Source organism: Notolepis coatsorum, assembly GCF_963971535.1.
Source record: "Notolepis coatsorum genome assembly, chromosome: 1".
In the NCBI taxonomy this organism is placed as follows: Eukaryota; Metazoa; Chordata; class Actinopteri; order Aulopiformes; family Paralepididae; genus Notolepis; species Notolepis coatsorum.
The window spans coordinates 6,641,573-6,695,788 of NC_140165.1; the positions used below are offsets into that span (position 1 = coordinate 6,641,573).

General features: G+C 43.0%; 2 protein-coding genes across 2 annotated transcripts in view; both read left to right on the plus strand.

Annotated features, from left to right (window-relative positions):
• Positions 1–10,932, plus strand: part of LOC311242527 (dipeptidyl peptidase 4-like) — an 88,221-nt gene extending 77,289 nt beyond the window's left edge. The window contains exons 18-27 of the mRNA XM_084331486.1: positions 2,605–2,652; positions 3,223–3,321; positions 3,887–3,956; positions 4,069–4,263; positions 4,994–5,048; positions 5,449–5,548; positions 5,691–5,746; positions 6,645–6,717; positions 9,153–9,226; positions 10,813–10,932. Coding sequence (XP_084187612.1) covers positions 2,605–2,652; positions 3,223–3,321; positions 3,887–3,956; positions 4,069–4,263; positions 4,994–5,048; positions 5,449–5,548; positions 5,691–5,746; positions 6,645–6,717; positions 9,153–9,226; positions 10,813–10,905 — 863 coding nt within the window. The 3' untranslated portion in view covers positions 10,906–10,932. The remainder of the gene's footprint in view (positions 1–2,604; positions 2,653–3,222; positions 3,322–3,886; positions 3,957–4,068; positions 4,264–4,993; positions 5,049–5,448; positions 5,549–5,690; positions 5,747–6,644; positions 6,718–9,152; positions 9,227–10,812) is intronic.
• Positions 10,933–23,744: 12,812 nt separating this feature from the next.
• Positions 23,745–52,281, plus strand: LOC311242542 (NF-kappa-B inhibitor zeta-like; the record flags this gene model as incomplete). The annotated part of the gene is made up of 5 exons (XM_084331510.1): positions 23,745–23,924; positions 46,507–46,739; positions 48,144–48,249; positions 49,288–49,434; positions 52,189–52,281. 5 exons carry the CDS (start codon positions 23,745–23,747, stop codon positions 52,279–52,281), a joined length of 759 nt encoding a protein of 252 aa, XP_084187636.1.
• Between the last annotated feature and the right edge of the window lie 1,935 nt (positions 52,282–54,216).

Below are 54,216 nucleotides of genomic sequence, written 5' to 3' on the forward strand. Positions count from 1 at the left end.
TTATGTTGGCGACACGATGGACACCAATACTTGAACTTGCGATCAGATAATTGGAATATTATTTTTGGGGTACCTCCTAGTGAAGGTAAGGACTAAATTATATCAATCCTGCTTTGATCCAACCATGATTTCACCTCGATCGCAACGTGTGTGTAACGTTACTCCACAACTTATGCCGTTGGTGACTATCGAAGCATAAACAAATTACCCTCCCCCCTTTCATGCATTCCTGATGAAACATAATACCCATTATATACATTTGATTTGGAAATGGTAGCGTGTCCAGGCGAGAAACGGCAACGATTTTAGTGAAATTCACGTTTTGCTGCATATCGTCGTTTTCTGGGATTAGACAGGATCACTCTAAAACTATACTTATATTCTCCACGGTATAACATGCGAACATATTGATGAGAAAATGAATTATTTTTCAAATATTGAACGATGGATAGTTGATGTCAAATGGGCCATAGTATTGTATCCATAGCTATAATAATTATATATATATATATAGCCCTGCAAACACCGCCACTTATTCCTATCTTTTAGAGCGTTGGCGTGGTAGGAACAAACTATGCTCAAGTCAGTGGCGTCCAAAGAGTTAATTGACTGGTATCAATTATTGTCTCCCGAGCCTTTCAGCCATTGTGTGTGTGTGTGTGTGTGTGTGTGTGCTGGCGCCTGGCGCTTGGCCCGCTTCGCCAAAGGTTGGGTGCTACACATTGGTGGTGGCAGGTGACAAGTTCCTGCAGTACAAGTAGAAAGACGCTATATAAATGCGGATATTCATTAATTAATTAATTTAAAATTGCATATGTCGCAGCATATAATCTGAGCAGCTATGGAGGATCACACACTGGGAGCCGTTGTATGGCGACTCCGGCTAGTTCGGCTACACGGCAGTACTACACGGCAGTACTACACGGCAGTACTACACGGCAGTACTACACGGCAGTACTACACGGCAGTACTACACGGCAGTACTACACAGCATTATACAATGGCATGCAAATGTCTTTATTCTGATTGGCTGAAACAGTCAAGTTAGCCGTTGTTATTTCGTATAACACACTCCACGTGACCCCAGAACCCGCCCACAACCGAATAACTTTTTTTTTGACTCCGCCGTTCATCCTTTTTCTGAATGAAACCAAGATGGCGGACAATAATCTTTACATCTTTATGAATGGATGTATTGATTTCGTCATAACGACTCATTCCAAAAAAGATATTCAACTGGAATGAGTTAGTTGTTTACACATATGTTGGATTATGTAATTGGTTTGTCATGACCCATTGTCAAAACAATAATAAATCGCGGGATTTATATGAAGTGTGTTGTTAGATGGCATTCTTTGTAGCGCCTCCCTCTGCCTGTTCCAGCTAAGAGGCAAAATAACGACAAACTGCACTATAACCGGGAATGTTACCATCAATGTAAATAAACCATAATCACCCTACAAAAACAGTACTGTATTTGTAAATCTGGTATGTCATAGATGTAGCAGTACTGTCTATCTGTATGTCATGTATGTCATATATGTTCTGATTAATTGAAAAGGGGGGACCCTGATGTAAACAAGATGAAAGTCTTTCTCTGGTCTGCATCCCCTTAACAATTGTGTGCATTGAGCTGTACTGTATTGTACCCATTCTGCAATCTGTTAATACAATTTTCAATCAAGCATGACTTCCATTGGATCAACTTTTTCTGTTTTGGGATCTACTTTTTCTGTTTTTGAATACATCTCCATTATGCTTCAATTACTGTTTATTGTATAGCAATAAGGTTAGGTGAATTCGGCCACTTCACTTGAAGTTGTGTGTTATACGAATTAGATCACGCCTAGGGGGGTCTAACGACCCTCTGCTGCGCCTCGGGCCCAGGGGCGTCCATTTGGAATGGCAAGGTATGGCACTCACTTTTTTCTTTTTTTTTTTACAATTTTATTTATGTTGATTTAGAATTCGAATGTCAACATTATGGACGAAGCTTCGAACTATTCGGTACAGCCCTAGCATGTTTTGATATTGTCAATTATCTCACTTTTACTAGGTGACTTTTACTGTGACTAACTGAAATATGCCCCAAAAAAAAGGAAAATGGACATAGGGACGTTTTTTTTATCAAAGGGCAGCAGAGACGAGTGATACAGGGACACGGGTAAGGTCTGGCTTAGTGATTATAACAGTGCAGTTCAGCATTCAGTAACCCATACTTTTTGTGAATGTGTTTTTGATACTACATTCTGTTGAACACACACCTCAAAACCGTACCTAAGGAAAATTGGCTCAATTGAAAGAAAAGTAATAGACAGTTATGATATTACATTCTGCATAATTCGTATGCAAAATATTGTGGTTCCCTGCTTTAGTCTGTTGACACATTTCTATACTAAAAATGCTTGTGTAGTCCTGTGTCATATAAGTGAATTGTATAGAAACAACTCACCAAAAGTGACTATTGCACAACTGATTTGACAAAAAAAACGAGACTTGAGCAACTGGAAAGTTGGTTAAGATACAGATCCTCATTTGTTACTCAGTACTTAATCATTCTTTTCACAGCCCCTAAAGTAACGTGTTAACGTGTTATATCCTCAGGTCCTGGAATACCTCACCATACACTCCGCGACAATAGGCGAGGAACAGGTACGGTCAAACAACGGCTGATGGAATCAGAAGTTATGTTAGGGGTGGAGGCAGGCAAGGGCGTTGGCTGGAGGAGAGTTTCTTAATATCCTTTTGTAGGAGAAAACGCAAGAAAAATTACTATCAAAATATAATTAAATTATTTAATTCATTACTGATGAATCGGAGAAAGAAATGTAACGTCTTTCTTTGGAAATCTGCCAGTTTATATACCAACGGGTACATATTTTTAGCAGAATGACAGTTGTTACCTTTATAAGGACATTCATTTAGATTTTCACCAAACTCTACCAACTTCCTGTTCTGGTTTGTGTGAAGGTGTTGGGGATGATGGTGTGTTGAGCAGCACGTATATAGAAATACATGTGTGAGTGTGCACGTGCAACTATTTACTATTGTTTTCTTCAAAGTACTACAAACCAAGAGAGAATGTACAATTACATTAGTAATAATAAACAACATACCTCGGTATGTAACTTTTTAATTTAACGTGAGCACAAACTAAACGACACTTTAATCCTCTTCACTTTCTATTTACAAGCACTCTTGTTTTCTTTTTTTCATTCACAGAGCTGAGAGATCTCGAGGACAACGCCGACTTTAAGAGCCTAGTAGCTGACATCCAAATGCCCACCGTGCGCCGGGGCACCATCAAACTGGCAGGATTCGGTGAGAGGCGCCCGGCGATACGTATACATTTATAAATGTATTAAAGAACGGATTTATTTATCCTTTTTTTTGCCATGCTATCATTTTCTTTCATCCCCCAATTTAGTCCTTATGCCAATTCCCTTCCTGGTCATTGCGCACATTGCCCCACTGTCTGGGGAGGGTGTAGAACTACCACATGCCTCCTCCAATACATGTGGAGTCACCAGACGCTTCTTTTTCACCTGACAGCGAGGACTCTCACTGGGGGAACGTAACGCGTGCGGAGGATCACGCTATTTCCCCCCAGATCCCCTCCCCCTGCTGAACAGACCGACCAGTAGGAGTCGCTGTTTGCAACGACCAGGACACACATACCCCACCGGCTTCCCACCCGCAAACACTGCCAATTGTGTTAGTAGGGACGACCTGACTAAGCCAGAGGTATCACCGACGGCTGGATTTGATCCGAGTCTCTGCGGTGGTAGACGAGTGCTTAGTCCACTGACTGCGCTACCCGCCACTCCAAAGAACGATTGATTGATTTGCTGTCCATAATGTCTTATCTGCACTTCTTGATCACCAGATCTTTGGTACCAGATGACCCTCCCTCCTGGCTTCAGTGAAAAGAAGAAGTACCCGTTATTACTCGACGTGTAAGAGTAAATGTGTTCATGATGCACCCACGGCACACGTCGCAATTTATTTATACAAGTTTGCCTCATTTGACATGTCGATGATCTCGCCCCCCTCCCCCGGCCCTCTCAGTTACGCCGGCCCTTGCAGTCAGAAAGCCCACTTCGCGTACCAGGTAGGTTGGTCAACCTACCTGGCCAGCACGGAGAAGGTCATCGTCGCCAGCTTTGATGGGAGAGGAAGCGGTTACCAAGGCGATAAGATAATGCACGCCATCTACCGACGTCTGGGAACCTATGAGGTGGAAGATCAGATAACCGCGGCCAAGTAAGGACGGGGGAGGGAGGGAGTGACGAGAGAGGGAGGGGGAGAGGGAGGGAGAGAATATTCAACACATCTCTCCCTGCTAATTCAAGTGAACGCACATATACTCGAGTGAAGCACAGTCCAGAAGTGACTGGCTGTGACTGGATTTCACTGGTGGCCGTTTCTGCAAAAGTACACCTGGGGTTTACAACGGGCTCTGACAGTCAGGTTTTCATCTGAGCTTTTAAAGTGAGATGGGCTGATGTCACAAGATTATGTTAATGAAACTGACTCACAAAAAAGAACTAGGACTACTTAAAGGGATACTTACACATTTAGAATTTTAGTTGGTTGTTGCTTTTCACTGGACACTTTCTGCAACTGTTCTCCAGTTTCCTTGAAGCGGATTGTTTGCCTTCCACCTTGACCCCAGGGCCCCTTGGTTACAATGAGGAATGTACACACAATATCACCAAGTGTCTGGTGAAGAACAATAGTCGGCTAACATGTCGGTTCAGATATTTATTGTCCCACGAGGGAAATTCAGCTTTCAGCAGGGCACAATAAAACAACACAGACTCATAATACAACAACATAAGATAATCAGTGGCTTTCTTCTTGAGCTCTGATATGATTCTGATTTGTTATCAGTGGGAGGTGGAATCTCAGAGCCGATGAGAAACATTTTAGACCCTTCTCTTCACAAACGTATTGCAATCTAAATAACAATGTCCTTTTCTCTCCTTTATAGGGAATTTATCAAAATGGGCTTTATTGACAAATACAGAATTGCCATTTGGGGTTGGGTAAGTTTCCCTCGGACAAAAAGATTGATACCAATTTCCGCTTTGTGTGTTCAGTAGAAGGCTATCCGGCTGCAAGCTAGCCTAGCTTAGCACAAATGAATGGAAGCCGATACGGACCACTAGCCTATAGCTTAAAACTGCAGGACAGGTGTTCTGTGGCCAAGAGATAGCGTATCCATCCATAATATCCACTTCCATTAATTTGTGCTGTGCTAGGCTAGCTTGTAGATGGATGGCTTTCTACTGAACGCACAGAGGAAATCGGTATTTATCATGTCTGACTCTGGAGAAGATGGTAACAGACGGCACATTTCCCATGATGTTGGCGTGTTCCTTTTTTTAAAAGACAAAATAAATATCACAGTAGCCAAAAGGGAGTAATAACACACTGTGTCTACAGTCCTACGGAGGCTATGTGGCCTCCATGGTGTTGGGAGCTGGAAGCGAAGTGTTCAAGTGTGGAATGGCGGTCGCACCCGTCGCTAGCTGGGATTATTATGGTATGCATCCTTTACCCAAAAACCCTTGGCAATGACTCGATTATTAGAATTTCTTTTACGTCGGTTGAATTTATGAGATTATTGTGGGTGAACAGAAATGCATCATCTCATGCCTTTTTTATGTTGTTGCCCAATGTTTCAGATTCCATCTACACGGAGCGTTATATGGAATTACCCTCTGAAAACCCAATGTACTTCGTAAGTTTACCACAGTGCCACTGAATCGGTTTGATTCTGTCGGTGATTAAAGGTGCTATAGATAACATTTGTATGTAGTGTAATCATAAAAAAAAAAAAAAAAAAAAAAAGCTTTTAGAAAGGTGGAGAATAAAAGTATTGCTCCCCCCCCAAAAAAGTATTTATTACGTTTGGGGGGCTCCAAAATTAATGTTTACATGTTGCATGCATGTATCTCCTCCCTACTTCCCATTTCCCCATGTGGAATGCACCCGATTGGATAAATGACATGCTGGGGCTCTAGTGCAGCATCTAGTGGCTGAATGTTATCTATAGCACCTTTACTATGCTATTTTGAAAAAAAAAGTATTCTCTACTTCTGTATGACAACTATTAAAGAAACTTGAAACTTGAATTACACCATTTTATCCGTTTGAACAATTTGATCACTGTTATAATAATTGTTCATTTATTTTAATATTTTTCATGATTGTGTATAGCACTTTGTTTGCAAATAATTTAGTTTTGTTTAAAGGGGCACTTCACCCAAAAACAATGCTGATTATTTTGCATATAATCTCACAGTTTAGCACACATTTAGACATCATTGAGTAAAATGAGTTTGAATACCACCAGTGAATCCATGTGTTGATTACAGCTCCATGAAAAAAATTGCAATACCTTGTCATGGCGACTGCGGTCTTATCATTTAAGTGAGCTGTAATTAACACACCAAGGATTCAATGTCCCCGATGAAATCACTGGTGGCCACATTCAACCTCAAATGACCTCAAATTAAACTAACGTGTGCAAAACTGTTTCAGGTTTTTGGATGTGTGAGATTATCTGCAAAATAAATCTATTTTTTTAAGTGCTACATGAATAAACCTCACTTGAGAATACTTTTCATATTTTGCAGAACAGCACCGTTGGCGAAAGGGCTCAGAATTTCCACTTCGTCGAATACCTGTTAGTTCACGGAACAGCTGACGGTAAGATAATACCTGTTGGTTCACGGAACAGCTGACGGTAAGAACCACAGTGTTCCCAGTTTGCCTCTTAGAAAAGCTCTGTCTCGTACCGAACAACTGAGAAATCCCATTTTGTTAATCCTCTACTCCAGCGGTTCTCAAACTACGGGTCGCGACCCATCGTGGGTAGGTGACAGTGGGGTTGCGCATTGGCAAGTTAAATTATTATTATTTAATTTTGTATGTTCTGGCAACACATTTTGTCTAAATATGCCTCGTCTTATAAATGTGTATTGATAACATAGTGCTCTAATAAAATGTTCTAATGAATCAAGTTCAACGTGTGCTTTTATTTTGATTTTCTTTAATTCCACGTTGAAATTACGCGATACATTAACTCATTGACCGCCATGCTGTTTTCTTATCTCTACTCAATGGCGCCAGCGTTAGACCATTTTAGCGATGTTTGCGGACCCATTGTGTGTTCTGTATTATAGCTATGGAGACGATAGTATGGCTCATTTGACAGGCAAATGTTCATAGTCCAACACGGACTAACAGTTAATTTCTACATACTGTAGTTTGTGCGCTATTCCATGCTAAACATCGCCCCCTTCCAAAAGAATCCAGTCTTAGATCGTGAGATATGACACGTTATATGCATAATGCCCAATCGTTGGGCTTGCTCGCCTGAAACTCCAAATACTTCCAAATTAAAGGTATATACCATATACATATGTCTTCACAAAATGTTGTTTTAACTCGAAACTGCAATCGTTACCAAACGCATTTGTTAGGTCCTGTAAAATACGACACTGATCGGTACAGAAGCATATTTTAGGTTAAAAAAATACCAGCAGGTTACCTAAGATAGACCTTACCTCAGTAGGAAGGTACTCTAAAATGAATAAATCCCAGTCGATCGCAATTACTCGTGTATATTGGGCATGGCTACCATACGGGAAAGAATAGGTCTGAGGCGCCAGATCTTCCACCGATTGCTATGACTAGGAAGCAGCCGGAGGTATATCCCCAGTTCAAAAGGTAGGTGATACTGCCACCTGGCGGGATTCGATCGTCATTGCAATTCCAACGTAGGCAGCTGTGCCAGGGAGACCCAGGGAGCTCCGAGCGAGTGTTTAGAACGGGGATCAAAGGAAAAAGATCAAAGGAAAAAAAATGAGATCTCGTTTTTGGCGCTCAAGCATTGGCGAGGAAACACGAGATGATTCATTTTTGGCGCAGAAAGAATTGAGTGTTAGGTCACCAAAAAAAATCATAAATAAAATGGTTGTGGTATAAAAAAGTTTGAGAACCCCTGCTCTACTCAGAGAGACAGCCATTTAATTTCGGGCCTTCTTTTACAAAGCAATGTACACGACATTTATTTATATATATATATATATATATATATATATATATATATATATATAAATAATACGACCAAAAAGGTGTAGGCTGGGGCTTATATTGCCTATACCTTTTTACATAAAAAAAATAAAAATCATTCAGCAAGCATCATTCTGCAAAGGTTACAAAAGTTTCATACTTTTAGTTTACAGTTTATACAGTAATATACAAAACGTATACATATTTTTATCACAATTTTATAGTTATGTTATAATAAAATATAATTAGTATTATAATAAGGTTTTATATTTATGTATCACCTTATATTTGAATTTCTTAAATGCATGTATCAAACTACACATTTTTTATTCGTATTTATTCCATATTTTTACCCCTTTAACAGATATAAATCTACTTTTTATATTTGGACAGACAGACAGCCGGCACACGGCCTGTGTGTCATTTTCCCCTGCGATAGGCTTTGTATCATAAACTTACTTAACCCTTTCAGGGGTTGTATGACGATTCTTTGAGAACTGAATAGTCTAGCGATGACGTCACAAAGGCCACCGAAGCCATCGGCGGTCGCTAACGTCAATAGCCGACGGGAAATGGACCGCGCTGTGCCGTAGGGACGCAATTCCACTGAAACGGTCTGGAGTTTTAAGAACCTTAAGATGGAATCCTTAGCGGTACACCTAACGTCCACCAGACAGGGGACGGGGCGCCTGAATCTGAGCGGACATGTTAAAATACATTGGCGGGGGGGGGGGGGGGGGGGGTGTACAGTAGATGGTTCAGCTACAATGCTATAGTGTACACTGCTTTACAGTAGATGGTGCAGCCACACTGCTGTAGATGGTGAAGCTGAGGAAAAATGGGTGATTTTGTAGTTAGTTACTGCAATTCCTTATTCCCCTTTTCTGTCAAACGGAGCAAGATTGAACTCTGAAACTCTTGCCACAAGATAAAAAAACTGATATTGAGAAGTAAAATTTCAGAACAACATTTTCGAAAAGATGTGTGTAATTACGGTGTCAGCTTCTGCAGTATAGTGATGTGTCCATGTTCTGTGTGTTCATTGCTCCTCGTTGTGTGTTTTCCAGACAACGTGCATTTTCAGCAGGCGGCACAGATCTCCCAAGCCCTGGTGGAAGAACAGGTGGACTTTGAGGCCATGGTGGGTGTTCTGCTTGGAAATGTAGATTCAAGATTCAAGAAGTTTATTTGTCGCATACAGTGAAATGCGGGTGGCCATGCCCGCTTTGATTGTGAAATAATACAATAGTAAATAAAACAAGTAGAAGATAATAAAATAGACATGATAAAATAGACATGTTAAGTCCTGAGATAAATGCAATACACTGTTGGATACGAATTAAGGCACTGGGTCCTATGTACACTATATACAGTTTTTACTCTATATCCTTATGCTATACTTGATATTTCTAAACTATACTATACAAGAACCACAACAGTTCTTTCCTTAAAGTTACCTTTTTTTCCCTCGTTCCTAAAGTGTCCTTTCCATTGTGTTTAAAGTGACCGTTTGTGTGTGAGTGAATGCAGAATGTGTGTACTTGTGTGTGGAGAGTTCAGTAGCATCGAGGCTGGGCTTGAGGGCTTTAGATAACCCTCATTCAGCCTTGTGGGCCATTCAGAGCAGCTCCGCTGGTACGGTTGGGGGGTTAACGTATATGATTACTGGCAAAGCGTCTTGCTTCGCCTATTGGACTATACTTGTGTGCCTATTGCACTCAATGAAAGATTATCTCATGCACCTTACATCTATCTAGCCACGCCTACTTCCGGCTAGTATATAACCCAGTGGCGTGGCTATGCTCCCTCTTCCGAGTCAGTAATCGTATAACTAGGGTTATATGATAATCTTCGTTAAATTTCATACTGGCTCCGCGTCTTGCTTCGCCTATTGGACTAATGGGCGGAGCAAGGCGCGTAGCCCCGATAAATGTACCCCCTGAGGTCCCCTTTACGACCGTCAAAAGCAGGTAGGGTTCTGGCCCCCACACTCATCCTAACGAGGAGCGGAGGGATAGAACTCCAACCATGCGTAATAGGGCGCAGTTACCCAAAAACGCACAAGGTGAGTAGACCGTGCGACAACCCGCTGTCTACCTCACCATGCATCCTGCCAGTTACCTAGCAACGGGATGCAGAAGAGGTTCCAGCCCTACGGACCGCATGAGAGACGGGGCTCTCAGCCAGGTCCACGAGATGGAACCCGACCAAAGGGCCTGGTGAGGACCACGAAGCTGCAGCATACGTCTCCTCCACAGGCGTTGTTTGTGACATAGCCTCCCCTCCGTCAGGGCCACCGTGCTTACATTCTAACGAAACCGTTGACTGGTAGCCCTGAGGTTCCCCGTGCGTCTTAAGACATATCGTCAGCGCACGGAATAGGAAACGATAGGCAGAGGCTGTCTTCCACCTCACTTGTGTGCGGGGGGAGTCGATACCTAATTATTCCAAATTCAACCTCTCGGTGACCAGGCCATCAGATGCTGTTTAGAGCAGGCTGTCTAAACACCGCGCTGTGTGCCGAGAGAGGGCTCCTCGACCATGGGCATAGACCCTGGCGGAACCACTAGGCGTTGGATTGGAACGGGGAACCAAAAAGGCCCTACATAAAATGTTTATAGCGCATTTAAAATGAAGTAAAAACATGCACTCTAACTCATGAAGTATTAACATTCATTATTATACATGTAAAAAAATTACATTTCCCTCCTTCTGTCTTTTCTCCAGTGGTACACAGACAAAGATCACGGTCTGGGAGGCGCAGCCCATCAGCACGTCTACACCCACATGAGTCACTTCCTCCAGAGGTGTTTCGCCTGAAGTCTGCTGGATGACAAACTTCTCTGCATTGTCAATTTCATGTGAATAGGAAACACTGTGCGTTTTTGAATGTGTAAAAGCTATAGTTTGAATGGGAATGTTGGAAATGGCAAGAAGTCTGTTCTGCTTTTCTGTTGTAAATGAAGTCTATAGAGTCTTGACGATAAAGAAAAAGGTCCACACACTCCAAGAGGTCTCTTGTGTATTTCTTTATCATACAGTATGTACAGTAGTTACAAGGGAAAATCTATTGGGAAGTGAAACTATACAATTCAGGAACTTACTTAAAATATGATTTACATACCAAAGACGGCTTTGGCAACAAGTTTGTGGCTGAATGACTGACTGACATCAAGAGTCTTTGATTGCACTAAGAATATGTACAGAGATAGATTCTAACATGATGATTTATGTAATTCTATATCATATTTTATGAACCAGGTGTATACCTTTTGCAAATGCATAATCTATTATTTTAATAAAGTGTAAAGTTACAATAACTTTTACTGTCGAGGAATATCGAGTATATTTACATTTACATTTTGTCATTTAGCTGACTCTTTTATCCAAAGCAACTTACAAATTTTGTACAACAAGACGGCAGGAAGGGTACAACTATCAGCTGAGTAGATCGCATACTGTACCCCCTAATAGGCAAAAATCACTATGAAACTTTCCCAGTTTGTTATGTACATAACCAAGAAAAAGTGTATTGCAAGTTTTCTGAAATTGTTTGTTTATATGCAAAATGGGCATTACATAATTAAATATGCGCTAATTTGCACATGTCGGCAGGATAGACATCCAAAATTGGATGATGCCAGATTAAAATAATTCATTATGTTGACACATAACACAAGGGGATTGTGGCTATGTCTTATCATCTCATGAATCTCAAATGCTGTCTAGTCATAACAAATCTTTTTCGCCTGTTTTCTTTGGTATAAATCAGGCTATGAATGATATATCAACAAACCCCTTTGTAAAAACATGCAGGGTATAGATGGGAAGACATTTGGGAAGTATGAAGAAGAACAAGAACACGCACGCATGCACTGAGTCGCTGAATGAAATGTTCTCTGCACCTCCCATCCCGTCGTCCTCGGGGCAGCCGGGAGCATACGGTGTGGGGCCACGCCCGGGGACCAATCCAAGTGCTCCTGTCCGTCTTTGTCAGGGACGCGACAGTGCTAGCGATCTGTTGTGCATATTTTTCCATTGGGTTTATCTTATCGGGAGGGGGAAACCCTTGCGAGCACGGGGAGAACATGCAAACTCCACTCAGAAAGGACCGGGAGATACCTCACCTCTGTACCTGGCAACACAGAAACCTGGTCCCCAAGCGGGAATTGGAACCCTGGACCTTCTAGCTGTGAGGCGACAGTGTTAATTACTACACCACTGTACACACACTATGGTGTGTGTAGGTGCTAGGGAAATGGGACATTTCATCTCTTGCATGTAAGAACTTTTTTGGGAAACGCCCTCAAAGTTCTGTATTGTAATTGTGATCTATGGACACAATCTGACTAAATGAAGTAAAATAAACAACTAATTGTGTGTTTTCGCTATTTTATTGCCACTAGTTTGAAATCGGATGATATAACAATCTCAATATCATCGAAAAAAGGCAATTTCGGGGGTACTGTCTCGCCTTAAAGGAACACGCCAACATTATGGGAAATGAGAAACGATGAGATGGATACCTATTTCCTCTCTGTGCGTTCAGTAGCGAAGTGGTATGTGTATTCCCCATAATGTTCCTTTTTAATGCTGAGAGAATATTAGTGTGGAATAAATGTTTTGCCTAGTTAGCTAGGATGCTAGGCACAGGATAAGTACAATCAACAATAATGCTATTCTGACGATATTAAATGTGGTATAGAATTTTGGCAAACTTTGAGTCAACTATTTGACTTAACTATGGCCACTGTGAGGAGAAGATGACTTTTGACCTAAATATTTTCCTTTACTAGCAAAGTTGTTTAACATTCCAGTTAGGTACATTGTGAACATCACCGCCTAGCCAAGGTTGATTCTCCTAACTGGGCCATTTTCATCTGATTGAACAATCTTATCACACTTTTTACTGTAACCTTGCTATTTACATTTTTTATTTTTATGTCCGTTCTATTTTACCATACCTTGCTATGCTCGCTCATGCCTGTATTCTTTACTGTTGTGAAGCACTTTGAACTGCAACCTCTGTATGAAAAGTGCTATACAAATAAAGTTATTATTATTATTATTATTATTATTATTATTATTATTATTATTATTATTATTATTATTATTATTGTTATTATTGTTATTATTGTTATTATTACTGGTCATCAAAGGCTATGGAGAGGTAAAATTCCACTATTTCACAAAAAAATTATCTTCTTCTTATAATTCTATCATAGAATATTGCCACTCATCTTGACCAATTGTCAACGTGACGTCATTAGAATGTTCAGTTCTCACAATTCAAATCGCATAATATGATATGATGATACACCTCCGGCATAAAAAAAAAAAAAAAACGAGAGAAAAAAAAAACCCACATAGGTTTTAAGAGGTTTACAGCAATGCATGCATTTTCTTTTATAGAACACCACTGTTTAATTTCACAACGTCCATTAGGAAACGGATAACCAATAAACCGATAAAAAAAAAGAAAAAAAACACTGACTCTGCAGCTTCCTGATATGACCAGACAAAAGCATCTCATCCCATCCGTGAGGACACAGACAGTAGCACACTCCGGAATCCCCCCCCCCCCCCCCCCGTTATTTGACAGGATGAGAAGTTTGTTTGATCGTGACACCTAAGTGACAGCCGGCGTCACGCATGAACAGTGTCTCCCCGCGCCGGGGGCCCGCCGATTCGTCCGGCGGCGGTGATGCAAACGTGGGTGGGGGGGGCCTGGGCTTAATGGGTTGAGAGTACTAAGTGGTCTCTGCCGCACGGGGGCCACCTGGGCGGACGCGTCCTCCTTACTTACGACCGTATATATAAGACCGCGGGGACGGAGAGGACGACCAGACACAGTGCCACCGGCAACCGAGCAGAGGAACCTACTATACCACTTGCCCACCACACGCAGGGTCAAGCTTTCTCGTCTACACGGAGACCAGCGGGACAGAGTGAGTATAGCGCTCTCTCTCCGTGAGGGCCGGGGGCTGCGTGAACTCTTGACTCGGAACGCTGCTTTATTATACATTTATTTTTTTATACCAACTGAAATGGATACTTGTTTTGTGTGTGTGTGTGTGTGTGTGTGTGTGTGTGTGTGTGTGTGTGTGTGTGTGTGTGTGTGTGTGTGTGTGTGTGTGTGTGTGTGTGGGGGGTTCGGACATGAGTTTCTTGATCCCACATGCAGTTTTTACACTTTTATATATTCATAGTAGAGTAGTATATTTATACATTATAGTTGTATTTTTGCCCAAAGTAAGACATTTTTCTTTATATAGTTATGTTCTATTAAAAAAAACCGACATGTTTCGACCCGACACCGGGCCTTCGTCAGGGCGAGATCTCTTAATTGTGTGTTTCTTTGTGTGACCCTATACTACACACACAGGTCATCACAATGAAGCTAGGCGTCCACTCCCTCCTGGCCGGCGCTCTCCTCCTCCTCCTGGTCGCGGTCCAGAGCAGCCGGCAGGTTCCTCTCCACGACTCTGACGACAGCTCAAGGTATACGCACTCCAACCTCCGTCAATCAATCAATCAATCAATCAATCAATCAATCGACAACGTACTTCATTCGTCTCGGGGGGGGGGGGGGGGGATGATGTTGTCGAGCGTTTCCATCGCCTCCTCCTCCTCCTCCTCCTCCTCCTCCTCCTCCTCCTCCTCCGGGTGTCTCTCTCGCAAGATGACTAACTCGAAGCGGACGCCTTGCAGCCGCCGCCGCCGTCGACGTCTCTATTCGCCGCACCGTCCGGCGGCGTGATGCAACGCCACGGCGCATTTAACCGACACGGCTGTGGTTTTTAATGATAATCGCCGGCTATTTGGTTACAATCGCCCCCGTTTGTTTTTCCTGCCAAAAATGTCTGCGATTGGAATACTATGAATAATTTATACGCGTAATAATCTCCATTCCGAGGGACTCGTCGTTAACGAGGATCTGTGTTCACGTTGCACCTTTTCACAGCAGGGTAAACACATCTGCAGCTAATAACACTGATCATGGCTCTGCTTGAGTTAGATGTGACAGCCATCCGGCATTAGCGATACTCTCTATATACTATTGTCAACGCTGGGTATACGCCCTTACTCAAGCGGAGCCATTGCAAAGATGACGACCTGTGTTTGCCCTGCTATGAAACGTCTGGGGAAACTCAAGTGGAGTTCATAAATATCCCTCATTTAACGTGTTGGATTACTAATTCGTCCCGGAGGTGGAAGGTGGCTTTGAAATGTGGAGGCTGATCAAAGGTCACTGGCTCGGCCCCCGGTAGCAACAAGAGTGTATATTGTTGGTACTAGTAACAAGACCATGTTGGTATATGGCGCGTTTCTAAATTAAAACGGGCCGGGATTTAATGGCGGGACTTGAGACGCAGGACTTGGATTTGAATATTAGCCAAAGATTTTTTATTTGATCTTTATTCATCTCGGAACACAACAAACGACAGAAATCACAGTAAAGATAAAAATGTAAACATAAACAAATGAGTCCGTCTTCGTCCTTAGAAAAACAAACCCAGTATGAGTTGGGGCAGAAGGGGGGCACAGCTTATCTATAGTCCTGCCCCTTTATTATAGTATCATAACATTGCAATTGTAACTCTGAAAACGACCTAAGAGAGAAACATTTGAATAAAATAAGGTAAAAAAAAACAACAACAAGACAACCATTATATATATTGTTTTGAAGATATCAAAACATTCCCTGAGAGTAACATATCTAGATCCTCAGATCTGTATTTAAGATAAGGGCAAAGTGCTAACAAAGTTGATGACTTTACCATAACATTGCCATAATTATTCATTGAATGGCTTAGGACGGGTCGGTGACAGAAGAGTAGGACGGGTCGGTGACAGAAGAGTAGGACGGGTCGGTGACAGAAGAGTAGGACGGGTCGGTGACAGAAGAGTAGGACGGGTCGGTGACAGAAGAGTAGGACGGGTCGGTGACAGAAGAGTAGGACGGGTCGGTGACAGAAGCGTAGGACGGGTCAGTGACAGAAGAGTAGGACGGGTCGGTGACAGAAGAGTAGGACGGGTCGGTGACAGAAGAGTAGGATGGGTCGGTGACAGAAGCGTAGGACGGGTCGGTGACAGAAGCGTAGGACGGGTCGGTGACAGAAGAGTAGGACGGGTCGGTGACAGAAGAGTAGGACGGGTCGGTGACAGAAGAGTAGGACGGGTCGGTGACAGAAGAGTAGGACGGGTCGGTGACAGAAGAGTAGGACGGGTCGGTGACAGAAGAGTAGGACGGGTCGGTGACAGAAGAGTAGGACGGGTCGGTGACAGAAGAGTAGGACGGGTCGGTGACAGAAGAGTAGGACGGGTCGGTGACAGAAGAGTAGGACGGGTCGGTGACAGAAGAGTAGGACGGGTCAGTGACAGAAGAGTAGGACGGGTCAGTGACAGAAGAGTAGGACGGGTCGGTGACAGAAGAGTAGGACGGGTCGGTGACAGAAGAGTAGGACGGGTCGGTGACAGAAGAGTAGGACGGGTCGGTGACAGAAGGCTGCCACTCCAAGAATAGAGGAATGGGATTTTTGTTTTGTTTTTTTTTGTTTTTTTTTACAGTTTTATTCATTCATTTTTATTCATTCATTCGATTCCTACGCCCTCTTCAAGTTTGAATGATCTCATACGTAGGTTATAGGTTTCTCACAATCGGTTAGGCACTTTATTGTGATGTTTGCACCTAAAATAAAATGTTCCTGATTTTGGGGCAATTTTGAGATTTTTGTATAATGTTACCCCTTTACATGTCTTCTTTCAAACTAGTGACAAGAAAACTTAAAAAAAAACACATTTAGTTGCTTATTTTGCTTCATTTTGCATGATTGCATCGATAAATATGCACATATCGAATGGGGAAGTGCCTCATTTGCATATATAAACATACAATTCAGAAAACTTGCAATATATTTTTTCTTAGTTTATATGTACATAACAAACTGGGAAAGTTTCATATTGATATCTATTCAAATATTTATTTAGAGGAATGGGATTTTGATAAAATTGATAAAAATGGGATTTTGGATGGAATCGTTTTTTGCACCACATTGTCACATAGACCCAGGGACTGAGACCAAAAATATATTTCTCACTTTTTTTTTTTTTTAACGAGATATACATATAAGATGGAATACCATTCACCGATGTTGCTCAATCTGCTTTCACCAACGCTTCCACAGCACAGCTGCGTGTCTGCGGCGCATAGAGAAACATAGACCATTTTTTAAAGAAAACAAATTTAAACACGTGCGCCTCATCAAGACCGCAGTGTGCGTTCATCTACTCCTCGACAGAAGTAACTTTAAAATAATGAACGTTCTGCCCCCTCCATGTAGTTCAGAGGCAGTTGACGTGGCGCTGTACGACCCGAGTGAGACGTCCACGATGAAGAGACACTCGGAGGGGACGTTCTCCAACGACTACAGCAAATACCTGGAGGACAGGCGAGCGCAGGACTTTGTCCAGTGGCTGATGAACAACAAGAGGAGTGGGTGAGCATTTTCCAAAGATCTCATCCAGTGCGGATGAGCTGAACGCGGGGGATATACATTCCTACTTTATGCCAACAGATTATTTCTTCTTCTGATCCACCCCAAACATTGCACATCATAAGAATCTAAATTGTGTACACTCACTGTAAGTAATTCTGAATCAGTCGTTATATTTTGTGTTGGATTAATAATAGTAGATATTGCAGAGCATTCTTTTATTCCCTTTTTCATTGTCTATTTTCCCAATTTTATTTCAATTAATTTAATTTAATCTTATTTTATTTTTGATACAATGGCCACGGGACATGTGCGCCATTTTGTGTCCCATGTTAAAAAAATAAATGGATTGCTCACCCACTAGAAGGGAGTCGGGACACAAAATGGAAGCTGGAAATGGCTGCAGAGGGCCTTTGTGACATCACGTGAACAACACAGGACAGAGTTAGAGGGCCTTTGTGACATCACGTGAACAACACAGGACAGAGTTAGAGGGCCTTTGTGACATCACGTGAACAACACAGGACAGAGTTAGAGGGCCTTTGTGACATCAAGTGAACAACACAGGACAGAGTTAGAGGGCCTTTGTGACATCACGTGAACAACACAGGATAGAGTTAGAGGGGCTTTGTGACATCACGTGAACAACACAGGACAGAGTTAGAGGGGCTTTGTGACATCACGTGAAGAACACAGGACAGAGTTAGAGGGCCTTTGTGACGACACGTGAACAACACAGGACAGAGTTAGAGGGCCTTTGTGACGACACGTGAACAACACAGGACAGAGTTAGAGGGCCTTTGTGACGACACGTGAACAACACAGGACAGAGTTAGAGGGCCTTTGTGACGACACGTGAACAACACAGGACAGAGTTAGAGGGCCTTTGTGACGACACGTGAACAACACAGGACAGAGTTAGAGGGCCTTTGTGACGACACGTGAACAACACAGGACAGAGTTAGAGGGCCTTTGTGACGACACGTGAACAACACAGGACAGAGTTAGAGGGCCTTTGTGACGACACGTGAACAACACAGGACAGGGTTAGAGGGGCTTTGTGACATCACGTGAACAACACAGGACAGAGTTAGAGGGCCTTTGTGACGACACGTGAACAACACAGGACAGAGTTAGAGGGGCGTTGTGACATCACGTGAACACTCATGTTACAAGAATTGCAAGAAAGAAATCCGTTTGAAAAAAACAACTCTAAAAATCTCAAAAGGTAAAAGAAAAGCAGTGAGCGGAGATTCTCTGGCCTGTCCTCACCAGACACCTCTCTCTCTCTCTCTCTCTCTCTCTCTCTCTCTCTCTCTCTCTCTCTCTCTCTCTCTCTCTCTCTCTCTCCTCTCTCTCTCTCTCTCTCTCTCTCTCTCTCGCAGCAGCAGCAGTGCCACGAAGCGCCACGCCGACGGCACCTACACCAGCGACGTGAGCTCCTTCCTGCAGGACCAGGCCGCCAAGGACTTTGTCACGTGGCTCAAGTCTAGCCAAGCCAAACGAGAGTAGGCTCCTCCCCCTCCTCCTCGATCGCCTCCCCTACAACTACTACTACCTAATGTCCTGCCGCACCGCCCTATGTCTGACGCCAAGATGAAGAGAAAGAGAGAGAGAGAGAGATAGATCACGAGCCAGAGAGAGAGAGAAAGAGAGAGCGAGAGAGAGAGAGAGAGAGAGATGCTAATCACCTGCTTGCCTATTCATCCCCGGAGCCACTTTTGCCTTTTTGGTTTTCCTTTTCTCAAGCGTCTGTGTTGATGTTCCATGTGATCGTGCCAAAAAGAAATAAATCACCTGAAACTTTGCACTGCGTTTATTGATATGTTTGCCCCCGTGCTGGAATATTGTCATTTGTGTTGATTGTTACGCTGGACCGGATGCACGATGATTATGATTATGATGGTGATTTTCACAGACATACGCACACCCACACACACACGCACGCACACACGCACGCACGGACGCACGCACACACACACACACACACCTACACACCTACACACACACGCACGCACGCACGCACGCACGCACGCACGGACGGACGCACCTACACACCTACACACACGAACGCACGCACGCACCTACACACACGCACGGACGCACGCACGCACGCACGCACACACACACACACACACACACACATACACACACACACACACCTACACACCTACACACCTACACACCTACACACCTACACACACACACACACACACACACACACACGCACGCACGCACTATCAAAAACAATGAACCGGTGATCCTGATGAACCAATCGCAGCAACAGAATCTGTTCATGGGTGTCGGAGGAGGAGGCCGCCACGGTAAACTAATGATAGTGGCTTATTGGTGCTGCTTTGTGGCGACAGGCTTTTTTTTAACAATCACACAGCCGACCGCCACCGCCGCTCGATCATGATTACGGTGTGTTTTTCACTCTACAAGAGATACTTATATATAGACACCAAACACAAGAAGATGGTGTTGAATATTAGTTTAGAGTAGAGTCAAACACACACTGTGGGATCCAACACAAATCGTTGCCAAACTACTACTATATTATGAGGGTGATGCCGTTTTTATGACGCAGTTTTTTTATTCTTGTGTGTCACGTGTCCAGATCTGAAGTGAGCAGGAAGCAGGAAGGAGACACGCTCAACAGGAAGCAGGAAGGAGACACGCTCAGCAGGAAGCAGGAAGACACGCTCAACAGGAAGCAGGAAGACACGCTCAACAGGAAGCAGGAAGGAGACACGCTCAACAGGAAGCAGGAAGAAGACACGCTCAACAGGAAGCAGGAAGACACGCTCAACAGGAAGCAGGAAGAAGACACGCTCAGCAGGAAGCAGGAAGGAGACACGCTCAGCAGGAAGCAGGAAGGAGACACGCTCAGCAGGAAGCAGGAAGACACGCTCAACAGGAAGCAGGAAGACACGCTCAACAGGAAGCAGGAAGGAGACACGCTCAGCAGGAAGCAGGAAGGAGACACGTTCAGCAGGAAGCAGGAAGGAGACACGCTCAGCAGGAAGCAGGAAGGAGACACGCTCAACAGGAAGCAGGAAGGAGACACGCTCAGCAGGAAGCAGGAAGGAGACACGCTCAACAGGAAGCAGGAAGGAGACACGCTCAGCAGGAAGCAGGAAGGAGACACGCTCAACAGGAAGCAGGAAGAAGACACTCTCAGCAGGAAGCAGGAAGGAGACACGTTCAGCAGGAAGCAGGAAGGAGACACGCTCAGCAAGAGGCACGTAGACGGGAGCTTCACCAGCGACGTCAACAAGGTCTTAGACTCCATGGCCGCCAAGGAGTATCTACTCTGGGTCATGACCTCCAAAGCGTCGGGGGAAAGGTAACACTCGGGGGGGAGAAATCAAACCACGGGCGCTTGTTTAAGGAACCCGGCGACATTTGGGGAAATTAGCTGCACGTTAGCCTAGCTTAGCACAATGAATGGAAGCGGACAGTGCCGGTTAGCGTTCGGGGGAGAGGTGTTAGTTGGACAATGCCTAGGGCGGCTAACCCGACACTGTCCGCTTCCATTCATTGTGCTAAGCTAGGCTAACGTGCAGATGGCTTTCTACTGAACGCACAGAGAGGAAAACTGCTATCCTCTGCTATAAATGGCTATATTCTTGTCTCTCTCAGGAGAAGACGGTAAGCTAATTTCCCAAAATGTTGGCGTGTTCCTTCCGTATCCGCTTCCATTAATTTGTGCTAAGCTAGGCAGAGAGGAAATTGGTATCTATCTTCTCGTCCGACTGGCGTGTCCCTTTAGCACCCTCAATTATTTAATTCATATTTATATTTGGACAATACCAACCTTATTTGATGTATTTTTTTAATATATTAAACAAGTATTATTATATAAACAATATCTTTTTAGAAATGGTATTTCTATTTTATAAGTAGCCCAATGCACTTGTTATCTGGTGTTATCTGTTATGAGGCATGGTGCAATTGTGATTTTCTTTCTTTTACAGCAAGAAAAGGAAAGAGGACCACTGAACGAGATTATTAAAAGGAAATCCCAGACGTACTGCAAAACCTCATGGAATAAAGCCATAAAGCCATAACGCCATACTGCAATAAGCCATAATGCCATAAGCCATGCTGATTTATATGAAGCCATAATGCCATGAAGCCATAACGCCATGAAGCCATGCTGCTTTATACAGTATGAAGCCATGCTGCTTTATATGAAGCCATACTGTTTTATATGAACCTGTTATATTTCATGATGGGTTTTTTGTTCTTGATTTATTATGATGTTTCTTCTTGACTTGTTTAAAGAAGACTTGTCCAGCCCATGAGGACATTAAATTGTGATTGCGGGCTTTACAAATAAATTTTAAAATGTATATGAAGCCATGCCGCTTTATATGAAGCCATGCCGCTTTATATGAAGCCATACTGCTTTGCATGATGATAGTAGGACCTATGTTGGAAACTCCTTTTAACTACACTGATGTGATGCAAAGCAGGCATTGTATTATTGCCAAAGAAGACCAATTGAGTTCCTCAGATGAAGAACCATATAAGTCAGTTTTAAGTTTTCAAAGGAACAACGTTTTCAAACATCATCAAAAGGTAGTGTTGTGTTCTCTCATAGTTAAAGACGGTAGAGGTTGAGTCGTTTCTTGTGATATATCACATTCACACACCAAGTGATTTAGATTAACTTCCTAATTGCAAATACATGGTCTGTCCAAAACATCTCAAAACCGACTTATATGGTTCTTCAAGGCTTCGATTGACAACAAATATTATTTTCTACAACTCTAGATTATTTTCTACGTTTTTAATGTTAAATAAAGGACTCACAAGAAGTTTAAAACTTGTACTGTATGTTAACTCGCTCTGCTCAAATAAACTCATGTCATCGCGCCTGTGTGGTCTCAATGTCATTTAACCTCTTAAGCCCGACGAGTTATGTATGTAGGTCCGAGTCCTTCCCCCGTGACGATAAGTCTACCCTCCACATGGTCTATTCCAGATGTGTGGAGAGCCCTCAGGCTGCGCAGAGCTCCACTGCCGCCTGGTAGAGAGACGGGACCTGACTGTTTATATTATACGCTGATGACTCTGTCCTTCTCCAGAGTAATAAACTCTCTGAGGACCAGAAGCACTGCCTTCAACTTCCAACACATTGATATGTAGGGAGGACCGAGCAGGCCCCCTACTGCCTTGGCCGCGCGCTGCAACGCGTAAGCGGCAGGCGGCGATAAGCGTCCCGCGATGGGTGAGGTCCCCTATCACCGAAAGAGGGACTCTCAGGCGCCTCCACTTGCCTCTCGCAGGGTCGAAGGTCAAGCGGAAAACCACCTCTATTTTCTCATAAAACGAAGGCCAAGCGGGACCACACGCAGGGAGAGCATGCAGACCCCTACCAGTTTGCCTGCCGCCAGAACAGGAGTACGGACGACGCCACCTCCGCAGCACTACACCCTGCCTTCCTGCTCTTCCATCTGGACCAGAAGGACACGTATACGTGCGACGTCCGTTTGTTGAGTTCAGCTCGGCGTTTAACACCATCATCCCCTCCAAGCTGAACACCAAGCTCCACGAACCTTGGCATCGACCCCTCCCCCTACAACTGGATACTGGACTTCCTGACCGACAGACCTCAGCATGTCAGACTGGACAGCCTCAAGTCCTCCACTCTCATCCTGAACACTGGTGTACCACAGGGCCGCGTGCTGAGCCCTATCTTCTCTACTCCCTCTTCACCCACGACCAGTGGTGCAGTCGTAATATGGGAACTGGTTACACGCCACGTGCACGCGCGCTCCCGCGCACGCGCATACATGTTCCCTCAGTTGCGCACAGAACAGATGATTATTATGCATAACAATGGAGATCAAGCACGGCCGGGTACTTATCATTGCGCGCACTTCTGCCCTGAGTGACTACTAATAACACGCTGTGTAACCGCGTGTGTGCACGACTGCACCCCTGCCCACGACTGCAAACCGGCACATGGCTCAAACACCATTGTCAAGTTTTTTGCAGACGACACCACCGTGGTGGGACTTGTCGGCAACGACGACGAGTCGGCGTACAGAGAAGAGGTCCAGAATCTAGCTGAGTGGTGTGCAAATATCAACCCTCAACACCAAAAAAACGAAGGAGCTAGTGGTGGACTTCAGGAGAAATAAAACAGGCATGCACAGCCCCATCCACATCAATGGAGGGGAGGTTGAGCGGGTCTGTAGTTTCAAATTCCTGGGAGTCCACATCTCTGAGGACCTGTCCTGGACCACCAACAACTCGACCCCGGTCAAAAAGGCCCACAAGCGCCTCTTCTTCCTGAGGAAGTTGGCCAAACTCCACATACCCCCTCCCGTGCTATAGTGAACTTTTATCGCTGTACGATTGAGAGCATCCTCACCAGGGGCGGATTTAGGATTGTAGGAGATCCTTAAAGCGGACAAAAGGCACTAGAGAACACTTAAATTCACACCCTTTAATTAATGAAGCAAACAATAATAATAATAATAATAATAATAATAATAATAATAATAATAATAATAATAATAATAATAATAATAATAATAATAATAATAATAATAATAATAATAATAATAATAATAATAATAATAATAATAATAATAATAATAATAATACACTGTATTTGTATAGCACCTTTCATACAAGAATTGCAGCTCAAAGTGCTTCACAGCATTAAAAAAAAGACAGGCATAAAATGAGCACAACATTGGCAGATCAAGAGCAATGCATAAAGTGCAGACATAAAGCATAAAATAGATAGCAGCAAAATAGACAAAGTCAAGGTAAGACATAGAACATTAAATCACATCGTTTTTCATATTAGGATCTAAGATCTAGGGTTAACTCGCCGAACATTGAGCGCCAGGACCCCCGAAAACCAGAGTATAGTCAGGTTTTCATCGTTGTTTCTTTTATTTGATATTTCCATTCATAAAGACATGCCGGCAGCCTGTGTTATCACTGGGGATGGGTCTGAGATCTCAAAAGTCCAATACCACCACCTAACCCCTTGTGGCCGCTATTGCACTCAATTTGAAACTGGTGTCTGGGCCGAGCTGCGGCCTGCGGGCGGGGGGGCTAACTACTCAGTCAAGCCAAACGCTTATAACGCATGCATCAACGAGGGTCGGGTTCATGTTCAATGCTGGATTACGTTGGCACCTTGATCGACATCAGTACTTGGAATGGCGATCAGATAATTGGAATATTCTTTTCGGGACAGATCCTGGTCAAGGTAAGGACTATAATATTGCGTTGATCCAAAATTCCTTCATGCTGATCGGGGCGCGTGTGTGTGTGTGTGGCGTGTTCCGTTGGTTGCGATCAAAGCACGGAGGGGCGCCCACCCCCCTTCATGCATCCATGATGAAACATAATACCGATAATCTACATTTTATTTGAGAACAGTAGCTAGTCCAGGGAAGAAACGATAACGCGTTTACTAGAATACACGTTGCCGACCATTACGAAGCATTTTGGAAATGACACCAGACCACCCTGAAACTACACTCATATTCACGACGGTATAAAACGGAAATGTATGGATGGAAAAATGATCTGTTTTTTTGCATCTTGATCGGAAGAAACTCAATGACAATCGACTATATTATTAGATCCATAGCTATAATATATAATATAGCTTTAGGCCTGCAGGCACAGCCACGTATCCCCATGTTAAAAGGCGCTGGCCTTTCAACAGTAACAGTAAACAGCGCCATCTGGCACTGAAAGTGTTAATAGGCGTCTTTGTTTACGGTTTGATTATCACTGATACAAAGTAAAATAGTGCAGTGCAATAAAATAGTTAGTAAAATAGAATAAAATAATGCAATAGTGCATTGCAATAAAATAGTTATCATCGTATTTTTTCGGGGAGGCCGGATCTGGTTTTCAGCGTCCTTTTGATTTATAAATGGCCGTACTTTAGCTATGTTTCTAAGGTGGAAGAATTATGTTTTTGTCAACTTGTTGATTGTGATTTAAAGCTTAGGTCTGAGTCTACCATAACACCAAGACTTAACTCACTCAAATACAGTTAAGCAGCTGGATAGACTACAGATGGAAATTAGCTTCTGCTAAATCTGGTGCAAATATATTTTCATGTAACAATGATTAATTTTTTTTTTTAAGTAGATTCGGGGCTTTTCAGAAAACATTCGGGGCTTGAGCCCAAGTAGCCACTCCCTAGTCCCGCCCCTGATCCTCACCACCTGCATCTCAGTCTGGTACGGCAACTGCACTGTAAAGGAACGGAAATCACTGCAGAGGGTAGTGAACATAGCCCAACCAAGACCCCACTCCCCCCATCTTAGTACATTGCACACACACACACACCCACACACACACACACACACACACACACACACACACACACACACACACACACACACACACACACACACACACACACACACACACACACACACGCGCGCACACACACACACACACACACACACACACACACAAATCACCTTTCTCTTCTATTGGTGTAAGCCGGGACAGCCCTGATGATTCCCAATGACTGTGTAGGTGGACCATAAAGATGTACCATGATATCATTTACATTAAGTAATTTAGAATGACACACTTATCCAAAGCGACTTACAAGTTCTGTATAACAAGTCAGCAGGAAGAGTACAACTCTGGCAGCTAAGGGTCAGTAACATTGTTCATCAAACAGTGTTGAACTTGAGTGTTACAGTCTTGAGTGCATGGTAGTATAGACATAATTAGCATAGTAGCTAATAGTATAGGCAAGGTAGATTCCATAGTAGCAAAGTGCATACTAGTAAAAATGTAAAAAAAAAAAAAAAGATTTAGGAAACTTTTTAGTCAACAGTGGCAAATTGGGTGGGTTTCAGCTGTCCTGACTGTAGTGGGAAGTTCATGCGCTAACCGTCTTCTCCAGAGACAATGGATGCTAAGCTAGGCTAACGTGCAGCCAGATAGCTTTCTACTGAACGCACAGAGAGGAAATTGGTATCGATCTTCTTGTCTCTCTCTGGAGAAGACGGTAAGCTAAGTTCCCAAAATGTTGCCGTGTTCCTTTAAAAATATATAGACAATAACATGTGTAACTGAGGGGTACAATTCCCTGACTGTATTGATAAGTATGGTATCATTAAACCACTACCGCTTTATGTACTTTAACTACTGGCCATACAGTACACAATATATGAATATGATGAACACTTCCCACAATGAAATCGGTTCCAGTCAAAGGTATTAATCAAGTATTTAATGGAGCAAAAGGTACATATGATACTTATATTACATTTGATTGCACTTGTAAGGCAAATGAGTATTCGTAGGCAAATCAACACTGAATGTCCATTCTCTGGTTACGCAGGAGGCAAGTATACAACCTGGCTCTTAGGGAATTATATCTATGGTACACTTAATGATATAGCGGGATATACTGGAAGGGGTCCTCCCGGTTGTAAGCCGGCAGGGGGGGTAGGAGAGCTGTCGGTAGTAGAACGTCTGGTCCACGATATCTAGGGAGACTTCGAGTACAGAAGACAGTGCGATAGACTCTTGATCCGCAGACGAATACAGCTTGGTTCTCTTGTAGGCTGTAGCTCCACAGTGAAGAAAGCTAGGCGGCCTCAGGCTCTCTGAGCGCCGACTCGACCTTGACTCCTCTCGGGGGTAAATCCAACACTCACAGGCGTCGGCGATTATCCGCTCCACAAATCACAGTACCAAAGCAAATATATATTCCAGCCGCACAGGGCTATGCAGACGTCGGGTAGGTAATCCAGTGTACATGTCCATTCGGTCCTCGCCTAGATCTCCTCGGATGAAAGCGCCATGTGGTCGGCCCAGCCTGGATAAGAATCTAGCTAACACGAGGAAGCGTTGGAGATGCTGGTCACTTTAGAACTCTAACCGCACGATGCACCATACACAATAGACTATTATTAACTTAATAGAAATACGTCGCACTCGACGGTACAGTGCCAAACTCTGACAATTCAGTTATTAATTCGCACGCGGTCTCAATGCTATTCTGGGGCCAAACAGGCCATACTTCACCGCACGTCGTATCGTGGGTGAGGCTTCACTTAGTGGGTAACAAACTAGGTTAACTAACTTCTGTATCCACCTGCGCTATATTTATATGCACGGTGAACAAATAGTGCCACTCTCATTTCTGTCGCCGTATCCCTGGGCAGGGCCGGGGCTAGTACAGACATGTCTTGTCGGTAACTTTGAACTTGACTCCGGGGGCTGGTCCCCTGGCGCCTGGTCCTTTGTCCAATAGGAGAATGAACTATTATGGGCTATAGTAGGCTAAAGGGATATTCCGTGTATATGTACAAGGAATATACAAGGGATATCAAACGATATACAAATACTATTCAATATATATCAACAAATAAATATATATACTCGGTTTAATCTGATCCTTCGTAACAACATGTTTTTACAGTGTAGTTATTGGGACATTATGACCTACAGCACACTGGTGTCAATAACCATGATATATATCACTATCTGTCTGTCTCTGTCATTGCTTAACAGACCTGTTCTCACCGCTTTAACACCGCGCCTTCTTCTGTTTGCTTGGCCTCCTGGGGGACATTGAATAAAGGTAAAGCATCCACGCCTACAGAGCTACATTCAGACCGCTCGTTTGTGGGACCAATTCTTCACTCTGTAATCTGATACTGGTAGTGCTTTTGTCCCTTATACTGTAGGTTCACTTTGTTTCACTACAGTATTTCACATTTCTTTGTACTGGAACGTTAACTATCTACCACACACCATATGAAAAGACTAGTGGCGAGCTGGTACCTCGCAATCTGAGTGGTATATCGTTCCACCGTCTCGGTCTCCATTCTCAGTCAGGTTTACCTTGAGGTTTGTTACTCCTCCTCGCTGTTTTTAAAGGAACATTATGGGGCAACGTGCTTACCTTTCCTGCTAGCTGATCCATATCCACTTACATTAATTTGTGCTAAGCTATGGCTATAGCTTGCAATCGGGTAGCTTTCTACTAAGCGCACAGAGAGGAAACCGGTGTCTATGGACTGACTCTGGAGAAGACGGTAAGTGCGTTTCCCATAACGTGTTGGCGTGTTTATTTAAAGGTAGAATCTGTAATATCGTATTTCAGCGGGTGTAGAGGAGAGGTTACTACTGTCTGCTGGACACACCTCAGGCTCTACCAAGAGAGGTCTGGAGACATTCACAGCATAATAAGTTAATAAACTCCAACCTACCCATCAGACCAGAATAAAAAAGATATTTCCTTTATTGATCCCCTTGGGGAAATGCAGGCATCATAGGAGCATGGGGGAGGGGGGGGTACATGTAGTAGGAGACATGATACAGGTCATAGAATGATAGTACAGTGGAGAAGTAAAAAATAAAAATAGAATAAAAATAGGCAGTGTAAACAATATAATTAACTCTGGACATGCGCATATGGGCAAGTGGGCAGTGTAAAACGGTCAAGGTGCAAGATGAGGGTATGTGTGCCCTCTCAGTTATATTTGCCCTACAATAAATATAGTTGCAATATATATATAAATCAAATAACTGAAATAATAAAATCTAAAAATGCTAAATGCCAAAAAAATTAAATAGAAATAAAGCGTACTAAATACTACAAGTAAAAGTAGTGAAGTATGATATTAAATATCATTAGCCATAACATAATTTTTTTCAGCAAACACGTAAAACAACTTTGTATTTATACTGTAATAGTAAGTTCGACCAGATGTGTGAACAATTAAGTTTGCAAGAATAAAAAGACACAACAGAACTATAGGTTTAATAACCAATAGAAGTAGTAGTGGCGGGTCACTCTCAGTACCAGCTTCCCTGCCTTAAGTCGTTGAATCTCCTGAGAGTAACTGGTAACTGGGCAGGAAAGAGGGGGACCCAGTGGTACGGCTCTTTGGGGACGTGGAGTCGCTGAGGCAGGTCCTCCCAGTCAGACCCAAACTCGAACTCAGCGGTACTCAAACTACGGGGACTCGTGACCCAAAGTGGGTTTGTGGGTATAGGTGACAGAAATCTATATACTATATATAGTAACTACAGATGAGGTACTCAAAAAACTGAGCGCCCTCCAACCAAACAAGGCCACTGGCCATGACAACATCCCCTCCAAATTCCTCAGAGACTCAGCAGCAGCCATCACCCCAGTCATCACACACATAATAAACCTCTCCATAAAACAGGGACACGTCCCCAAGGACTTCAAAATTGCGAGAGTAACACCCCTGCACAAAAAGGGCAGCAAATTAGACCCGGGTAACTACCGCCCTGTTTCTATCCTTACATCCATCTCGAAAGTCATGGAAAAAATAGTATACGAACAGATCGAAAAGTACCTCGCGGAAAAAAATCTAATCTACGAATTCCAATCTGGCTTCAGAACATCCCACTCCACTGACACATGCCTTCTCTACTTGAACGACCACATCAAACAAGAGGTGGACGCGGGCAAATACTGCGGCATGGTCATGCTGGACCTACAAAAGGCCTTCGACACTGTCAATCACACCATTCTGATTGACAAGCTAAAAGCAATTGGTTTTGATAGTTTATCAGTGAGCTGGATACAATCCTACCTGGAGGGGAGGGAACAGATGGTGGAAGTAAACGGTACCCTATCCCCCCCCCTCACAGTGAGCTGTGGTGTTCCACAAGGAAGCATACTAGGACCGCTACTATTCCTAATTTATGCAAATGACATGTCGTCAGCTTGTGACTGCAACTTGTTCCTGTTTGCGGACGACTCAGCCCTGCTGGTCTCTGACAAGAACAAGTTACAGGTTGAAAAAGCCCTCAGCTCGGAACTAGGCAAAATCTGCATATGGCTCGCCGACAACAAACTATCATTACACATGGGCAAAACAGAGTCCATTCTCTTCGGTTCAAATAACAAACTCAGCAAGACCGACGGCTTCTCGGTTACAGTGGGTGACAATATTATCACAAGGAAAGATGAAATTACCTACCTGGGTTCCATCCTAGAGGCTAATCTTTCCTGTGACAAAATGGCATCCAATGTAATAAAAAAAGTCAACCAACGAACGCGATTCTTGTACCGGATCTCCTCTCTGGTAAACAAGAATACCCTGAAGACTCTAGCAGGAGCACTCATTCAAGGGTACTACGACTATGCTTGCACCTCATGGTACCTGTAACTGAGGGATACAATTCCCTGACTGTATTACTAGATATGATACTTACTACCACTACCTTTGTACTTAATATTCGGCCACCCAGTATACGGCATAAATATATTATCATAAACACTCTCACGTAGATGAAACGGATCCAACACAAATGTACGAAGTCGAAGTATGCGTTTATTACTACACAGCAATGGTGTGTAGAGCAAGCACGTAATCACTTAATTACATTTATGAATTGAAATAGTATGCACTTTTATGGCAAAGAGTATTCGTCGGTATATCAATAGAGAATGTCCAATCTCTGATGGCGCAGGTGGTAAATATACGACCTGGAATAGTTAAGGAATAACAGCAATGATACTTTAATGATTATATACTAGATACACTAAGGGGGGGTTAATCCGGTCGCTTGTAAGCCGACAGGAGTAGGAGGGGGGGGGGGGTAGAATCCGGCTGCCTCGTCCGGCCAAGGGTATCCCAGGTGAACCCACTGTAGTGCCGTTCAATGCGCCGGCGATCCTTGGACCACAGATGAAAGCAGGTGGACTCTTTGTGGGCCGGCTCTCTCCGGTCCACGGGGGAGAGACGTGAAGCGACCTCGTCTTGCAGAGCGTCTCCTCACCTTGCGTCCTCTCCAGGGGGGGGGGTTCCAACACACGGCAGTGTCGGGGGTCTTTATCCATGGAATAATCAAAGTATACAAAGCATAATCCGTGCCTGGGAAGGCGGGCTGTCGTCGGTAGAATAATCCGGTATACAGGTCCACTCGCTCGTCGGCTCTGGGGCTCCTCGGGTGCAGCTTCACATGGGGTCAACCACCCTGGGTAAGCAGCCAGTTCTCTGCCCGAAACGATGGGGTACTGACTACGGTAGTATTCTCACCGCGCGAAGCACTATATATTAACAGACTATTATTAGCTTAATAGACTACGTCCAACTCGACGATATAGTGCCAAATATGACTATTCAAATATTAATATACACGATGTCTCAATACCGATGGTAGGCGAACTTGGCCTTACTCCCACACGTGGCGTCGCGGGGAGGCTTTACGTCTGTGACTCTATTGGAGGGTAAGAAACTGGACTGAAAAGAAAGTCCTACTTTAGTAGCGCAGTATATATACGCACTATGAACAAATAGTCCCATTAGTGGTGCGGTAGCCAGATTCCTACGCGGAACTAGGACTTGTTCGTACATGTGGAGCGGTACGTTTGAACTGGGTCTGAGGGGTATGGCAGCCTGGCACCAAGGTCTCGACCAATAGTAGAATGGAGACTATTATGGGATGTTCAGTAGGCTAGAATGGATATTCAATGCATATTGTACAAGGAATATACAAGGGATATCAGGGAATATTAGAGAATATACAAATACAATTAAATATATATATATAAACAAATATATATATTCGGTTTAATCTGGCCCTTCACAACACTACCAAAGCACCTCAAAGGCACTAAAAAACAAATTACAAACATCTCAAAACAAGCTAGTCAGACTACTACTTGACCTGACTCCTAGAACCCACCTCACCCCTGCCCACTTTGACAACCTAGGATGGCTTAGAGTAGACGACAGAGTACAGCAACTTGCAATGGGCCTGGTCTACAAGATACACTACGCGACCAAGGTACCCATGTACATGTCAAAATACTTCCCAAAGGTCAGTGAATACCACGATCACAACACCAGAGGGAGCTCCACAAATCATGTAAAACCCAGATTCGGCTCAAACAAGGGACTAAACACGTTTCGCAATTATGCCACATCAATGTGGAACGCCCTACTTAAAGCTGTAAAGGAATGTGAATCACTACCCACCTTCAAAAACACTCTCAAAAAACACCTACGTGAGACTGCAATTCGAAACTGGCCCCTACAAATGTCCTAACCTAGTTGTACAGTAAATGACCAAGTAAGGCTTTGTCAATATTCCAATGTACAGTGTAAAATGTGTGTGTGTCCCCTTCCCAACCCCCCCCCCCCCCCCCACCTCCAATGTACAGCCCTCACCCAACCCACCCAACCCCACCCCACCCAACCAACCTCCTCCAATGTACAGTTTCTATGCCAAATGTATATACACTCCTTTTCTGGACACTTTTGTATCACAAACAGTACTGTATTTGCAAATCTGATATGTCATAAATGTATAGATGTAGCAGTACTGTCTATCTGTATGTCATGTATGTCATATATGTTATGATGAATTGAAAATGGGGGACCCTGATGTAAACAAGACGAAAGTCTTTCTCTGGTCTGCATCCCCTTAACAATTGTATGTATTGAGCTGTACTGTACTGTACCCATTCTGCAATCTGTTAATAAACTTTTCAATCAATCAATCAATCAATATATATTCTTTTTATTTGTTATGTTCTGGCAACATATTTTGGCTAAATATGCCTCGTTTTATAAATGTGTATCGATGACACATAGTGCTGTAATTACATTTTCTAATAAATATGCACGATCAAGTTCAACGTGTGCTTTTATTTTGATATTCCTTAATTCCGCGTTGAAATTACGCGATGCATTAAGTGTGGCGTCGCCAAAAGAAATCCTAAATAAAATGGGGTTGTGTTATATATATAGGCAATAATGAATGGTGACGCAGCACGGTTAGGAGAGTAGAGTTAGGGAGATATCTCAATTTGGCCAAAATATGACTTAGACAATCAACATCAGGTCTGTGTGAAGAGATGCATTCCCTCTTTGCTGCATTAACCTCGTCTAGAATATGAACCAGAAGGGTGGAGGTCCAGTTATGGTTGCTTGAAGGCTTCCTCTTTCAGGTTGGCTGGCTCAAAGTTTAGAAGTATGACTTTAGGGATTAACTGTGTCTTGTATGCCAAATGCTTTATTATAAGTAACTAATACTGAGAGAAGTAACTAGAAGTAACTAGTAGCCTACTTAGTTATAACCCTCCACAGTCCTTCGTGCCAGCGGCCATCAGGCTCCACAACCGTGGGCATGGACTGCTGCCAGCAGCTGGAGAACTTTTTATGTCTTTCTTCTATTACCCCTGACCATACCTGTACCTCCCCTCCCCCCTCCCCCATGCTGCTATGATACCAAGGGGATCAATGAAGGAATATCTTATCTTATCGGATTTTGAATGTGGACATTATTTTATGTTATTCTGCTGCCCCCACCTGGTAGGAAGAAGAAGTACATGACAGGTATTAGAGGGCTTTCTCTTGCAGCCAGAGCCACAGGATACTGTACAATTGCTTGTGACAAGTTTACCAAAAATGGGGCTCTGTGCAAATGTTGTGCTAAATTAGACGTTTTAATTAAATTAAGCTTAAGAGCGGTTTTGCCATCTTTAGGATGTCAGCAAACACAGAACATTGGAGGGTTCAAAATGGGTTGTCCGTAAATGACATTACTTTAAACTAAACTACAATGACTTGAGCACAGTGGTGGGAGAAGTACACAGTTCCTTTACTTAAGTAAAAGTAGAAATACCCAGATAAAATAGTACTAGAAGTAGTCAAAGTGGATAATTAGATTCACTTAAGTATCAAAAGTACACATTGTACATACATGCTGTTTGTGTATTACAGTGCTCGATACTCCATGACTGACCTCACTGACCTCTACATGTTATGCTAAAGTGGTATGTGGTTATTCTGGCTATTCTGCCTCTTAAACTTCCTTTTGAAGTTGGCAGGCTTCCATTTTGAAAGCATATAATCTTCATCAACTGTTGCCATGTTTTCTATACAAAATATTTTGCTTCAAAGTAACTACTGATGTGTTCAGACAAATGTAGTGGAGTAAAAAGTACACCATTTCCTTTGAAATGTAGAGGAGTAGAAATGACAAGGACCTCAAAGAAAATCCACTTTTCTCCTTATTTTTCTATTTTTCTCCCATCCCAATTTCGTATAGCCAATTCTCCCCTTCAATTCTCCCCTCCCCTGTCTTGAACGTTGCTAGACTATGCCTCCCACTGGTCGGCTGTAGTGAGGATAGAAGCCTTGCATCACGTGTCCCCTGCCCTCCGGACGGTACACGAGGAGGCAGCCTGTCACATCTTTTCACCAGACAGCGCGGACTCTCAGTGGCGAGGAGTAACGCGCCGTGGGAGGCTCACGCTGCCCCCGATACTTCCTGTCTCTGCTGTACAGGCGTCACCCAACCGACCTGTAGGAGTCGCTGTCCACAACACTCTGGGAAAGTGCAGTACTTATTGAGTAAAAATATTTAGTTACTTTCCGCCACAGAGGGTGACAGTGGTTCAGGAGGTAGAGCGGAGCGGTCATCTGGTAATTGGAAGGTTCCCTGTTCGATTCCCGCTCAGTGCAGTGTGTCGAAGTGATCTATGTCACAAAAGCGCTTTGGATAAAAGCCGTTATATAGATGCACCATTTACCACTGCTCGACCTTTACACACAACCTTGACCTCAAAGTTGGAAGCCTTGACCCTAAAACCCCCTACCACGCCTACCACGCCTTCATATCCTCACGCTTAGACTACTGTAACTCCCTGTACCTGGGGCTAAATAAATCCACCATAGCCCGTCTACAACTCCCCCAAAACGCTGCCGCTAGACTGCTCACAGGTACCCGGAAGAGAGCTCACATCACCCCTGTACTTGCCTCCCTCCACTGGCTCCCGGTGCGCTTTAGAATAGACTTCAAGGTCCTCTAAATGGTAAAGCCCCTGCTTACCTAGCAGACCTCCTCACCCCCTATACCAACGCCAGGGCCCTCAGATCGGCTGATAAGGGTCTCCTAACCACTCGTAGGTCCAACTTCAAGTCTAGGGGGGGGACGTGCTTTTGCGGTCGCAGCCCCTGACCTCTGGAACAGCATCCCCATGTCCATCAAATCTGCCCCCTCCATCGAGTCTTTTAAATCAAAACTCAAAACCCACCTATATCGCCTGGCCTTCCCTGACTCACTTTGACTCTTGCCGTACTTGTTGACGTGTTGTTCTGTTTTTCCTTTGTCTATCCGTTGATTTTATTTTATTTCTCTGTTTATTTTATACTTTTCTTTGTACTTAGCTTAGCCATGTGAAGCACTTTGGTTGACAAGCGTCATGTTTAAACGTGCTATACAAATACATTTGATTGATTGATTATTTGAAAGTGATACTACATGTAAAGTCTGTAAAGTCTTTAGCACCTTTTTGGGGTCCCCTGTGTGTGTTTCGGGGGCCCAAAATAAACGTTTAACCCTCCAATCTTTAGTTTGTTGACCTCATACCTTCATACAAGTCCCTGAATTATTTGTATGGAATGACACACAAGCAACCATACAAAACTAGTATTTGGGAAGGCTGTTAAGGCCACAGGTCACAGGGACGTTAAATACAACATAGTGTTTTAAAGAAAGACATACCAAGACAGAAGTGATGCTAGTTTGGACACTTGAACACTTGAGTTACCGTTACAAACCTCAAGGTACTTGACTGAGAACTGTCACAACACATCCTGATTGAAGTTCAACAGATGTATATTATTATTTATTGTTAAAAGAATATTATGGGCAGAACTATGAAAATCCAATCAAACGAACGTTTAGCATTTGCTTTTATTTTCCAAATTGTACTTTTGTTTTGAAGTCGACTTTTAACCAGGAAGCACGTCTCCTCCTGACTGACAGGTTTGCAGATAGTGCTTCGAGAGGTGACCGGTGTTACATACTTGTAATTATGATCTACATACTGTAGTCTGAATTACGGGAGTGATTTCAGTTCCATGTGTGCTTATGATTCCCGACATGTTGGATCTAAGTTGGACAGAGACAAGTGGGAGACAGATTCTGTCAAGCGAAACCAACAAAAACGGTATGTCTGTTCCTTCTTTTTTTTTTTTATATATATATAACTTTATACAGTATACTGTTTGATTGATTGATTGATTGATTGACAATTTTATTAACAGATTGCAGAATGGGTACAATACAGTACAGCTCAATATACACACAATTGTTAAGGGGATGCAGACCAGAGAAAAACATTCGTCTTGTTTACATCAGGGTCCCCCATTTTCAATTCATCATGACATATGACATACATGACATACAGATAGACAGTACTGTTACATTTAGACATTTATGACATACCAGATTTACAAATACAGTACTGTTTGTGATACAAAAAGAGTAAAAAGAAAAAAGAAAAAAAAGGTATACATTTGACAAAGAAACTGTACATTGTAGGAGGTGGGGGGGTGGGTAGACGGGGGGGGGGGGGTAACTGTACATTGGATTATCGAGGAAACCTTACTAGGTCCAAGAAGAGGGTCTCGCGTATTACTGGGTTAGGACATTTACTGTACATTGGAAGGGGTTGGGTTAGGACATTTACAGGGGCCAGTTTCGAATTGCAGTCTCCCGTAGGTGCTCCTTGAGAGTGGTTTTGAAAGTGGGTAGTGATTCACATTCCTTTACAGCTGTGGGTAGGGCGTTCCACATTGATGTGGCATAATTGCGAAACGTGTTCAGTCCCTTGTTTGAGCCAAATCTGGGTTTAACATGATTTGTGGAGCTCAAGTTTCTTTATTATTTGACATGCAAAAATACAGAATACCTTCACACGGAATGCTTTTTTCTGTTATGCGTCCTATGAGGATCAGAGCTCCCTCTGGTGTTGTGGTCGTGGTATTCACTGACCTTTGGGAAGTATTTTGACATGTACATGGGTACCTTAGTGGTGTAGTGTATCTTGTAGACCAGGCCCATTGCAAGTTGCTGTACTCTGTCGTCTACTCTAAGCCATCCTAGGTTGTCAAAGTGGGCAGGGGTGAGGTGGGTTCTAGGAGTAAGGTCAAGCAGTAGTCTGACCAGTTTGTTTTGTGATGTTTGTAATTTTGTTTTTAGCGCCTTTGAGGTGCTTTGGTACCATGAGGTGCAAGCATAGTCGTAGTACGCTTGAATGAGTGCTCCTGCCAGAGTCTTCAGGGTATTCTTGTTTACCAGAGAGGAGATCCGGTACAAGAATCTAGTTAGTTGGTTGACTTTTTTTATTACATTGGAATCCATTTTGTCACAGGAAAGATTTGCCTCTAGGATGGAACCTAGGTATGTAATTTCATCTTTCCTTGTTGTGACAATATTGTCACCCACTGTAACTGAGAAGCTGTCGGTCTTGCTGAGTTTGTTATTTGAACCGAAGAGAATGGACTCTGTTTATAGTTTGTTGTCAGCGAGCCAGGTGCAGATTTTGCCTAGTTCCGAGCTGAGGGTTTTTTCAACCTGTAACTTGTTCTTGTCAGAGACCAGCAGGGCTGAGTCGTCCACGAACAGGAACAAGTTGCAATCACAAGCTGACAACATGTCATTTGCATAAATTAGGAACAGTAGTGGTCCTAGTATGCTTCCTTGTGGAACACCACAGCTCACTGGGAGGGGGGGGGGGATAGGGTACCGTTTACCTCCACCATCTGTTCTCTTCCCTCCAGGTAGGATTGCATCCAGCTCACTGATAGACTATCAAAAGTAAACCAATTGCTTTTAGCTTGTCAATCAGAATGGTGTGATTGACAGTGTCGAAGGCCTTTTGTAGGTCCAGCATGACCATCATTTATATTTGTGAAATGTTTGCCAGCAAATCATTGCAGCACTGTACTTGCAAGTGCCTTGTGAGACATACGTTTCAAGTTTATTTGTCACATACATTAAAAACTAAAAGTACAGTGTACAGTCAATGCAATGAGATGCACTTTGCCCTGCCCACTTTGCCCTGCCCTCTCTCAGCCTAAACCTATAAATAATAACACAAGCTGACCTGAGAATAACATCAACAACATACAATAAAAACAACAGCAGCATCTAATAAAATAATACCAAATTTAAAAACAATTAAAAGAACAATAAGAACGAACAAACAATAAAAGCACTGATGAATAATAAATAAAAAATCCACAGCTTCTACAATCCTTTAAGCGCTACTGTTCAGTAGTCTGACCGCCTGAGGGTAAAAACGATCTCTGATGCTCTGTAGACGCTTCCCTGAGGCGAGATCAGAGGCAGTGTGCTGGGTGACTGGTGTCCTTCATAATACAGAGTGCCTTCTTCCTACAGCGGGTGGTGTGTAGATGACCTGTAACTGTGGTAATGGTGATCCTATGATTTTACTTAACTTTTTATAGACTGTAAAGTAAGGGACTGAGACAGCAACCTTGTTGTGGAGCACCGGTATTTAGAACTGTGTGGTAGATGAGTAGCTGTTTCCAACTCTTACTGTCTGGAGTCGGCCTGTCAGAAAGTCATATAGCCGGTCTACAGATGGAATTGCAGAGGCCAATATCTGTCCCTTTAGACACCAGATTAGATGGTATGATTGTATCAAAAGTGCTGCTGTAGTCAATAAACAGCATTCTGACATAATGTGTTTTTGCACTCTAGCTGTTTCAACACAGTATGTATAGTGATGCAGCAGCATCCACAGATCTATTTGACCGATAAGCAAACTGTAGTGGGTCAATATTGACCGATATATTACGGTTTATATATATATATATATATATATATATATATATATATATATATATATATATATATATATATATATATATATATATATATATATATATAATATATGTCTTAAAACCAGTTTCTCAAAGCATTTCATTATTACCGAGGTCAGGGCTACAGGTCTGTAATCATTCAAACAGGATGTGGGTGTTTTTTTGGGAACGGGCATGATAATGGATTTCTTAAAACATGTAGGAAGAACCACACAGAGAGACAGTGACAGGTTAAACATTTCTGTAAAAACAGAGGTCAGCTGACTGTAACAGGGTTTAAGAACACGAGATGGAATGCCATCCGGGCGGGCAGCAGCTTTGCCTGCTTTGACAGATTTAAAAACTCGACTCACATCATCAACCTCTGTCACCTGAAGTGTGCTTATGATTCCATAGACATGTGGGCTCTAAGTTGGACAGAGACAAGTGGGAGACAGATTCTGTCCAGCGAAACCAACCAAAACGTACATGATAAAGGTATGTTTTTCTTTTCCTTTTAAAATAACTTTATATACTGTTACTGTACATCATTTATAATTGTGAAAAGTTTGCCAGCAAATCAGTGCAGCACTGTACTTGCAAGTGCCTTGTGAGACATACGTTTCAAGTTTCAGGTTTATTTGTCACATACATTAAAACAGTACAGTCAATGCAATGAGATGCACTTTGCCCTGGCACTCTCTCAGCCTTTAAAAACCTATACACAATAACACAAGCTGACCTGAGAATAACAACAACAACATACAATAAAAACAATAGCAGCATATAATAAAATACTAACATTTAAAAAAAAAAAACAAGGGGACATGTCTTGCTATTCCTTTCACTATTTGGGCAACTTTACACAATTCCTGTGAGTCTATGGAACACATCTGTAAAGTTTCTTTAAAAAAAGAAAAATCATTGTTTTGTATTTCTAATCAAGTACTCTAAAGCAGCATTTTTCCACTTCAAGATTTCAAGCTGTTTTGGGCTGTTTTGTGGTGTTGGTAGGACCACCCTGCTTGTTTTTGTAGCCCATAACGGCATGCAGTCCTTGCCATAATGACATAACAAGGTCATTATGTGCACACATTGTTAACATTATAACCACAAGCGTCATGGCACGCAGCAGCATTATAATACATTATAAATATGATTTGACTTATTCATTTGTCATTAGTATACAGTCACACTGCAGAAAGTATTCAACCTGTAATGTTTTTTTTTGCACATTGTGTATAACACGTGTTCTGATTGTAATGCAATCAGTTACGACGTACAGCAGCCCAACGGGCAGTGAACACTGTAAGTACAGTTCAGTGCAAAAGTAGGGTTTCAGGTGCAAAAAGTGGCGTTTTATCGAGGAGTGTCATCTCTGTCTCCTCTCTTCCTGCTTCCTCGACTGTGGTGCGGCTGTTAACACGGCTGTCAACACGGCTGTTAACACGGCTGTCATCTTGATAACAGGGAGAGATGGGCACGGGCTGATCTTTCCCCAGATCAAGTATTTGCATTAATTACTCGAGTGCCACATGAGTAGCGCCATCTTTAGAATGCATCTTAACTCTTTCACTACCACACTACAGATGGTTAACCCTTTCACTACCACACTACAGAAGGTTAACCGTTCACTACCACACTACAGATGGTTAACCTTCCACTACCACACACTACATATGGTTAACCCTTTCACTACCACACTACAGAAGGTTCAACTTTCACTACCACACTACAGAAGGTTAAACTTTCACTACCACACTACAGATGGCTAACCTTTCACTACCACACACTACAGATGGTTAACCCTTTTACTACCACACTACAGAAGGTTAAACTTTCACTACCACACTACAGAAGGTTAAACTTTCACTACCACACTACAGAAGGTTAACCTTTCACTACCACACTACAGAAGGTTAACCTTTCACTACCACAATGACACTACAGACGGTTAATAGTGTTAACTAGTAACTAACTAGTGTTAATACTTTAGTAGTGACTCAATATATTGGAGGGTGGGTTAGTTACTCACACACTAGATGTGTTTGACCTCGAATCCGAGGGAAGCAACCGTTGTGATTGGGGGGGATCAATAAAAAATAGGAGTGGCTTGAGATTCTGAATCCCAGTAGTGATATTTTCCTCTTCCTTGTTCCTCACGCCTACCTGTAGCTCTGTAGAGACATGACCAGCACATTTCCACATAGCCATAGAGTCCTTCATTTGCTCTGCAGTTTGCTCTTAACTCTATTTCCTCAACCTCAAAAGGGAGAGGGTGAGCGAGGGACGCAGTTTAAATTTCCCGCCAAAATAAAACGTGGGCATGGTTTTCACACAGAGTATGAAATAGACTGATATGAATGTAGTATGTGCTGTAGACTATAAATATTGAATATGTTACTGTACATTTTAACATGTGCCTGTTTATGTCCCACCACAACCGGACAATTTTCCACTGTCTTATATATATATATAAAAGAATAAGCTTCTTACTATCTACTCTGTATTATGATACTATGTCTATACTACTATCTACTATGTACTATGCTAATACATCTATACTACTACCTACTATGCTAGTGTCATTATACTACTATGCACTCTTCAACACTGCTAGATGAACAATACCCCTTACTCACCCTTAGCTGTCAGGGGTTTATAACTGCTGACTTGTTGTACAGAACTTGTCAATCCCTTTGGATAAAAGCGTCAGCTGAATGACTAAATGTATATAAACGTCGACTAATGGCGTCCCGTCTTTCCTTTTTGCAGGGCGTGCCATGAGTAGTCCTCCACCGCCGGGACATGTCCAAGCTCTGTATGGGAGGAACAACACTGTGAAGGAATTGCTTAGGATGAGAAACCTCCTTCGTCAAAGTGGACAGGTATTTCTCAACAATAGCACGAATATGATCATTAAACAGTCTGGATCACAAACAAGGGTTGTAGATCGTCCAACATGACGTTAAAGTGCCGATCTCGAATATATCGGATGTATATGTAGCAGGGTGGATTATCCCTGCTTTGTGGGAACGGGTGTGCACCGTCACTGGGTAGCAGGACACAGTAGAGCTCCGTCTGACTGCACCCTCGTCTTTGGGCCTGGAGCGTCAAACTGGAGGCCGGCAGTGAGAGTGGATGGGGCCCGGGATTTACCAACCTGGCCTGGTACTCTGGTCTTCCTCGCCTCTCCGGGGCGGTCAGCAGTACTCCCCAACTTGCTCTCACTTCCCCCAATACCTCCGTAACCCTCCCACACCTAGTGACTGATAGATGAATAAATAGATTTGTTCCCCCCGCAAGCAGTACCCTCCCTTGATGACCACTAGAAACCTTAATGACTGTAAGGAAAAAGTTGGATAGGAAGGGGTTAATTGTATTAACGTTTACCCACACCAAAAGAGTTATTCATAGGCTCAGGAATGGACACGCACACAGAACTCCCATCTAATTCTTTATCGTTAATGGTACTGGTCAGTTACAAAGATTTAATGGCAATGGGTCGAATAGAATGGGGTCTTACTATTACCCAATTTGTAACTCAATACCTTCTAGACACTTATATTATACACCAATGTGCTTGACTCATCACCCACGTCTGGGTTAGTACCAGGGATAATACCTCTCTCAGGCTTTAATTATATGGTAGTGATAATACCTCTCTAAGGCCTTACTTATCATACAACAGGTCGGTAACCTCCCCACAGAGGAAGGGTTAATTAGATGGGAAAATATTATTAAAGAACAAACACGTTATCACACTCAAAGAAAATGAAAAAGGTGGGCCCACTTTACCAAAACAAAAGTCCTATACTAATGCCGGCATGTAATGTTTATGGGGTACCCCTATGAACTGTAGTTAGCAACATTAGCTTCGCCCGTAGGCCGCATCACACTGTGTACTGTGCAATAGGATCCTGAGCACCGAAGCTCTAATGTACTCAACCAAGATGGCGGCCTCGCCGCGCCACCACTGTCCGGGTGGTAAGATGGCGTCGAACACTCTCGTCACGGGCACTAGCAAGCGGGGTGGGACAGAGGGAGCAGTAGCGGGCTGAGAGCGCGTGCTGGGTGATGGCGACCTCTGCTGGACGGGACGAACTCCCGTGCTGGGCTGAAGACAGCCGGTGCAGAGCAGATGCAGAACACCGGCGAAGACAGGCGGTTGACGGCCGGTGCTGGGTCGACGCGCGACAATAATCTGGCCCTACCTTAACTGAAGCTACTCTGTGGGTCCCAGACAGCCCTCCTGCTAGCCGCAACATACAATGACGCAGGGTGCCTCTAAACACCGGTCCTCTTCAAGCCACGCTGGCTGGGCACCTCACTGGAGGGGATATCTTTAACATAAGCCAACACTTGGCTATACCGCTTGTCTTCTAGGATAACTCGTTGTATCACTAGGGTTGTTCAGTGGGGACATGCAACACGCTACTACGCTTATATTTCTGATATAACCCGTAATATACTCAAGTTCAATACGTTCACCCGTGTGGTCCACAACGGGGCTCAACGACACGTCCTTCTCGGTTCACGTTCAACGCCGAAGACGCTGGTCCTCCTCACTTCCGTTCCCGTTGACTTGCTTCCCTCTCTGCCTCTCTTGTACGCTCCGCCTGCCACCGCCGCCCCCTGCTGGTACCGCCAACTAGCCCCACAGGAAGCACTGGGTGGATAGAATATGATTCAGTTTACTGTTTATAATCCATATTCCAGCCGGTGAGAGAAGGAGAAACCCGCGTCATTGTTCGAGGGAATATCAATGGAAACTAGTTAATATGTCTTTGTGCACAAAGGAGATATAAAAGGCAAGTCAGCACTTCTGAATAATAGTCACATATTCAGGGTGCTACATATATATATTTTTTTTTTTTTTGTAAATAAGGTGTGGCTGGGTAGCGCAGGGGACTAAGCACTCGCCTACCACTCTGGGATCGAATCCAGCTGTCAGCGGTACCTCCAGCTTGGTCAGTCGTCCCTCTACTAACACAACTGGCAGTGTTAGCGGGTGGGAAGCCGGTGGGGTACGTGTCCTGGTCGTTGTAAACTGCGACTCCTACTGGTCGGTCGGGGCGCCTGTTCAGCAGGCAGGGGATCTGGGGGGAACTCCTCGCTGTCAGGTGAAAAGAAGCGGCTGGCGACTCCACATGTATCGGAGGAGGCATGTGGTAGTTCTACACCCTCCCCAGGCCGAAATACAGAAAGCCCCCCCCCCCCAAACAAAAAAGAAAGCCATCACGTAATACATGAATGTATTGTATCGAAAATGTACAATGTGTATTACAAATAAGTACATATATTAATCATAGTATTGCTGTGTGTGTATCATTATTAGGCTATTAGCACTCGCCCATCGACCACAATGATTGGTCGGTTGGACTGGAGTTCGGAGTAAATATATTACTTATGGCTATAACACACATTATGTCCTTTTTCCCCTGTGGTCGATGAGTACTTTATTTATGTTTTCTGATGAGACCGTGAAGTGGAGATCTTCGAGATTGGCACTTTAACCCTTTCACTACCACACTACAGACGGTTGACGGTTAGTGAAAGGGTTAACCTTCTGTAGTGTGGTAGTGAAAGGGTTAACCTTTTTTATTTTTATTTAATTTTTTACATTTTAGATTTCTTCTTATAGCAATCGATAGTAGAAGATGTTTGACACCGAAATGTATTTCATCATCCGGTAAGGGGCAGGAGCTAAAACGATGACATCCAATCAAACGAATAAAACCAAGTCAAATGATTGGAACAATATCAAACCCTCTAGTAACATGCGCGCTTGTTATGTGCATAACAGTTGCGCTCGCGGCTTTGGAGGCATCCTGACGCGTTGGGAAGGGCATTGTCAAATTCGGGTTAAGGAGTCAAGTAATTTATTTATATAAAGCATGTTTAAAAACTCAAGAGCCAACCAAAGTGCTGTACAGTCAAAATCATAAAAAAAAATACATAATACAAAAAGGCATAGCAGCACAAGACGGTACAATAAGACAACAGTAAGCCAACACGGATAGAGTAGCACAAAGTACAATAGTAGCACACAGGACAATAGTGGGACACTAGACATGGGGTTATTTACTAAAGTACAATGAAGTTAAGCAACCTACTGTACAGGATGATGGCGCAGATAAAGGCCAGTGCAGCACAGGGGACAGTAGATCACAAGAACAGATACAAGGGGGAAGGGGCAGGATAAAATTGCATCGGAGTGTGAGTTACAGTAGGGTGTGGGAAAATCAGGGTTTATTGAATGCTAGGGAGTAAACTATTTATGCCCAAAATCAACGGCCGCCTAATATTGCTCCTTTAACCCTTTCACTGCCACACGACAGCCAGTTAACCCTTTCACTGTGACAATACAGAAGGTTAGCCCTTTACTATCACACAACCGACTCCGATGCTTCATCATTAGCATCATTAGCTCGGCGGATTGTGTCGTCGGTTGTGTGATAGTAAAGGATTAACCTTCTATCGTGTGGCAGTGAAAGGGTTAATGATCACCTAGTCATGTGTTTCATGCATTATAATGTATAAGCAGCCTGAATATGAAACACTGTGTTGAACACACAGTAGGTTAGCCTAATTTAGCTCTGAAGTCTAACTTCATAACACTGGTGCAAACAGAACCCGCATTTCAAATTGAATTGCAAAACATACCAAACTTACCATACCATACCTTTCTGAATATATTTACAAATATACACATTCCCATAAACTTCGGAATCAGAATCGGAATCAGAAAAGTCTTTATTGCCAAGTAAGCTTGCACATACAAGGAGTTTGTCTTGGTCATTTGGCGCATCAACATTAACACATTGGGTGCCAACGACGAGAAATCTTGTTGTTGGCCGCCATGCGTTGAGTGCCAATGATGAGAAATCTCGTTATTTCTTTTATTAGCGCTATCCATTCATTTTTCATCCATCCAGCCTCACGTTATCATTTGGACTGGCTCTGAGCTCGAAAAGGGCAAATACCGCCCCCTATCGTCTCCCAGATGGTATTGCACCCATTGGAATGGAGTCGATGGGAATGCATCAGAGAAAAAAACTCTGGGCTCCACATTTACTTCTGAGGCATGTAACCTGAGACTATTGCATCCACTGAGGGCACTGGAAGACGTGTCGATTATGTGTTTCGAGGTATAACGTTGGATCAATAAACGCAATCGATATTTGGAATGGCGATCAGGAATTGGATTAATCTTTTTGCAGAACATCTGATCTGAGGTAAGGACTTTAATTGTGTTGTGACAACGTGTTTTGTGTATTCCACTAAAGGGCTATTATCGCCTGCAGTCCGCAGCCGAGGAGCCCGGTCCCCGAACAAGCACGGCTGTCCACCACGTCGGCCCAAGGCGTGCCACGCAACCACACCCGGCACCCAGGTGGCATCCGCTTGACAACGTCGATGGCAAGATGTCATTCTTGCAATGGCAAATACGTCAAGAAGCGAGTCGCCTGCAAGGAATCGACTCAGAGATTCTGAGAGCGCAAGATGAAGACGGGGACACGTACGTATTGGCGACGCCAGACCAGATAAGCATAAAGCAAACATCAGCGGATGTGTTTAACCCTTTCAGGTGCACATTTCCTTTTAAATGAGGGGCGACAGTGGCTCGGGAGGTAGAGCAGTTGTCTGGTAATCCAGAGGTTTCCGGTTCGATTACCACTCCTCTCAGGCAGCGTGTTGAGGTGTCCTTGAGCAAAGACACTTAACCCCTACAGTAACTGCTCCAGATGAGCAGGTTAGCACATTGCATGGTTGCTTCCACCATCGTGAATGTGTGAGTGAATGCGTAAAATGGGAGGAACAAATTGTAAAAAAAAATTAAGCGCTTTGGATAAAAGGCAACCATTTACAAATGTTTTCTCTGAATTCTATCTTGGAATTCTACAAGTTTGTAGGTTTCAGTAGCTACTAGCTAGTAGCTGCCATCATCATCATCATCATCATCATCATCATCATCATCATCATCATCATTAGAATGTTCCATCCTCAAAATTCTAATCTGACTCTAATCACTACACCTGAAAAGGCCAACATAATGATTCTCTCTGTCTCCAAGTGTTGTGAATAAATCAAAAGATGGACACATTAATTTCGATTCATATCAGTTAATATTATGATACAGATCCAGAGTATCTGCGGGTATTAAAAAAGTATTAAATTCATAATTAATCAAATTTAAGGTATTCAAATGACAAATTTGCACAGGTATAAAAAACAATTTGGATGGGGGGGCTGTCAGGAGATAATATATAAAATATATGAAATGTTTTTGTATTCAAGTCGTTGTTTTTTGCGGCACTACTGGGAGCTTAGTGCGTCTGGCGAGAGCTCGCGTGGAACGTACAGGAATTTAAATTGGCGCACAAATGTCGCTATGTGTTTTTAGTTTTTTTTGCTAGTATGGTCGTGAAATTGGTATTAAACTTTGCTCTAAGTGGTATTAAAAAGGTCTTAAAATTAACTTGTTGAAACCTACAGATACCCTGAGATCAATGCCCCTGGATTATTACAGATTCACATCAATATACGTTTTTTTTTTTACACCCATACTCATTTACATTATAGGGATGCTCGATAATGGCTTTTTACCGATACCGATATACCAATATTGTCCAACTCTTAATTTCCGATACCGATATCAACCGATACCGATATATGCAGGGTTTCCCCCCCCCCCCCCCCCAAAAAACGGAATAATTTCAGGTAATTAACATTATCTCTTGTTGTGGAATTAACACAACATTATGCATACTTTTGACAATAAATAAAATCTGAATTTGTTCTTACTTGCTTGCCTGGGTAAATAAAGGTTATAGAAATGTAAAAAAAAATAAAGAATTATAATTAATACATTTTTTTTATTGGACATGCTTCTCACAGGCCTGCTTCTTTTTCCAACTGTCAGATTTCTCCACATAGCAGTGGCTCATGGCAGAAGGGCTCTAGCCTACGTACTTGCCTGGAATATGGCCACAGTCGGCTGGTTGGATTTGAAAGAGCACAATGGACTGGTACGTACACACAAAACAATATCAATAGTGACTTCTTATTGAGTTTGAGTTTGAATTCAATCTGATGATATTATAAGTATTTCAGTTATGACCTCACCATACTGTTAAGTACGGCATATGACTCTTGACTTGACTTGACTTGATATAACGTTGTAAACCCTGTACTAGTTATGTTCAGTTTTATTTCCATTAACTGGGTCCTTCTGGTTTGTGCAGAGGTTGCAAGTTAGTTTGTATTTTTTGTAGGGCTGTCAAAATTAATGCTTTAACTTTGGAGATTAATTTAAATTAATTAAAGCATTAAAATAAATCAATCTAGATTAATCTATGGAGTGAAAAATCGTCAACGTTCTGAACTTTCAGCAGTATATTTGCTTGTTATTCTTTTGCATCGACTCATGCACCTTTTTGAAAATCATCTGACATGAAGATGGAACACATTTTTGTTGTTAATATGATTTATATTACTATTAAAATAGTATTTGAATCTAAATATACGTTCTTTGTGTTGATTTTACATTAATTCCATGATTTTACTCAAGTAAATATCTGTTACAAGCTTCGGTCTTAAGTCGAATAATGCTATTTTTTAATCTAGATTAATTACAGAAAATTGTGAGATTAATTAGTTTAATCTATTGACAGCACAAATCTTTTGATCTTGTAATCTTTGCAACTTTTTGTTTTCATCACCACTGTGACTAAAATACAAGGTGCTATAGATAACATTCAGCCACTAGATGTCGCACTAGTGAGCACGTCATTATCCAATCGGGTGCATTCCACGTGGTCAAATGGGTAATGTAGGGAGGGGGATACATGCGTGCAACATGTAAAAAATATTTGGACCAGCCAAAATATTTGTAATGATAAATTAATTAATCAATACTTTTTTTTGGGGGGGGGGGGGGGTGCTTTTATTCCGCACCTTTCTAAAAGCTCTGTGGATGTATTATTGGTTTTAAATGATTACTCTACATTAACATTGTATCTATAGCACCTTTAAATCTTTAATTGAAGCCTATCCCTTGTGTGCAGACGGCCCTTCACATGGCAGTCGCAACCAATCAGCACTTGATCGTCCACGACCTGCTGCTGCACGGGGCGCAGATCAACACGGCAGACTGCTGGGGGCGCTCTCCTCTACACATGTGCGCTGAGAGAGCTCACAGTCTCATTCTTCAGGTGAGGGCCGTTTCTGTTGCGTTATTTTTTTTCGTAGCCGCATTTTGCGGAGACGCTCTCTGATTGGCCACTGACTGACACTCTCTGATTGGCCACTGACATGTGCGCCCAATCGCTGCGCGTGACGAGCTGTGTCTTTGCCCATTTCCGCCTCTTAACAGCCTGCAAACTACCTAACGCCGCCCTAGTTTATCACTGGTTAAGCTTAGGCGACTCTTTCGAAGTTGGTTAAGGTTAGAGTTTGGAATCAGGGCTGGTGTTCTATCGCCCTGCTCTAAGACAAACTATAACCTTAACTAACTTCGAAAGAGTTAGTTTAACCGGTGTAGATAGAAACAGGCGTCACACGATTGGGCGCACATGTCACCATGGCCAATCAGAGAGCGTCTCCGCAAAATGCGGCTACGGAAGAAAATAGAGCGTTTCTGTGTGGGGTTGGCTCTGGCTTTTGACAGCTCTGTCGAAAACTGCATTTAACTATGCACCATGGGCAAGTAGACACATTTGTGTCCTTGGATGCATTTAAATTATGAATGTAGTGTCTCTGAGGCATGTGGTTGTTTTCACGAGTGGCCACTGTTATTTTGTATTTGTATTTTAAATTGCTGTCCTAACTAGGGATGCACCGATCCGATATTGATATCGGATATCGGCCCCGATATGACTAAAATAGCTAGATCGGGTATCGGGGACAATCTTTTTTTTTTGTTATTTAATTTGAATAATAAATAACATTTCAGTACATTTATATCTATGTGTTAATTTGTTACATTTTGTTTCACTAATATCCCAGTATCTTCCACACAGTGAGGCATACAGTTTATTAATTGAACAATGGGTATCGGATCGGTACTCGGTATCGGCTGACATCCAAAGCCCAGGTATCGGTATTGGTATCGTTCTTCATGGGACGGCAACCCCAGATAAGTACTCGCTATTTGCATATCAATAGCGCCGGTCGTCAGGTGTGTTAAATACGTTCTCAGATACATTCACACCTAACTTCTTGTGAATGACATGTGTTACATTCCATTCGTAGAGGCAATTAGGCACTGTCTTTAGTCTGTGCTCAAGCGAGGGGACATTAAATGCGTATTCGCGGGAGCGCACGCACGCGCCGGGAGCGCGCGTACACGTAGCGCCATTAGGTGCGTGCAACCCCAGATGATTTCAATAACGCACCACTGGTATTGGGACTGAAAAAGTTGGATCGGTGCATCCCTAGTCCTAACGTATTATTGTGGACTGTTGTATATGTTGTATTCTATTGTGTTGTAGCTTTGTACGGCTGCTACCATGTTCAGGTTTCTTTAACAAAATATATTTTTTTTATTTTTTTATACATTTTTTACCGGCTGAGTGGCGCAGTGGGCAAGGCGCTCGCCACTAACGCAGGAGATGCTGGTATCGAGCCCAGCTCTCTGCGTTGCTACCGGCTTGGCCAGTCGTCATACTAACACAATTGGCAGTGTTAGGGGTGGGAAAGCCGGTGGGTGGGGATTGGACGTTGTGGACAGCGACTCCTACAGGTCGGTTGGTGCGCCTGTACAGCAGAATCAGGACGTATCGGGGGCAGCGTGAGCCTCCCACGCGTTACTCCTCGCCGCTGAGAGATCGCGCTGTTCAGGTGAAAATATGCGACAGCTGCCTCCTCGTGTACCGGAGGGGACATGTGATGCAAGGCTTGGTCCTCACTGCAGCCGACCAGTGGGAGGCATGGTCTAGCAACGTTCGAGACAGGGGAGGGTAGAGTTGAAGGTAGAATTGGCGAGGCGAAATTGGGATGGGAGAAATTTTGAAAAATAAGGAGAAAAAGTGGAAAAAAAATAGCTAAATATAGTTTTTTATTTCAATGGTACTTCCTGGTTAAATAAAGGTTAAATACAAAAATACCAACAAGAAAAGTAGTATACAGGATGTAGTAGTTGTTGTAGTTTTAGTAGTACAGCAATGTGGATCACGGCTAATGCTCCCATAGGTATCATGGATTAGCATAGTAAGATGTTCTTTTGTTCTCCCTGTATAATATGGACTAGTGGTGTGAAAATAAGAGTCCATAAAGGGTTACAAGTACACACTACTTTGATGTATTAAACTTAAGTGACCATGTACTATCACTGACATCTAAGAAGGGTGATCCCCTCCACATTGCCTGTGGTGCTTTTTTCCTATTGCTAGGTTTTTAGTGAGTTTTTCCTTACCTTCGCGTGGGGTATGTCTGGGAGTGTTGCATTCCTTTATTAATTAATTTATTTTAAATTTTATTTTGGATTTCATGGTGTTTTTGTTTTGTTCTTGATTTATTGTGATGTTTCTTCTTGACTTAGAAGACGTGTCCGGCCCATGGGGACATTAACGTGTGTTGTCGGGCCTTACAAATAAATTTGATTTGATGTATGTGTATATTTTAATTGATTTATTTTCTATTAATGAATCAAGTTCTGGAGTTTGTACAGAGCAAATTGAGACTACCAGCGCTGCAACACTGACCTTCGCTGCTCTGGCGTCACGGTCTGGTGAGACACAACACTAAGCACTGCTTAGTATTGATACATAAGCACGGCTTAAGTGTTGTCTCATTAAATAAAAATACACATTGTCTCTTTAAATATTAGGTGTAGTCTACAATGTGGATTCTTTATCAGCCACTAAATCATATGTTAATCACATTAGCCTCCTTAAATAGTTGACCAAATCGGAAGGCTTGCTGATAAAAACAACGATCATTATTTGTCTTTCTTTGAACGTGTGCAGAATATCAAGAGTGCCCTGTATGGAAGCTGCACACCGATTGATGTTGACGTCTTCAGTTACGATGGTGAGACCTTTATATTTGAACCTTCATAAACAACTTCAGCCGAATTGGGTCTCAGCCAGAAGCAGCAGAGCGCAGTACCTCAGACTGAATGAATGAATGAAAACTTTATTTAACAGATTACAGAATGGGTACAATACAGTATGGCTCAATACACACAATTGTTAAGGGGATGTAGACCAGAGAAAGACGTTTGTCTTGTTTACATCAGGGTCCCCCATTTTCAATTCATATTGACATTTATGACATACACAACATACATGACATTTATGGCATAGGGACATACAGGTATTTAGTACTTATACATTTGTGACATAAATGGTATTCAAATATACAGTACTGTTACCCATAGATCCTGACAGAGTATATACATATGATGGGGAGGGGACTGTACATTAAGAGGGGGTGGGTGGGTGGGAGAGAAATATACATACGGTGGGGAGGAGACTGTACATTTGGAGGGGGTGGGTGGGTGGGAGAGAAATATACATACGGCGGGGAGAGAATATATACATGCGGTGGGGAGGAGACTGTCTATTAGGAGGGGCGTGAGGGGTTTGGACATTTACGGTGGCCAGTTTCGAATAGCAGCCTCCCGTAGGTGCTCTTTATGAGCGGTTTCGAATGTGGGTAGGGATTCAACAAAGTGTGCAGGGGTGAGGTGGGTTCTAGGGGTAAGGTCAAGCAGTAGTCTGACTAGTTTGTTTTGAGATGTTTGTAATTTGTTTTTTAGTGCCTTTGAGGTGCTTTGGTACCATGCGGTGCAAGCATAGTCGTAGTTCCCTTGAATGAGTGCTCCTGCCAGAGTCTTCAGGGTATTCTTGTTTACCAGAGAGGAGATCCGGTACAAGAATCTAGTTCGTTGGTTGACTTTTTTTTTATTACATTGGATGCCATTTTGTCACAGGAAAGATTTGCCTCTAGGATGGAACCCAGGTAGGTAATTTCATCTTTCCTTGTGACAATATTGTCACCCACTGTAACTGAGAAGCCGTCGGTCTTGCTGAGTTTGTTATTTGAACCGAAGAGAATGGACTCTGTTTTGCCCAGGTGTAATGATAGTTTGTTATCAGCGAGCCATATGCAGATTTTGCCTAGTTCCGAGCTGAGGGTTTTTTCACCTGCAACTTGTTCTTGTCAGAGACCAGCAGGGCTGAGTCGTCCGCAAACAGGAACAAGTTGCAGTCACAAGCTGACGACATGTCATTTGCATAAATTAGGAACAGTAGCGGTCCTAGTATGCTTCCTTGTGGAACACCACAGCTCACTGTGAGGGGGGGGATAGTGTACCGTTTACCTCCACCATCTGTTCTCTACCCTCCAGGTAGGATTGCATCCAGCTCACTGATAAATTAGACAGAGAACCATATGACTCTGTTTTCAGAGGAGCAATGTTGTCACACTTTATTATCTAAAGATGGGAAGTTATAATGTACATTCATTATACAATAAGTCGTTTCAGCCTCTAGGTGTCACTAGAGCACTGCCAAAACAATGTGTGTTATACTTATATAGACCTGTTCGCTGTTTACAAACATACTGTGTTCGAGCCTATCAACAATACCAACTGAGTCACATGACTTGGTTGCCCCGGACCTGCGCAAGCTTCTGTGCAAAAATAATACGATGGGGCTCTATGGAGAAACCATGGCACTCCCCTGACTAAAAGTTGTTTCAAACGAAAACGGCTGGAGGTAATTTTGCCAAATCACCATGGCCATGAGTGTGAGTCTTTCACCCTTTACATATCTAGCTTTAGCATGGATTGATTGTTTAGATCACTAGCATGGCTAACGAATGCAAATATATTGTAGTCTGCCCCGTTGTTCATGACCAGGATTACGTTCCATTCTGCCCCGGTGATGCGCGCACACACACAGAGTCTGACGTATACGGCGAACAGGTCTATAGGTTGTCATTATTGGAATGTTGATTGATAGATCTTTCAAACGAGGCATTGCAGATCA